The sequence below is a fragment of the Trichosurus vulpecula genome, chromosome 5, assembly GCF_011100635.1.
Source record: "Trichosurus vulpecula isolate mTriVul1 chromosome 5, mTriVul1.pri, whole genome shotgun sequence".
Lineage (NCBI taxonomy): Eukaryota > Metazoa > Chordata > Mammalia > Diprotodontia > Phalangeridae > Trichosurus > Trichosurus vulpecula.
In genome coordinates, this window is record NC_050577.1 from 261,512,585 (window position 1) to 261,584,673 (window position 72,089).

General features: G+C 37.4%; 1 protein-coding gene and 1 pseudogene across 1 annotated transcript; one reads left to right on the top strand and one right to left on the bottom strand.

Moving 5' to 3' along the window:
• Positions 1-10,311: 10,311 nt before the first annotated feature.
• Positions 10,312-10,590, bottom strand: LOC118851952 (60S ribosomal protein L38). Its single transcript, XM_036761557.1, has one exon. It carries the CDS (start codon positions 10,567-10,569, stop codon positions 10,357-10,359), a length of 213 nt encoding a protein of 70 aa, XP_036617452.1. The 5' UTR covers positions 10,570-10,590; the 3' UTR covers positions 10,312-10,356.
• On the top strand, positions 10,568-30,091 carry LOC118851271 (annotated as a pseudogene).
• The last annotated feature ends 41,998 nt before the right edge of the window (positions 30,092-72,089 follow it).

The window sequence follows — 72,089 nt, forward strand, 5'->3', positions numbered from 1 at the left end:
ATATGTCCAATAGAACAATCCACTCCATTATTCCCCTTTTCTGTATATGTATATCCCTTTTATCCTCTCTTCAAACCCCCAAGAACAGAACTAATGCAAGCTCAAGTTTTCTCCTCCCTCCATTTAACTCCCTCAATATTCTCTGAAGACAATAAGGTTCTGAAGAGACATGTCTTTCTTCTCCTATTAAAAATATAGTACTATATCATCATACAGCTCCTTCACGTTGCTGAAATAAATTTACTTTTTTTAAGTTTATTTGACATCTTGTGTTAGTATTTCAAAATTCCTACTCACCTCTGGTTTTGACACTGAAAGTGTTTGAAAGACCTCTATTCCATTGAAGATCCATTTTTCCCCGTAGAGGATTAAACTCAAGTTACGAGGTACATTATTGTTGCTGTAGCTCCATTTTTTTTGCCTTTTGAAATATCACTTTCTAAAATCTCAAATTTGCAACAGAAACTGAGATCCTTTCAAACCTGCTGCCGACATTGTTTTCAATCTCCTGCCAGCAGAACCTTGGAATCTTTTCTTCGAAACAACTGCATTCTAATAGGCAAGCATTTGCCCTATCTTGCATGCGATAATGTTCCATACCACTTTCTTACAATTTGGACATTATCCTTATACTCCTCATCCTCCCTCCTCCTTGAACCAGCCATTGCGACTCTGGGTTTTGACCAAGGAATCTCCCTGAGTTCAGATGGCTAGACTTTCCTACTTCAAGTTTGTTATATTCTATTTTGCTTTTTCAGTGAGACACCACTGTTGGTTAAAATTTTCCCATTCTGTTAATTACTTCTCTCTTTCAGACCCCTAAGTTTTGGCATTTGTCCCCTTCTAATTTAGCTTTTAAATTTTTCATTTCCTTTTGAACCATTCTGGAACATTTTATTGTTTTTGTTCTCTCTTGAAATTCTGCAGTTGTGTTTCATTAAGTACTGATTCAATTTCATTTGTCTTGTAATATTTATTCAGAGAAGTTTGTGATATTTTTGATGTTTGAATATTCATTCTGTCTTCTAATCTTAGTCTCCTCCCAGTTGATTCATCTGCTTATACTCTGATATTTTACTTGAATATTTTTCCTCATAAATATTTGAAACCTATAACTCTCGCCCTTCATTTTACTCTGTCACTCGATATCTGCATCCTCCTCATGTTGATAGTATGTATACTCATGGAGTTAAACTTTAACACTGTCTCAACCACGTACCGTATTCAATAATTTAATTTTCACTTGTTTCAATCCATGACACAAATAGCTTTTGGGGAAACAGGGCTAGCCACAGCTGTATTTCAGTCTCCTTTCTTTCAGACCCCATGTAGCTAGCCAATTGCCCCTCCCACAGAAATGTGGATCTGGAGCTCAAATAGAAGTAGGGCAGAACATAACTATTTACTTGTCATTCCCACTGACCACCAGTTAAGCCATAAAAATGAAATCACCAAAAAGGCTGTATGTAAAGAGGAAAAGAAGATCATGGATATCAGACCATTCAAGGATGCCTAGTCTTAGTGGTTGTGTTCAAGGAGGAGGAAATCCATCTTGGGAAATAAAAGATTAGTTACAGAAGTATGTTGAAAACAAAGAAGGACCAGTACTTTGGAAGCCATGCAAAGAGATGGAGTGGTCATCAGCATCTAATGCTAAGAGGAAGCTGTGACAGTTAACATTAGAAGGTCACTGCTAGAATTCAAGGGACCATCTTCAGTAGAATGGTGAGAATGTGCCAGGGATAGAGGAGGTTGAAATTTGTTTTAAGGAAGATGAAATATTAATTAATGGGAGCATTTTCTAAAAGTTTACCAATAAATCAAAAAGAAAGAAGATATAATATCTCAAAATGATTTACTATTGAGGAAAATTTATTTGCTTTGGGAATAAGGAATAGTCAGGATATGAATATGTGTGTAGGCAGAGGAAAAAAAGGCAGTGGAAGAAAAGCTCAAGAAAAGTTAACAGATTACTCTGGTTTATACATATTGTCATTGAAGGGGGCAAGGTTCCCTTTCCCATTTCTACAAGAATTTCTATCAATATATGCAGCTCTGTATAGTAGACAAGAGTTCCACTCATTAAACAGGATTGTGTGTATTTGAAGTCTGTCCAACTGTAGAAAATACAGGTTAGTTTACTTGAAATCCTTATCTGAAATTTGTAAAGATTATGTAGTTTAATAGATTGTAGTCTGGACTTACAGTCAAGAAAACCTGGGTTCAAAACCTACTTCTGAGGTATTATCTATGTCACCTTGGAAAAGTCATTTAACATCTATGTGCTTCTATCAACACTTTAGGACTTAATTACTGCATCAGCTGTTCTCAGAGTGTGGAGTGGGAGTCTCCAATAGCTTTTGAGTGGGTCCATGATCTCAAAACTATTTTCAACTTTTTTATACTATTAAAACATTTTCTGATAGAAAAAACATCAATAGATTTAACCCACATTTTTAAAAACGAAAAAAGGAGCATGTTCAATTTTTAAGAGTAGAAAAGTGTCCTAAAACCAAACTGATACATTTATATTGGTAGACTTTTCTATACTGACAAAAATAGAACTCCTTAAAATATTCAAAAAACTTAAGTGAATGTCAATGCTTTTTATGAATAGCAAATGAATGCATTTTAAACAAAAAAGGAAAAGAAGGTAAAGAAACTGTATGTTTCTTCAAAGCTTATTTAATATTTGAGTAAATCTCAAAATAACTTTATTTTGCTTATCTCAAAGAAATGAGATAGGAATGGTTCTATACAATTGGGAATCATAAGCACTGACACTTTTTATTTTTTGATTACTGTTGAATTCTTTTGCCTATTCATCATTCCTCTATTCTTTCATGTCAAAAGGAACTATCATGTATACCTAACAACATGAATGCGCACTCTGGGTAAGAATGAATACTGAGTATTTGCAAGTCAGAATCTATGAATAGCAGTAATGGCTAATTGATTCAGTAAACTTTCTCTCAGAAGCACAGTGCTACAGATCATTAGAGCCCTTGGGAAATTTTGAGAAGTGACTCTTCAAATTGGAAAACTGTTGGCAGAGTGGGTATGCATACTACTACAACAAAAAAATTCTGGGGCCTATCTTTAAGAGTGAAAATGTTTTACTTAAGCTATTTTCAAATCATAACAGAGAAACACTATGTGGATAATCAAGAAACAGCACTACAAGTTAAATGACTATTTGATGACTTCTTATCATTAGGTTTAGACAAAATAGAGCTAGGGAACAGACCTGTAGTTTCATTAGTATAGTGGACTCCAATATAAGGAAACTCTTGTTCAAAGCAGGCTTGAACTTTTTCGTAGAGAGTTACTTAGAGCACTGGAAGGTTAAGTGACTTGTTCAGAGTCACTTAGCCAGTCTGTGCTAGAGCTAGGATTTAGGGCCAAATCTTCCAGGCCAGCTGAATGTCTACTATGCTGTTTCTTTCTAATGTATAGTAAAAAGCTCAATAAGACAAATATAATAATATCTTGTATTGCTTGTTTATATTTAATAAGATTTCAGATATGTTATATATTTATCTTTTCCCCTTTTATAGTTTTTTTTTTATGTTAAAAAAATTTTACAGATTATCCCAATTCCACGAGATATTCCTTTGGTGTTGTTTGGTTTTTAAATTTCATTGACCTGTTTGGTTGTTATAAATGGTTACAGATTACTCAAACTTCATGAGAGTTCTTTTGTAACAAAGTAAAAGGCAACTAAAATTAATAATAGTGATCTCCTCTGAAGTTCATGCAACATCTCACATCTATTGCATCCTCCCACCTTTCTATTTATTAAATCAAAAGAAAAAAGACAGCATATAAAAAGAAGCTGAAGTGTGAAAGGGAAGAAGGTACTTATTAAGAAGCATGATAATTTCCAGAGTAAAAAATATAACCTGAAGAAGAATTAAAATACTGCTTTCCTGGTCACTTTCCTTAAAATGGAGGTTATAGGAAGATTCATCCAATTAGAAGAAGATGGCCACAAAGGTGCAATGAACTTTCAAGACCCAGAGTTTAAATAAACCTTAGGGGTCAACAGACCATGGTGACAGATCACCAGGAGATTAAGCATTAATATCTACTAGCTTAGGTACATTGAGAAGTATTTTTACTTCAATCATTTTATTCTACAGGTTTGACATGATAACATTCAAATTGAATTGGAAATATCAGTATGTATTCAAATTCAGATTTCCCCTTGGCCAATTCTCAGCAGGCAGCCTTAAACTGTGGCAAAGATTTACAGCTGCACTGATCATTTGAAATTAGGCCATACCCCAGAAACAGAAAATAATTAACACACGTACAAGAAATCCTGCATGTGTATTTGCAATATAGTAGAACTTGTTAAAACTTCAAAAGTGGTTCAAACAGTTTTCCCTTCCCTGGGGTTTTAGGGAAGAGCATAATATTTGAATTGCTGTCAGCAAGATGGCTTCAGTTGCTGTACAATGTAGTGCTATAAGGAATGTTTTAAATTGTATCTGAAAGGCTCTGTGACATTTCATTGATCTTTTTTCCCCTTCAGCTCCTCCCTTTTACTCACTGTTTTTAAAGACATATATGGTTTCAAGAATTCATCAAATGACAAAACCATAGAATATAAGAGCTGGAAGGGAATAGATCATTGTTAACCTTAATCTGAACAAAAAATGCCTTTAGTAACATCCCTAAAGAGTGTTTGTCTACCCTTTAATTAGACACCTACAAAGTGGAAAAATCCAATACCTCCCAAAGTAGTTGGATTAGGAAAATTTCCATTATATTGTGCCTAACTAAATTTCACCCACTGTCCCTAGTTTTGCCATTACAGGCAGAAACATCCCCAATCCCTCCTGCTACCTTGTAGCAACAATGTCTCTTGCCTCTACTATGGCTGTGCAAGGCCAATAACACCAGCACACAGGAAGGCTGCTAGCACAGGTTCTTTGATATGCTTTTCCAAGGAAAGTAACTTTAAAGGGTTAATAATCTCAGTTTAGTTAAACATACCTATATCATTCACTTAGTTCAGGGGAAAAAGTCAGCACCCTGAACTTCAGAGCAAATACAAACAGAAACTACAAACTGATCAACAGACAGGCTTTTTCTGATCAAGACACCACATATGTAGTTACTAAAAAGAGAAGCACTAACATCTGAGTTTTCAAAGCTGAGGGGCTCTTAACAACAGATACCTAGAGTCTAGTCTGGTCAAATCACACAACACTCTTCCAGTGAGTGAGAGCCCCAAAACAAAATGCCCACCTCAGATCTTATATAACCCTCTCAGAATCAGAGGGCATCATAACCATAAAACCAATGTGAATTAGGCTTTCTTGTTTCTTAAGCAGGTCAAAGACTCTTGATTCAATCAAAGAAACAAAAGACAACAAAAAGTACACTTTGTTTGCCATTACACTTAAAAGCAAGACTCATCAAAGGTACTTAATTACCTTAGCATTCTAAAAGAGAAAACCAAAAAAAGCCACACCCTAATTACCATAACACACCTGACAGCCCTTTCTTTTAAGTTTTCTTCAGAAAACCTGGGTCAAACTATGCCTTCCTCAACTTATACTTATGAAGTTGCTGTTTTGTTGTTTTATGAAGAACAATATATAATTCTCCATTTTTTGCATGATAGGAACTTTCATTTGAAATCCCACAAATACACTTCGGTTCTCCCCATCTATTTGAGACTTTAGGTCAAACAGCTAAGTTTGAATTTTCAAATAGATTTAAAGATTTCAATTCCTCTTACTAATCAAAGCACAAATTTCAGGCTTATCCCATTGCAGGTGTTTAGATAATATTTTAAAATAATAAATAACTTTATTTCCTGGAGTACATTAAAATATCATTTTGAATGAGCAAAATTATTTTGGTAAAATGCTTCAGTCTGGAAGGGAAGAAATCTTTTATGTGTTTTTGATTTACTTCTTTATGACAAGATCTGTAATTTCATTAGTATACAGAATAACCGGTAAGAATCTGCCTCTCCCAATCCAGATCAACACCTGCAACACTAAGAGGAAAAGTAACTTCAATCAACGAACCACTTAATCAAGAAGGATATATTAAGTGACAATAGATTTAGGAAATGTCCTAGATGAGTGATGGGGAACCTGTGGCCTCCAGGCTACATGTGGCCCTCTAGGTAGCCCTTTGACTGAATTCAAACCTCATAAAACAAATCCCCTTAATAAAAGGGTTTGTTCTATAAAACTTGGACTTAGTCAAAAGCCTAAACCCAAGGACCTAGAAGGACACATGTGGCCTCTGTGATACAGGTTCTCCACCCCTGTGCAAGATACTCAGGATACAAAGACAAAAGTCAAAACAGTATTTGCTTACGTCTTGCTGAGGAAGGCATTGTGTGTGCATGTGCGTGTGCGTGTGCGTGCGTGTGTGTGTGTGTGTGTGTGTGTATAAAGTAATAAACAAGGTGACCTAAACATCCTAATGCTAGTGGACAAATTTAAGGCTGTTCCATTATATATCATCATGACTCTCCTAAAAAAAAAAACAGGTTCCTAGCTACTGGGCTCATTGGCTAGTACCCCTTTAGAAATATGCAAAAGAGAGAAGCAAGGCAATAAGTAAGGATAAATACAAAATTGATGAACTATATAAAGAATGGCAAGACCTAAAATGATAGTGTAAGTAGCGTTAAAATAAAAATAAATTGAGGTTGGCAAGAAATACTAAGAAAGGGAATTTTATTTTTTAAAGTACTTTAGACAAAGGAGGACCAACAATTGGACAGGGTCTTAGATTACATTATATAAGACCACGGAAGATGGGGAAAACAGAATTAATCGGTTTTTACTTTGCTTTTATTTTCTATGACCAGAAGAATGGCCATTAAACTACTAGGGATAGAATAAAAATAGTTAATTATGAGTTGAAACATAATGTAAATAAGAATATAGTAAATGTTTACAGGTGCGTGTGATGATTTCAAGTTTGCAGACCCAGTTAATTTCTATCACTGGGTAAAGGAAATTGACAATTGTCATTGTGTTTGCTGAGCCATGGACAATGATGTTTAAAAGAATGTAGAAAATAGAAGTGCTATAGATCCATAGAAAGGCAATTTTTAAATCTTTTTTTAAAGAAAATGTAAACTACATGTGATACTTTATTTGCCTTTGATTACTGACAAGGCTCTAGAAAATATGTTTAAAGGATGTGTTAGTGAGCATTGATAAGAAGAAGTGACCACCAATATCCAGCATGTGTTCTTCAAAGGGAGGTTATTTTACACCAAGAGAAACCTTATTTCTTTTGTGGTGTTATATGTACTTAAAATTTATTATAACGTTGGATTCAGTCTCCCATTTTTTGGTTTGTTTTGGACAAGATGGAAAAATATAGATTAGACAGTTACTTGGAATTTAAACCCAAGAGATGTCATTCATAATTTAATGTCAACTTGGTAGACCTTTATTAAAGAACTTCAAATATCTATCCTTGACCATCTCATATGTCAATATTCTAGTGGTTGTGTGAATTCATATATGGGGATATTTCCTCCAATGAAACAGGCTACAACCAATTCTTTCCTGCCCATTTTGTATAATTTTCATTTACATCCAGCCATAAATTCACCACACAAGTTCCAACTAACATTTAAGGACCTTCTTCCTGTTCCTTTAATATTAAGAATTTGCCAAGGGAGCTTATGGGCTATTCATTATTTGTTATTCACTGTTAATATGTAATTGGCCTACTTGTTTTTAATTGTATATTAGTCTGATAGTATCGTTTGCTACACATGCCCCATTCAATTTTAAGAATAGTATGAGGTAGCATACTCGTGCCCACTATTTGCTTTCTATTTTCCTCTGAGTAACCCTCAAATTCAGTTCTTCAGAGACCATCATATTTTATGCCTTGCTTCATGTAAAATAGGTATAAAAAAAGATAGGTCTTTCTTTCAAGTAGAATCTTGGGGTTATGGAAAGTTTACATCTTTACAAAGGCCATGCAAACTGTTCACCTCCTGTTCAACTCTGGAGCCAGCTCAACATCCATTTGTAATTTCTGCCTATCAATTGCATATCATAATGTCAGTAGCGTGTATCCCCCTTTTTACCGTTTTCATAATAAGGACAAATTATATAGAGTAATTAAGGATCTCATTAAGGAGAGTCTACAATGTTATGGGACTTCATGCAGTAAGCATAATGTGACTTGCAAACAGGAACATGAGGAAGATCATGATCTTTAGGAAAATTGTCATAGCTTCAGCTACACTAAAACTCCTCTGTCAGAATGTTGGACCTCTTTGGGGAGTATGTATATCCCATATTTTTGTCTCATTTAATGTTAATGATCATAAAATCAATAAATGTTATACTTTCAAAGAATCTTTATAATATTGACATATATGATTAACTTTAAAAATAAGAGCCTTAAAAGTGTTGCATTTCTTCCATTGATTAAAATATCAGGAGCATTTTTTGTTTAATTATTTTTAATTTCCCAAGAAGCAATAACACAGTTTGATCTTCAGTTGGGGAACTGAGTGAACAACATTGACTACATCTTGTGACTCAACTCTGGAGCAAATTCAGTTTCTTTTCTATTCAATTATGGATCTAGTCCTATTGCTTTTTTGTTAGAAAATTATTCAATTTGTGAAATGCAAGAGGACTTTATTGCATGGTTTTAACCTACCCTTGCATGGCTGAGAAGCTGGATCACCTCTACCTGCTGCTTAGAGACCCCTAACTAAAGACCTAGGTTATACGAACCAAAAACCCAGTTAATCCAAAGCTTGACGCAAGGAGTTTTCTCACAATTATGCATCTCAAGCAACCCATACAATGTATCTGAAACCTGGCCTCATACTGGTGAGTGAGTAGGTTATTGTTCCCATGACTGAGTGAATCCAGACACTAGGGTGAAGTGGGGCATCTCTCTTTTCTGATTTCAGGGAATTACACCTTTTTATTATCCTCCTCCCTCCCAACCTGGAAAGTCCTTTTAATTCAATTAGAAATCAGATTACCTATTTTGTATTCAGGATAACTGTTTTCTTTTAATTAATTTACCCTATTTGATTACTTGTATTTAATGAATAAAAGTTTGTCATCCCATCCCCCATATTTGGGGTCCAGTCCTGTGAGTTGAGGAGGTTTAGTCCCAATTTGTTAGGCAATTTTCATATAGTGCTTAATAAATTGATATCCTCAGAAAATCCACCCTTTGTTTCTTCAGTCATTTTATCTTTCACCTACCATAGAGTTTAGTACAACTTAGTCAAATGTTATCTATTATACTACAAAAATATATCAGAATTCATATTATCCTTAGTAAAAGCCTTGAGGTTTCCTGATTGTGCTGTCTCACTCTCCATCTCTGTCTCTTTCTCTGTCTGTCTCTCTCTCTTTCCCTCTCTTTTATATTTATTTGTTTATTCATTCATTTGTTTATTTATACAAGCCTTTTAATCTCTCCTTCCCACTTCCCCATCGAGCAATTTTTAAATAAGCATAATTAAGCAGCAATATTTTTTAAAAATTCATCACATATTCACCAGAAGGAATATAACATTTCATTTTGAGTCCTCTGTAGTCATCGTTTCTCTTTGCATTGATCAAGGTAAGTCTTTCCACTCTTTTTCTCTTTGATACTGTTATTACGTACTCATAGTTTTTGCCAGTTTCTTTATGCATCAGTTCATCAAGATCTTCCTAATTTACTCTGAAATTGTCAATTTCATCATTTCTTGTGAAACAATACTATTGCATTACATTCCAATTCCACAATTTTTAACCATTCCACAAAGAAGGATACCCCACTTAGTGTTGAATTTTGGTCTATTACAAAATAGGACTATTATAAATATATTTTTTATATATTTAGGTTATTTTCTTATTTCTTTGATCTCTTTGGGGTTTAGGCCCATTTATGGTACATCCAGGATATACAACACAGATTTCTCAATTCTTGACTGCTACATCTGCCTTTCTGGTTCCTTTTCTGACTATAGTTCAACAATTAGTATCCCAAGAACCAAATACATTAAGTCTTGATTGCTACCTTATGGGTAATCCTGAGTCCAAGAATCCTTGAGTTTGGCACCAAAACCTAGAAGGATAAACTTTTGATTGATACCAAATTTCCCAGAAAAGAAAACCACCAAAAGGAGGACCATCCTGTTGTTGAAGGACTAAAAATACTCCATGGCTAGGCAGGATATCTAGACCTTGCTAGCTTTCAATGATAATTATTGTGAGCTACTCAGATAGTATAGGTCTTAAATAAATTGAAATAGCTCCTTGGAAGTACTACAAGGGTTTTTACTTCTTTTTTTCCCCCTACATTTTAATACAGGTGGAACATTGAATGATTCCTTCACTTCAGCTCCTTCACAGCCAAACCAGGAGGCAGGGACTGTTTAAGTTTCTCTGCCTTCTCTTTGTCTGTGATGACCAATGTGTACAGGTACCTGCTGCATCGAACTTTAAACTTCACATTGTCCTTGTTTTTCTTGATCTTGACAGATTTGGCATCTTTTCTCCTGGCTGTGAGCAGGAAGTCTTTTATTTCCTCGATTTTTCGGGGCATGGCGGCGGCGGCGGGACGAGGGGCGGCTTGTGGCCCGAGAAGTCGCGCAACTGCCCAGCGGCCGAGGAAGACGGAAAAAAAAGCGGTTTTTACTTCAAGGAAGGTATAATGAGTGTTTGAGTTTATGTATGCTCTTTGTGTCTTGTGCAGTTTCTGCACTAGAAGATGTTTTTAATGTCGCATATCCAAATTGTACTTTGATTACGTTTTTTGGACTCTACTCTGTTACCCATTTAGTGGCAGAACTTATGCATAGTCATTAGAGATATTAGTTTTAGATTGAAATTCAGGTAAGAACATTAATTATCCAGTAAGAATTATAGGATCATGTATTTAGAGCTGGGATGGACCTTGGAGTTCATTGAGTGCAACTCATTCATTTTATAGATGAGGAAAATGAGGCTCAAAGAGGTTAAGTGGCTTGTCCAAGGTCACACATCTAGTAGGTGGTCAAAGGCAGGATCTCAATATAGATCTTCCTGATTCCATGTACCACTCATTGTCCCCTAAACAAGTAAACAATAAACCATATTTTGGCTTAGGTCTCCAGGATCAAAGTCAGCCCATGTGAGTCCAGAGTACCTTGTGAGAGTCACAATGCTGTGGCTTACAGGTAGATATTATAAAAGTACTGCTTAGCTCATTTTTTATTTCTCAATTTTTTGGAGATCAAATTAGTGAAGTTTGCACATAAATGATGTCATTTACATTTGAGAAGTCATCCATGCTATATAGAACATGGGACAGTATTTGTAGGAAGTGACGAACTTAATACAATTCTGTCATTCATTGAGTTACATTACCTAGTTTCAAAATCTGTTGAGTGAATGAGTTCTTCAAGTTAACCTTATGTATTATGATGGAATTCTTACAGTAGCCCAAAATACCAGCTTTGTCAAATCATTTTCTGCATATTTTGGCCTGGGAAGCACACCTAATATAACCTAAAGATTAAAGGGCTGCATACAGCCTTCTCTCCAAATTTTGAAATTACTTTTCCATCTTAAAAAGGATTCATTTCTCCTTGAAATGTTAGCATCAGGAAAAGGAACGATGATGTCACAATGGTATTTTCTTTATTTACAGAGTCCAGGGACATCAATAAGGTGATAATGATTTGAATTCCTGCTGGAAATAAGAATAATTCCCAGAGTGTTGCTGAATGAACACTATTATGGATTACCACTGGAGCAGCTTTTTGGAGTGACTACATAGCTGCTTTCTTAACCTTAGGATAAGGGTCAGTTATACATCTTATCCAGCCAGATTGAGGAGGTATTCTGTGGCTAAATAAGGTAAGGCAGGGATGGAAGGGATACATAAAAGTTTCATGACCCCACTTGAACAACAGGGACATTCATATCCTTCAGTATGCCCTTCTGATTAGAGCTGAGGTTGTGCAGTAACATAGACCTCCTCTGGTGAGGTGACCATCTTCTATTGAGGAACCTGGGGTCCCAGACATCAAAAACATATCATTATACTCCAAAGGGATTTGAAAGGGATACACCCCTGCCTTCCTTGGCTGACATGCTGTGTCAAAGCACACAGGTAGATGCCCTGCAGACAGTAACATTAAAATTGTATAATCAACTCTGTACCTGGCTCTGCTATGGCTCCTCATAATACAGTTCATGTTCTGGTTTCCTGTTTCTTTTCTCTTCTTTTTTTTTTCTTTCTTTCCTTTCTGTTGTTTATTTATACCCTCTTAAAAATACACTGTAAAACATTTCAAGGAACAGATATCAGGTTCCATATAAAATATTTTATTGCTATATTTATGTTGCTTGAGTTTATTATCTGAGAAATTCCACCTGTATATATTTTTCCTCTTCTGACAAATGTGTTTTCTTCTATAAGTGAAATGAAAAATTTAGGTCCATTGCTACATACTCTAAAGCATAAAGTTATAAACAAACACAACCTTAAACTACTTTTCTATAAAAGAAACAATTAATTTTGCCAGTTACATACTTCAAAAGTAACTGTTGAGAATGCCCTGTAAGTGTAATTATGATAAATCACATTTCTATTAATAGTTTAAGAATTAGAAGCTACTTTGCCTGGACAATCACCAGGATGGCACCAGTGAACAAAACAGTCAGAACTGTCAATTATCCATGAGCCTGAATGAGCTGGCCTGGGTACTTTCCTGCTTTAGTCAGTTATTGAACACTTTTAAGCATTGTTAAGCACTTACTATGTGACAGGTACTCTGCTAAGAATTGAGGATAAAATAGGATAAAAAAAGACTTTGCCCTCAGAGAGCTTGCTATTTAATGGAGGAAGAAAACATAACAGAGGCACCTCAAATTGAGAGGTATGGGAATGGGACCCAATATGTGGGCATAGTAGAGTGACCAAAGATGTCCAAGGGAGTCTAGGTTGGTGGAAAATGAAAAGATGTGTAGCCTACACACCCTTCTTAAATGGAGGTTTTAGAGATCATGACTTCCCCTCAGAGGGGAAAAGGTATAATAAGGTGTGAGTACCAAGGATGGTTTGAGCTTGTAGGAAGATCAGATTTCCCAAAGATGAGTTTCCTAGAGGCATGGTGGGAAGTCTGAAGATTATCAAAGAAGTGTCACTGGGTGGAAAATTAAGAGATGTAAATGGACCTTAGTATAAGCGAATTACCTTTAACAGTCCAGTCCCTTTCAGAGAGTGACTTTCCTTTTGAAATCCAGTGTACTATCTACAGGGGAAAGCAAAAGACTGACGCTTCAGCTCAATCATCTGCCTTTGTGGCTACTGGCTCAAGTTTCTAGGAGTATTTTCCTGCGAACATTTCCCTTTCTAAGAAAAGCAATACAGCCTTACCTCTTTTAAATGTGTGTTAAATCCTCAGTCACTTTGGACTAGAAAAAACATGCCGCCTAAAGATACAATAGTTGAGACCTACCTTTTGGTTTGTCCCTCCTACTTCACAGTATCCTTACTTGTGTTCAAGTATCTCAAACTGTCAGAAATTCAATTTTAACTGGTTTTCCTAGAGTTTAAAATACATAAAAGAAAAAACACACTACTTAAATAGATAGTGATTCCAATGCCAGTTGTCAGGTTGGCAGTAGAATGGGTTTTCTCTGTGCTTATCACTATTTTTTGTTGAGACAGATGAAAGTCAGGAATTACTTGGAGGCACATAAAAGAAAGGAATGGTTCACCACTCTATGAGAGTTCCCAAGAGATATCCATGGCTGTTCACATCAAAAGACTTCTCCTCCCACCATTGTGTAAAACTCAATTGGTAGAGGAAGAAATTAAAGATATCTATAGTCATATGAAAAAAAATGCTCTAAATCACTATTGATTAGAGAAATACAAATGAAAACAACTCTTAAGTACCATATCTCTCCTGTCCGATTGGCTAATGTGACAAAACAGGAAAAAAATAACTGCTGGGGAAGATGTGGGGAAATAGGAACACCGTTACATTGTTGGTGGAGTTGTGAATTGATCCAGCCATACTGCAGAGCAATTTGGGACCATGCCCAAAGGGCTATAAAAATGGGTATATCCTTTGGCCCAGCAATATCACATCTAGGGCTATATCCAAAAGATAGCATACAAGTGGGAAAAGGACCTGTTCGTAAAAAAATATTTATAGCAGCTCTTTTCGTGGTGGTAGAGAATTGGAAATCAAGGGGATGCCCATCAATTGGGGAATGGCCAAACGAGTTGTGATATATGAATGTAAGTAATGAAATACTATTGTAATTTTAATTGTATTGTAATGAGGAGCAGATAGAATTCCTAATAACCTGGAAAGACTCATGTTATCTGATGCTGATTGAGGGGAGCAGAACCAGGAGAACATTATACATGATTACAGACTCACGGTACCTGTATTGACTAACTTTGATAGACTTGGCTCTTCCCAGCAATGCAAGGTTCTAAGACAGCTCCAAAAGAATCATGATGGAAAAAGCTAAACACATCCATAGAAAGAACTATGGAGTCTGAATGCAGATTGAGGCAAACTATTTTCTCTCTTTTTTTCTTCTTGTTGGGTTTTGTTTCTCATGGTTCATTCCATTAGTTAGAATTCTTCTTTACAACTTGACTATTGGGGAAATAAGTGTAATTTGAAGGTATATGTAGAACCTATATCAGATTACATGTCATATGGGGGGAGGGAGAAGGGAGGAGAGGGAGAGGGAGAAAATTTGGAACTCAAAAACTTGTGGAACTGAGTGTTGTAAACTAAAAATAAAAAATAAATCTAAAAAACCCAATTGGTACTAGCAGTCTCCAGACTACCTTTTTTCCTGCTTTGTGAGTTCTGGTTTTCCCAGTCAGGTGAGCATAGCCAATTGTCTATAGACTTGATCCTGGGCTCCAAAAGTTCAACATAATGATCTAGTCTATGCATCCTCTAGGAGAATGCCCCAACTAGTCCTCCATAGTGACTGTTCCCTCCTGACTGTAAGGTTGAAGTTTCAACATTTTTTTTCCCAAGAGAAAAATCATCTTCCCCCAAATCACTGAAAATTAGAAGATATCCCAAGGCAAAATGTCCATGTTCTGTCTAGATAATACTCATTTTTAAATGTGCAGGAATATTTGCAAGGTCACTATACTCATAACAACAATTTAAGGTATATAGTGTAATATCACCATCACCATATTAAGAATGAGCATGTTCTTGTAACATTATTCAAAACCATAAAGTATGGTGGGGACAGCTAGGTAGCACAGTGAGTAGAGCACCAGCCCTGGAGTCAGGAGGAACTGAGTTCATATATGACCTCAGACACTTGACACACATACTAACTGTGTGACCTTGGGCAAGTCACTTAATTCCAATTGCCCTGCCTTCCTCCCTCCAAAAAAAAAAAACCTATGGTGAAAAACAACAAAAGAAACAGTAGCTCTAGGGTAAGTGAACCTGAGTTCAAATCTCACCCCCTGCTACTTATTACCTGATTGACCTTGAGCAAAACATTTCATCAATCTTCTCCAAGTCTTGGTTTCTTCATTTTTAACATGAGGAGGTGATTTAAAAGAACTTCAAGATTCTTTTAAATTTTGTATCTGTGATCCCATCTATAATGATATGAAAAGTAGACAGGAAATATTTCCTTTCAAACACTAAAAATGGATGACTTTTCAAATAGACCATAGAATCTAGAGACATTTTTTTGAGATGAACCCAGATTTTTCAATATGACTTAGGACTCTCAAAGACCATGGTAAACAATTTTGGCATGTCCTGCCAAGCTAGACAGATGGATACAACATCAGATATATGGATGTTTCCTGAGCACCAGCAAGAAAATAGACAAGCTCATTATTAGAAGGTGGGATAATAAAGAATGAATATTTTTGGCCACAGAACCTGATGAAAACCATCTACAAAAGTGCAGAGGGTTTGCAATCTGTACTGATGGGAGGAGTGTACATACAAATGAAATCACAAATCCAGTAAATAATGGAGCAAAAGCATGTTCTTCAAGACAGGCTTGGTTATGACAAGCAGTGGGAAATTTTGAGCCACAATAGACATTTTGTCCCTAATAAAGTAATGACTTGTCAGTCCCTCAACCTCACCTCAGCAACGTGCTGTGAATGGCTCATTGTTCATGACTGACAGGTGTCAATTGGCTATGTAATAATGAAACAAAGTTATCAACTATCAATATACAATAAAAATGACAGACTGCTCAAAAGTGTGGACAGTAGCTTTTGATTGGCATTGAAGTTTAATATTTCATTTTCCCCTTGAATCTATTCTAATTAAAAAGCTATATGTCAACAGGGCCTGTTCCATTCATGGTCTGGCCCAGGGCAGGTGAGGAGATTGGGGGGAGTGTAGCAAATCCAGGAAGAAGGATCCCAAGTTGTATAAAACTAGCTGAATACATTTTTGTCAGGGATAGCACATATCTAGCAAGATCCATGTAATGAGATTTGTGGGCAAGAAGAGAAAGTCAGGCACTCAGGTAATTAATTAGCTCTCTTGTTCCATTCCATTGCTTGACATGTGGACAGGAGATATAGTGATTAGAAACAAACAAACAAAACCATGTTTCTCAAACAGAGAAGTATGGTTAGATATGCTTTCTTATTGTTGAGTGCCTGGAGTCCAGGGACCAAGCTTGTGTAATGTTCCTTGCAAAATACACAGCAAGGCACAATGTGTAACTAGCTTCTTAATAAATGTTTGGTGTGCTAATATAGACATAGCCTGCATATAGATGTTTCTGTCCAATTCAACGCATTTATTAATCACTTTATGTAGTAAATCTGAACTAGTTATCAGGAGAAATACAAAGTTTAGGTCACATGATGGAACAGAGATTTAGAGTATGAAATGAGATTAGAGCTTAACTAGGCCTTATTTTATTGTTGATAAAACAAAGCAGTCATGGTGGAAGATGACTTTCCCAAGGTCATGTAGATATTAGCAGTACAGTACTTGTCTGATCCCATGTTCTCTGGCTCAAATGTTAGGGCAAGGTACTGCCCTTATTAAGATATAGTCTATTCTCATAGACTTCATCACCTAATATGACAAAAAAGACACATAGAGCCAGAAGAAATTGGGAGACTATTTCTGGGTGGGAAAACTGAAGGAAAAAGGGAAGAGAAAAAAAGTAGTATGGGCAACTATCCAGATATATTTCACATTATTCCTCTTCTTTTACTCTCTCTTCCAGAAAACAAAAACCTAGCAAACTAATTGTTCTTAAACTCAGCAGCCTGCCTCCCTCTTCAGTACTTTTGCCCAATCCATCTCTCAAGAATGGTAGACCCCTAACTAGGCATTCTTTCAAATTAAGCAAAAATACTTGGGTGAAAGGATCTAGTTAAACACTCAATTCTAGTGCTAAAATCATGAGCATAACAACCCATCATTACCCTGGGAAAAGCTCCATTTGTCTCAACTTTATTAATGTTCTGATGACCAAAATATAATTGACCTCTTCCATTGCTTCTTAAAATCTCTAAGTTTCTTTAAGGCTCAGCTTGTTTTCTACTTCCTAAAAGAATTTCTTCCCAAGTCACTTAGTAATGCTTTATTTATCCTAAAATTTCTATGTTTTTTGTATATATAAATTTCTCCTTGAGTAAGCTACTCAAATGCAGAGACCCCATTCTTTTGTCTTTCTCTTCCCAGCACCCATCAATGAGTCTGGCCTATAGAACAATTTGTTGCAAGTTTAGGGTACCAGAGAGAGGTTTGCTCAGATCTAGGAAGACGTGTATTAAAGCCTTGCCTCTGTCATATACTCATTACAGGACCTTGAGTAAGTTATTTAACCCTTCAGTGTTCTATGAAACTCTTTAATACTGTATGTTGTTGTAATGGCAAGCAAAATGGGACCTTTTTCACTGTTTTTTTTTTCTTTTGGAGTGCTGCTCAGCACTAAGGCAATCAAGTGCTTTTGACTGAGCCTTGTCTTTGTTTAAATCAAGAGACTTTGATGGAATCAAAAGTCTTTGATGGAATCAAAAGTCTTTGATTACCTGCTTAAGTCACAAGAAAGCCTAAGTCACATAGTTGTGACGCCCTATGACCATGAAGAAGTGTATATATACTCTGAAGTTAGCATTTTGCTTCAGTGGCTCCCTCACTGGAAGGGTGTTAATATGATTTGACCAGACAAGACTTTGGGTAGCCGTTAAGGAGCCCTCTCATCTTTGAAAACCCAGATGTTGGTTCTTCTCTCTCTCTGATAACCATGTATGTATTGCTATGGACAGACAGTTAGAAGCCCCATCTGCTGATTTGTGCTATTTTCTATTTTTATATAATTTCTGCTTGTAATTTCTGTTTGACTTTTCTCTGAAGTTCAGGGTATTGACTTTTTCCCCTGAACTAAGTTAATGATATGTGTAATGATAATGTAATGATTAAAGTGAGATTGTAAACCCTTTAAAGTTGCTTTCCTTAAAAAAGCAGAACACAGCCCTCCTGTTTGCTGGTGTTGTTGGTCTTGTTGTTGTTCTTATACCTCCACAGCAGCTGCTAGCAGCATTTTTCTTACAAAATGGTGTAGTTGGGCCACATCTGCAAACTTAAAGGAAGATAGAGGGGCTGGGATATTTTTTCATTGTTTCCCAGTTTAGGTGGCCATGGTTCTGTGGAGTCCCTGGAGCAGCAGCCACCTGATAGGAAACAGGAGAGTAACAGTGATGGGAATAGTTTCCCAGGTGCCCAGAGCAGGACCCTGGGAGATAACCACTCCTTCCTCCTTCCTACCCCACTAGCACTCCTGAGGAGAGAGGTCAGAGCAACATCTGTGGGAATAAAACTAACCTGTGGGAGGTGGGGATGGCCTGAAACAGGGCTCAAGTGGATTAGCCTAGCTCCAGACTGTGCTGGAAGAGTGAATACCCTGAAAGGGTATTATATTCAAAACCTGGACCAGAGCAGATTGAGCCCTGGAGCAGTAACAGAGAGCTGCATGCATATAGACCCAGCAGGAGTGGAGAACTACCTGTGTGCAGACTTTGGTGAGGTGAGAGAAACAGTGGAGAACTGTCTGCATCAGGACTTGGGTAGAAGTCAGGAGCATCTGACTCCTGGGGGAGGACAAGGCACTCTGAAGCTCAGAATCCAGCTCTGGGGCAAGATAAAAACTTTGCAGCAAGGCGTTGAGCTTGCTTTTCTGTTGCATCCTCCTGGAACAGTTTGGGACCCAGAGGGAGCGTGGACTTGTCCATGGTAAGTGGGGAGAAGTGCCATGGATGCCCAAGGACTCCACCCTGTTGGCTTTGTTGTCCAGGTGCCCCTCAGTACTTGCAAGTGGGGGGTGGAGCAGTGTGGAGAGGACACATCCCCAAGAGAACTTTATTTGGAATTTTTTGCTTGTGTTCATTAAAGCATGCCTGAATCTGAGAGTGCCAGGAGGAAGCCAGCAACTGCAGTGTTGGGAGAAAGACACACCCCCAAGAAGAACTTTACTTGGACAATGTATTGAATGAAGAGATTGTAACTTTCTGTCACCTAGGGGTGGATGGTATTTGTATTTTCTGCTACCCCTTAAGGACAATATATTGTGTTTGGGAAGACCATGGCCTGGGACCCCCTGCTTGTGTAAACAAGTATTTTGGGGAATGCTAATGAATGATGTTTTGCTCAAGGATGTTGCTTTGAAGTTTATGGTTTAGTTTATTGAACAATGATATATGATGTGTGGGTATTTTGAGAAATGCTATGAGATATACTGAATGATATGCTTTATTTAAGACTATGTGGCCACCTTACTAATAAGTTATCATGTGATGCGATCACAAAGTATACTGCCTCTATTTGTTCCAAGATCCAGGGCCATTTAGATTATAAGGCCAAGGATTCTGGAGGGGAAATGTAATGGTAAAAAAGTGGGACTTTCACTGTTTTTTTTTTCTTTTGGAGTGCTTCTCAGCACTAAGACAATCAAGTGCCTTTGATTGAACCTTGCCTTTGTTTCAGTCAAGAGTCTTTGATTGAATCAAGAGTCTTTGATGACCTGCTTAAGTCACAAGAAAGCCTAAGTCACATGAGTTTGAGTCATATGGTTGTGATGTCCTCTGAAACTGAAGAAGTGTATATATAGTCAGAGGTTAGCATTTTATTTCAGGGGCTCACTCACTGGAAGGGTATTAGTGTGATTTGACTAGGTGAAACTCTGGGTAGCCATTAAGGAGCCCCACCTCCGGCTCTGAAAACCCAGATAATGGTGCTTCTGTCTCTGGTAACTATGTATGTATTCCTATGGACAGACAGTGAGAAGCCCCATCTGTTGATTTGTGCTATTTTCTCTGTTCATATTATTTCTGCTTATAATTTCTGTTTGTGCTTTCTTAGAAGTTCAGGTTGCTGGCTTTTTCCCCTGAACTAAGTTAATGATATGTGGAATGATAATGTAATGATTAAAGTGAGATTTCAAACCCCTTAAACTTGCTTTCTTTAGAAAAACATATCAAAGAACCTGGGCTAGCAGCCCTCCTGTGTGCTGGTATTCTTGGTCTTCTACCTCCACAGCAGCTGCTACCAGCATTGTTGTTAGGCCTGTGTTTTGAATATTTTGTTTCCCCTCCCCTTTTGTTTGTTGTTCCCAGTGAAAAGGGGGAAGGGGATGAAGAAAAAAGAGATGCTTGAAAATTGGGGAAAATATAATTAAAATAACAACTGTAAAATGATATATGTTGTAGAGAAGGTGCTGACTTGGCAGAGGTAGTTCCTGCATCTAGGAGTTCCCTGTTATCTTTGAAGTCTCATGTCCTTTCTCTATCTTGTAATGAATTGCAATTGGAAGATAAAGTCCAACAGAGGTATCTTGGAGGTAGATCCAAAGAATGAGAACTGATTATCAAATATTTTTCTATGAACATTTAGACCTCAGAAATCTATTATTAATTAAGGCTTGATATATTGCTTTGGTGATGGTCTAGACTTCAGAAAGTGATGGAGAAATGTAAATAATGCAAATTAACCTTAAATATATTTACCATAAACACTTTTTTTCCCACAGTGCTCATTCTTTAATATTTACAGCCCATCCTTGGACAAGGATAAATGTGAGAGAAGTATTTATTTTTCTTTTAAGGTGCCTTATATATGCATCCAGAAATGGGCCCTAAATTATCCTCAGCAATCTCTATTAAAATACTAAGTTAAAAGCTGTTATTACTACATTCTGTGAGATTATCTTTTTTGCATTCACTAAACAAAAGCAATATTTAAATTTTATGATAAAAAATTAATGAGCAAATAGATAAATAACTTAATAGATCAATTAATATTGATTAATAGACAATAAATAGATAGATAGATATAGTAGGTGAATAAAAGAAGGAAGGACACCTGGGCACAAATTTTCCAGCCCTTACATAAGCCCTTAGCTTTCCATATCTCAGGTCAAGTAGAAAAAAAATAGCAAATAGTGGATTTCATTTTTTTATTTAGCTTTGATTATTTTTATTAACAAATGATACCTCTGCAGTTGAGTCAGAATTGGAACATTGACCAGTTTGTCCAATTGACATTCTACTTTCTACTCTTCCTCACTTATCAGCTGATCACTTTTTGGATAGTCTGAATAAGAAAACAAAGTTATTTATACATTTTATCAGAATTTTATTAATTATTAAAGATTGAGAATAGTTTTGGAATAATCTTATCAGTTCACTGTGCCCTATTCAGAGCCTGACAATTGTGTTTAATTCCACTTCTAAAGCTTAAAATGCACAGAGAATTCAGGGGGAAATGCTATACTACTAAAATAAGATCAGTAGGGACAGGTCTGGAAACTTGGGGATATATAGCCTCAAGTGAGCATTGGAGGAATCTTTTACCATCTGAAGAGTTACTACATAAAGAATGATCAAGAGATCTCTACCTGCAACCTGGGCAAAATAGAGAGAAAGGGGCATTCAAAATGAAAAAAAAAAATAGGGAATTTGTTAAAATAACGTTTCCTAGCAGTGTTAAGTAGAATAATTCTAACCTCCATGTGGAAATGAAAGGTGATAGAGATCCTAGTACAGAGCTCTGAGTATAGAGAAAGTTTAACAAATGTTTACAGAAATTAAGTGAATCAAGGGGCAGCTAGGTGGCACAGTGAGTAGAGCACCAGCCCTCGAGTCAGGAGGAGCTGAGCTCAAATGTGTCCTCAGACACTTGACATACTAGATGTGTGACCTTGGGTAAGTAACTTAACCCCAATTGCCCTGCCTTTCCTCTGCAAAATAATAATAATAATAATGATAATGAAATTAAGTGAATCGGAATCAGTCCGGGAAGCTTCATGGACCATGGCTCCCAAGTTTTAAAGCTGTCACCCTCTTATTTTATTCTCCATCTCCTCTTCCTCATCCCAGATTTCTAATTCTCTATTCCATAAACCTTATAAACTGTGGTGTCATGGAAGAAATACTGATTTAGGATTGAGAAGACTTGTGTTCAAGTCTGGATTTTTTCATTTGTTAGCTGTATTAACCTAGTAAATATTATAACCTCTGTTTTCTTGTTGTAAAATAGGGATGATAATGGCATTACTTATCTAAGTGCATCATTATAAGCATGAAATGATGTATGCAAAGCATGCATGAACTACAAAGCAGTGAATAAATCCCAGCTTTTAAGTTTTAAATTTGTGGCTCTGATGAGCATACTCAGTTATTTAACCCAAATCAATTCTGATATCGAATCTCTATGAATATATGCACCATGCAAACCAACATAAAATCAATTGTACTAGTTTCTTATCATGATCTGTTAGCATATTATGCACAAAAATGATTCTTATACTGCCCATCCAAATCCATTTGCAAATGTTGCTAAATAACAAAATAATAAAAATAACAAAATCTCAGAGTTGAAAGGGAGCTAAGAAGCCAAGTATTTTAATGTACACCTAACCCAAGTTGTCATATTCAACACTGGGGTGGGGGGAGAGTCAAGATGGTGGAGTAAAAGCAGGTACTTGCTTGAGATATGCCCCACCACCTCCAAATACCTGTAAAAATGACTTTCAACAAATTCTAGAACTACAGAAGCCACAAAATAACAGAGTAAAACAATTCTCCAGCCCAAGACAGCCTGGAAATATGATGGGAATTTCTATCACACTGTGCTGGGAGCTGACCTCAGCCCAGCGTGGGCTGCGCCTACAGAGACTGCTCTGGAGCATACCAGGCAGAGCAGGCCTCAGGTTACTGAATCACTAGTAGCTGTGACAATTTCCAGACATTTCAACCCACAAACATCAAAGAAAACTTAGCAGGTGAGTGGGGAAACTCTGTTGGAAGAAGAGCATGGGCTGGCCCCAGCTCTGGGGCAGTGGAGGGAGCTGTGGTAAGCAGGCAGCAGTGACTGTTTCCAGAGATCCAGGCCCACAGATGGTGGAGTGGATCAAGTGGCTGATCAGAGTGGGAGTGCAGGGAACTCTTTGTTGGCAGTAAGGCAAGATTATCTTGCTTGGATCTGGGTCATGGTCCTGGTTGGAGGTCCTGGGTGAGGAGGAGCATTGGTGTGGATGTGCTTGTGGTGGCTCTGAAAAGGGAGTCTTCCTCACAGCTCCAAGGTTGAAGAGAGTACTTACATAGACCCGGAGCATATGCCAGGAGAGGAGTAAACACCTCTCCTCAAATCATACCACCTCAGAAGAACTGAAAATTTACAGGTTCCTAGAAATAGCTCTGAAAACAGCTGTACAAAACCCCTGAAGCTTGGGACACAGCACTCTCCACTCAGGAAGCAGAATCATACATTGACAGAGAGCTCAAAAGTGAAGTCATTGGATGGGAAAATGAGCAGATATCATAAAAAAAAACAAAACTCTGACTCTAGAATCTTACTTTGGTGACAAAGAAGATCAAAACATATAATCAGAAGAAGACAACAAAGTCAAAGATCCTACATCAAAAGCCTCCTAGAAAAATATGAATTGATCACAGGCCATGAAAGAGCTTAAAAAGAATTTTGAAAATCAAGTAAGATAAATGGAGGAAAAATTGGGAAAAGAAAGGAGAGTGATGTAAGAAAACCAGAAAAAATTATTCAATAGCTTGCTGAAGGAGATCCAAAAACTACTGAAGAAAATAACACCTTAAGAAAATTGACTAACCCAAATGGCAAAAGAGGTCCAAAAAGGCAATGAAGAGAAGAATGCCTTTTATAAGGCATTATATAAAGCTATTTTATAACATATTTTATAAGACAATTCTGCTTTATAGCAGAATTGGCCAAATGGAAAGAAAAGGAAGTTCAAAAGTTCACTGAAGAAAATAATTTCATGAGAAATCAAGAAATTATAAAACAGAACCCCCAAAAATGAAAAAAAAGATAATGTGAAATATCTCATTGGAAAAAACCACTGACCTTAAAATAGATCCAGGAGAGGTAATTTAAAAATCATAGGACTACCTGAAAGCCATGATCAAAAAAAAAAAGAGCCTAAACATTATCTTTCAAGAAATTATGAAGGAAAACTGCCCTTATATTCTAGAATCAGAAGGTAAAATAGAAATTGAAAGAATCTACCAATTGCTTTTTGAAAAAGATCCCAAATGGAAAACTCCTAGGAATATTGTGGCTAAATTCCAGAGTTCCCAAGTCAAGGAGAAAACATTGCAAGTAGGCAAAAAGAAACAATTTGAGTTTTGTGGAAACAATCAGGATAACATAAGATCTTGTAGTTTCTACTTTAAGGGATTGAAGGGCTTAGATTATGATATTCCAGAGATCAAAGGAGCTAGGATTAAAACCAAGAATCACCTACCCAGAAAAACTACTTCAGGGGGAAAAATGGATATTCATGTACAACACTGTTGAGCAGTGATTTTTTGGTATCTGATTACCTCCAGTGAAGGTATACATTACCTTCCCAGGCCTTCTATTATATTTTTAATAGCTCTAATTGTGATTTTTTTTTCCTTGCCTCATTTTAAAATCTACCTTCCGTCCACTACTCAAATACAAATCACAGCAATCTCTTAAAGCTCTTCCCTCTAGAGGTGGGTAGTCTCTTTGCACTAAAAATATGGTCAATTAATGTTTCTTGAATTTAGTTGTATGAATGTCAGCTGGAAGAAATAGAGAGGTGAGTGGCAGAGTGGGAAAGAAAAGAAAGGAAAACAATAACTACAACAACCCTGGATGTTGAGGCACAGTGGCTGAGTTCATATCCTGACTATATTACTTCTTACCCTTGCAATTTTAGGTAAGCAACTTGCATTCTCCAGGCTTCAACTACTTTCTTTTCTTTTTTACAAATTAATTTATTTACAATTTCCAACATTCACTTCCATAAGTTTTAAATTTTCTCTCCTTCCCTCCTCAGTATATCATGTAGTCTGATATGGGCTTGTAGCAATAATATGACTAGCAGCTACTGTGACTGCGTAAGACCAACAATAAGAAGGCTGCTAGTAGAGGTTCTTGATCTGCTTTTCTAAGGAAAGCAACTTTAAGGGGTTAATAGTTTCAGTTGAATTAAACATATATATATATACATATACATATACATATACTTATATATGAATATATATATATATATATATATATATTCATAGTTACCAGAGAAGCACCAAAATCTGTCTGGGTTACAAAGTCGAATTGGGGGGGAGCGGTTCAACAGCTTGCCCAGAGTCTCATCACCCATATTCTTCCAGTGAGTGTACCCCCAAAAGACAAAAGCCACCCTGGATTTTACAAACCCATCTCCAGGCCCCGGGGGCTCAAGGCTCATCATTTAGGGTGTGAAAAATCAGTGTGGGAATGCTCCAACCACCAGCACCACATCATATACAATTCAATGACTCTCGAATGTCTTAGTGCTGAGAAACACTACAAGGCAAAAGATCTCACTTTACATGCCCCATTCAAAACAAGGCCAGACTCATTTTTTGCTTATCAGCATTACAGGGCTCTACAATACATTCCCATTAAACACATTTTCACATTGGTCATATTGCATTGAAGAATTATAACAAATGGGAGAAACCATGAGACACAAAACAAAACAAACAAGAAAATAATCTGCTTTGCTCTGTATTCACACTCCATAGTTCTTTCTCTGCATGTGGATGGTATTTTCCATCATGAGTCCTTTTGAAATGTTTTAGGTCCTTGCATTGCTGAGAAGGGCTAAGTCTATCAAAATTAGTCCTCACACACTGTGGCTGTTACTGTATATAATATTCTCCTGGTTCTGCTCACTTCACTCAGCATCAGTTCACATAGGTCTTTCCAGGTCTTTTTGAAGTCCACCTGTTCATCATTTCTAACAGCACAATAGTGTTCTATTACATTTGTATAGCAACTTGTTCACCCATTCCCCAATTGATGGGCATCCCCTTGATTTCCAGTTGTTGGCCACCACAAAAAGAGCTGCTATAAATAATTTTGTACGTGTGGGTCTTTTCCCCATTTTTATGATCTCTATGGGATGTAGCCCTAGAAGCTGTATTGCTGGGTCAACGGGTGTGTGCATTTTTATAGCCCTGTGGGCATAGTTCCAAATTGCTCTCCAGATTGGTTGGATTAGCTCACAGCTCCACAAACAATGGATTAGTGTTCCAACTTTCCCACATCCTCTTCAGCATTTATCATTTTCATATTTTGTTGTGTTTGCCAATTTTATAAGTGTGATGTGGTAACTCAGAGTTGTTTTGATTTGCATCTCTCTAATCAGTAGTGATGTAGAGCATTTTTTTTCATATCACTATAAATATCTAAACTTTGACCATTTATCAATTTGGGAATGACATGTATTCTTGTAAATTTGACTCAGTTCTCTACATATTTTAGAAAGCAGGCCTTTATCAGAGAAAATGTCTGTAAAAAAAATGTTCCCCAGTTTTCTGCTTCCCCTCTAATCTTGTTTGCATTGACTTTGTGCAAAAATTTTTAATTTAATGCAACCAAAATAATCCATTTTGCATTTCATAATGTTCTCTATCTCTTATTTGGTTATAAATTCCTCCATTCTCCATAAATGTGACAGACAAACTATTTTTGGTCCACTAATTTGCTTATAGTATCAGCCTTTATACCTACCTTGTGTACCCACTTGGACTTTATTGTGGTGTGTGGTGTGAGACGTTGCTCTAGGCCCAGTTTCTGTCACACTATTTTCCAGTTTTCCCAGCGGTTTTTGTCAAACAGTGAGTTCTTATCCCAGAAACTGGGGTCTTTGGGTTTATCAAACAGTAAATTACTATAATCACTGATTACTAAGTCTTGTGTACCTAACCTATTCCACTGATCTATTCCTCAATTTCTTAGCCAGGAGCAAATGATTTTCATAATAGCTGCTTTATAATCCAATTGAAGATCTGGTATGATGAGGCCACCTTCCCTAGCATTTATTTTCATTCATTCCCTTGATATTCTGGACCTTTCCTTCTTCCAGATGAATTTAATATTAATTTTTCTTGCTCCATAAAATAAATTTTGGTAGTTTGATTGGTATGGCACTGAATAAATAAATTAAATTGGGTAGAATTGTCATTTTTATTATATTAGCCCAGCCTACCCATGAGCAACTAATGTTTTTTTTTTTTTTTCCATTTATTTAGATCTGACTTTATTTGTGTAAGAAGTGGTTTGTAGTTGTGCTCATATAGTCCCTGGATTTGTCTTGGCAGGGAGACTCCCAAATATTTTACAATGTCTACAGTAACTTTCAATGGAATTTCTCTTATTATCTCTTGCTGTTGGACTTTGTTAGTAATACACAGAAACGCAGATGATTGATGTGGGTTTATTTTATATCCTGCAACTTGCTAAAGTTGTCCATTATTTGAAGTAGTTTTTTATTTGATTTTCTAGAATTCTCTAAGTATATGACCATATCTTCTGCAGAGAGTGATATAACTTAGAATTGGCTCCCTCTGCCCCAGATACACTTCCTGGAGTCCAGGTGGTGGTGGCACTGCTGCTTGTGTGCCTCTGGGAGGGAAGAGGAGCCCCATGGCCCCTGAGGTCGTCCCGGCAGCGGCGGAGCAGTGACCTGCGGGTGGACGGAACAGAGGGACCGAGGCCGGCGCGCCATGGGCGTCTCCCGCTCTCCACGCACTACCTGAGTCTAGGCCGCACCGAGGCCTCCGACGAAGGCGGCTGCGGAGTCGCGGCCAGGAGCAGCGGCTCAAAGGGAGCCTTCGGCTCGGAGCCCGACCAGGCGCCTCGGAGGCTCAGCAAGAGGCGCTTCCTGGGGCTGAGGCTCTTCAGCCACAGGAAAGCCATCGCCAAGTCAGGTCTCCAACATCCGACATCTCCAAACCCAAGCCCCGCCCCGCTCCCCCCCCCCCCCCCCCCCCCCCCCCCCCCAGCGAGCCGGAGAGGCAGATTCAAAGCACCGTGTACTGGAAACAGCCGCCTACAGGGAGTACATCTGGTTTGACACCAATGTATCCGGGGATTTGCGCTACTTCGGGAAGCAGTACTGCGTCTCCAAGATGCTGCAGAAATCAGTGTCTTGAAGAAAGTGCGCCCCCTGCAAGATTGTTGTGCACACACCTTGCATTGGGCAGCTGGAACAGATTACCTTTCACTGAAAACAGTCCTTCCAGGAATCAGGCACTAGAAGCCAACTTTCATTTGTTACCACCGGGTTCAAGGGCTGCTCCGGGATGATAAGTGCCGACGTTGCGGCAGGGTTTCCAACAGAAGTTCGTTTTCCACAGTAAAGAGATCCTGGCCATCAGTTGTTCGTGGCATATGCAGGCATACAACAGTAAGGTGTGCTGTTCCTTCCTGGGGGCCCACTCCGCCGTTGTCATCCCCCAGACCTGGATCCTCTGGGCCTGGTGCTCCCAGAACCCCCTCAAAGTCAGAAAAAAGAAGAGGACGTCTTTCAAGAGGAAATCCAACAAGAAGGGGCTTGAGGAGGGCCACTGGAAACCTTCCATCATCAAATCTGCCTGGTCCCCACTCATGAAGCCCCTGCTGATGTTTGTGAACCCCAAGAGTGGGGGCAATCACGGTTCTAAGATTATCCAGTCCTTTCTCTGGTATGTCAACCCATGGCAAGTCTTTCACCTGAGCCACAGTGGGCCCAAGGAGGCGCTGGAGATGTACCAGAAAGTGCACAACCTTCGTACCCTGGTTTATGGGGAGATGGCACGGTTGGCTGGATGCTTTCCACCCGTTGCCATCCTAAGCCTCCCCCCCCATCGGCAATGACCTGGCCTGGACCCTCAACTGGGGCAGCAGCTACATGAATGAGCCAGTCTGCTAGATCCTGTCTCATGTGGAAGAGGGCAACGTGGTGCAGCTGGACCGATGGGACCTGTGAGTGGAGCCCAACCTGGAAGCTGGGCCTGACAACCGGGAGGAGGCGGCCACCGACAGGCTGCCCCTCAATGTCTTTAACAATTACTTCAGCCTCAGCTTTGATACCCACATCACCCTAAAATTTCATGAGTCTTGAGATGCCAATCCAGAAAAATTCAATAGCTGGTTTCAGAAGATGTCCTATGCTGGGATGGCCTTTTTTGACTTCCTCATGGGCAGCTTCAAAGACTTGGCCAAGCATATTTGAGTGGTGTGTGATGGCACAGACTTGACCCCCAAGATCCACGACCTGAAGCCCTAGCGCATTGTCTTCTTGAATATCCCCAGGTATTTTGCAGTCACCATGCCCTGGGTCCACCTTAGTGACCACCATGGCTTTGAGCCCCAGCGGCATGATGACGACTACTTTGAGGTCATCGGCTTCACCATAACATCGCTGGCTTCACTCCAGGTAGGCAGGCATAGCGAATGTCTCACCCGGTGCCGGGAGGTGGTGCTCACTATGGCCAAGGCCACCCCAGTGCAGGTAGACAGGGAGCCCTGCAAGCTGGCTGTGTCCTGCATTCACATTACCCTGTACAACCAGTCCACAAGGGTGCAGAAGGCCAAGCAGAGGAGCTCTGTGCCCCTGCATAGCAACTAGCAGCCTGTCCAGATCAGCTACTCATCCAGCTAAGGTGGGTCAGAATGTATGACTATGAAGGCTTGCATTATGACAAAGAGCAGCTCAAGGAGGGCTCTCTGCTGCTGGGCACTGTGGTGGTGCCTGGAGCTCTATTAGACCCACATTGAGAGGGGGGAACCCAACAGAGCAGGACCAAGACTGCAACAGGCCAGAAACTGTCACCCAATTGGTGTTTCCTGGATGCTACTACAGCCAATTGATTCTACAGGTTAGATCTAGCCCAGGAACATTTCAACTAGGTGACAGAGATTGCACAGGATGAACTCTATGTGCTGGACCCAGAGAGGCTGGACAGTCCTTCCAGGCCTGCCCTCGATGCCTGGTAAAGGCCTGGCCCCACCTCTCCACCACCCCCATCCCCCAAGCCCAGGCCAGACCAAAGGGACACTATGTCCCCAAAAGGTGATGGCTTGATAGAAACTGCTGAGAGCAACAACTTCTCTAAGTTCCAGGAGCTCCACCAAGCAGGGGGAGACCTCATACTCTGGGATGAGCAAGGTCGAACCCTCTTGCACCATGCCATCAGAGATGGGAGAAAGGAGATCATTCCCTATCTCTTGGACCATGCCCCAACAGTAATCATTGAAGCAGTAGAAGGGAATGGGGAGTCATTCCTACATCAGGCAGCAGCCATGTGACAACACATCATCTGCTGTGAAGGTGGGAGCTTCACTCATGAAGACTGACCTTCCGGTGATACACCAAGGCAGCATGCTGAGAAGGCTCAGGACACTGAGCTGCCTGCCTACCTAGAAAACCATCAGCACTACCAGATTATCCAGAGGGAGGATCAGAAGATGGTCATGTGGCCCTGTGATGGCCAGGAAGCAAGCCTGGAGTGGCCTGGATCCTCCCCTACTCCAGGACCAGGATGGGGCTGAGGGGTCCTAAGCCCTTGGCCTCAATTGTTCACACTGCTATGTTCCACTGGGCCAGGCTGACAGCACTGTGTGGGGACCCTGCCTGGGGCAGGACCCCAATGGCTGACCTGGGGCCTGCAAGACTGAAGGGAGGAACCTAGAGATTGGGCTCAGAGAGCCTGGGGCTACAGACCACCCCTGCCTCCATCCTCTGCATGTTTCTCTTGTCTGGCTTTGTAGCCTAATCTCTATTTTAGAGGCCCAAGCCTCCAGCCCGGACCAGGAGGGTTGAGGGAGAGCAGTTTCCTGAAGGAGGGGCATTGCCTAGCCAGGAGAGACAGTGACCCTGCCCAGAGCAGACAAGACTAGAGTCAACACTGTGCCGAGATCCCAGCCACTGTCCCCAGGAGGCCAAACACCATCTTCAGCTGCCTTGGAAGTTGCTAGCAGGGAGGAAGGGAGAACGATCCTAAGAATGGGGAGAGGCTGACTTGTGGGGAAGCAAGCCTGGGCCTGAAGAAATGGGAGCAGGAGGTAAGGGAGGGTCACCAGAACCTAGAAGGTGAGAAGTGGTCCAGAGAAGTCCCAGGAGGGTAAAGCCGCTGGCCTCTACGAATTCTTGCCCCCTCTGGACTCCAAATCATCCTTCCCACTTCAGCATTTTCCTGATGGAGCCTGGCCACCCCAACACCACCCCATCCCCCGTTGCCTTTTGCACACCAACCCATTTCATTGCAGACCAGGTAGTCCCTGCCCAAGGTGCACACGGAGGGTGGGGGAAGGTGCCCAGAGAAATTTGTCATGGTGTCATGTTTACAGCCCAGCTGGGTGTAACTCAGTAAAATGGATTTTTTTTTCCTACAAAAAAGGAGTGATAACTTAGTTTTCTCTTTGCCTATTCTAATTCCTTCAATTTCTTTTTCTTCTCTTATTATAAAGCTGACATTTCTAGTACCATATTGAATAACAGTGGTGATAATGGACATTGTTGGTTTACTCCTGATCTTATTGGAAATGTAGCCAGCTTATCCCCATGACATATATTGCTTGCTGATGCTTATCATTTTAAGGAAGGCTCCATTTATCTCTATGTTCTCCAGTATTTTCAATAGGAATGGGTATTGCAATTTGTCAAAAGGTTTTTCTGCATCAATTGATATAATCATATAGTTGCTGCAAGTTTTGTTATTGATATGATCAATTATGTGGAGAGCTTTCCTAATATTGAATTCCTAGAAAAAATCATACCCAATTGAAGTGTATTAATCTTGTGAAAAGTTGTTGTACTCTTTTTGCTAATATTTTATTTATAATTTTTGCATCAGTGCCATACCAATCAAAATACCAAAAAAAAATTAGAGAGCTGGATAAAATAATAAGAAAATTCATCTGGAAGGAAAAAAAAGGTCCAAAATATCAAGGGAGTTAATGAAAAGAAATACTAGGGAAGGGGGCTTAGCCATACTGGATATTAAACTGTATTATAAAGCAGCAGTCATCAAAAATACTCAGTACTAGCTAAGAAACAGAGTGGTGGATCGATGGAATAGGTTAGGTACACAAGATGCAGTAGTCAATAACTATAGCAATCTACTCTTTGAAAAATGCAGAGAATGCAGCTTCTGGATTAAAATTCACTATTTCACAAAAACTGCTGGGAAAACTGGAAAACAGTATGGCAGAAACTGGGCAAAGATCAATATCTTACACTGTATACCAAAATAAAGTCAAAATGAGTTCATGATTTATGAATAAAGGCTGATACTATAAGCAGTTTGGGAGAGCAAGAAATAGTTTACCTGTCATATTTATGGGAAAGGAAAGAATTCATGACAAGACATAGAGAGTGTTACAAAATGCAAAATGGATAATTTTGATTATGTTAAATTGAAAAGTTTTTGTACAAACAAAGCCAATGCAACAAAGATTAGGAGGGAAACAGAAAATTGGGAAAGAATCTTTACAACCACTGTCTCTGATAAAGGCCTCATATCTAAAATATACAGTGAACTAAGACAAATATGTAGGAATACAAGTCATTCCCCAATTAAGAAATGTCAAAGGATATGAACAGGCAGTTTTCAGAGGAAGAAATTAAAGATATCCATAGTCATATAAAAAAATGCTCTTAATCACTATTGATTAGAGAAATGCAAGTCAAAATAACTCTCTCCTGTCAGATTGGCTAACATGACGAAACAGGAAAATGATAAATGGTGGAGAGGATGTGGGAAAATTGGATCTTTGTTATATTGTTGGTGGAGTTGTGAATGGATCCAGCCCTTCTGGAGAACAATTTGGAACTATACCCAAAGGGCTATAAAAATGTGCATACCCTTTGACCCAGCAATACCACCTCTAGGGCTGTATCCCAAAGAGATCATCCAAGTGGGAAATGGACCAGTATGTACAAAAATATTTATAGCAGCTCTTTTGTGGTGGCAAAGAATTAGAAACCAAGGGGATGTCCACCAACTAGGGAATGACTAAACAAGTTGTGGTATATGAATGTTAAGGAATACTGTTTTATTATAAGAAATGAGGAGCAGAAGGACTTTATTACAACCTGGAAAGACTTATATGAACTGATGATGAGCAAGAGGAGGAGAACCAGGAGATCAGTATACATGATTAGAGACACATGGCATCTGTAAGGACTAATTTTGATAGACTTGGCTCCTCTTATCAATGCAAGGTTCAAAGACAGCTCCAAAAGACTCATGATGGAAAAAGCTATGCCCATTCAGAGAAGGAATTATGGTGTCTGAAGGCAGATTGAGGCAAATTATTTGCTCTCTTTTTTTTTCTTCTTTTTTGGTTTCGATTCTTCTTTCTCATGATTCATTCCATTGGTTATAATTATTCTTTACAACTGGACTATTATGTAAATAACTTCAATGTGAAGGTATATACAGAACCTACATTAGATTACATGCCATCTTGGTGGGGAACGGGGGATGAGAGGGAGGGAGAGGAAATTTGGAATCCCAAAACTTGTGGAACTGAGTGTTGTGAACTAAAAATAAAAATAAATTTAAAATTCAAAATAAAAAAACATTTAAAATTGCATCTATATTCATTAGGCAAAATTGTCTATAATTTTATTTCTCTTTTTTGGTCTCTTCCCATTTTAAGTATCAGTACCGTATTTGTCTCATAAAAATAATTTGGTAGGACTCCTTCACCAATTTTCCTAAATAGTCTATATAATATTGGGCTTAATTGTTCTTTAAATGTTGATAGAATTCGCTTGTAAATCCATCTGGCCTAGGGATTTTTTCCTAGGTAGTTCATCTATACTTTGTTCAGTTTCTTTTTCTGAGATAGGATTATTTAACTATTTTATTTCCTCTTCTGTTTATGTGGGCAATTTATCTTTTTGTAAATATTCACCCATTTCACTAAGAATGTCAAATTTGTGGGCATACAGTTGGGAAAAATAATTCCTAATTATTCTTTTAATTTCTTCTTCATTGGAGGTGAATTCACCTTTTTCATTTTTTGATATTGGTAACTTGGCTTTCTTCTTTCTTTTTTTTTTAAATCAAATTAACCAAAGTTTTACCAATTTTATAGGTTCAGGCTTCAACTATTTTAAGTAAGGTGAAAGTAGTTGGTTATTAGAAATTCCTATAAAGTCCCTTCCATAGCTAAATCCAGTGAGCCTAAAGATTCTTTTCTAATGCTAACGGTCCCAAGTGTGAGAGTCATAAAGAGCTCTGCTGACTTAAAAAAAAAAAGAAAATAAAAGGAAAAAAAGCCAAGCTTTCTTTGTTTTCTCTCCTTTGCTTAGCTGAGTATGGCATAGTGGAATTAGGAAGCCTTGAGTTCAAATCCAACCTCAGGTCTAATAGTTATGTGACCATGGGTAAATGCCTTAATTTCTCTATGTGCATGGATTGTATTAGACAAACATTGTGGCCCCTTCCAACTTTAAAATTCTATGATTATGTAATATATCTGTAATACAAAATTCTTAATTATAAGCTATTCAAGTTTAAAACTATATTGAGTCTTTTGAGATATCCTGCATTCAACAAATTTTCAAACTTTAAAGTACTATAAAAGTGTCAATTAATATGTTTAAAAATAGAAAATAATCAAAATAAATTCAAGAGCATTTATTGACAGCTCAGGTGAATCCTTCCTTTCTTTGTAGAGGTAGAGAACTGTGGGTATGTCTTTTACATGTACTGCCAGATATAGTTGATGAAATCATTTGTTTTACTTAGCTAACTCTCTCTCCCCCCCCCCCTTCCTTCCTTCCTTCCTTCCTTTCTTTCTTCCTTTCTTTTTTTCCATTTTTATTTTATTATAGTTATGACTGGCTCTTGCTGAGGAATGGTGAAAGGGTATATTCAAGACTTAAAGGAAGCATAAAAACAAAAAATAGTAACAACATTAAACATTAAAAAAGAAAGAAAACTCAGGAAAAGATGACAGCCTAGGATTTAAAAAGTCCCTAAAGAAGACTAGGCATGCCTATGAATAGTGTTAAATGATGGTTATGCCTCAGTATAACATAGCTAGCCAGAGTACAGAGAATTTTATGTTTTGGACTCTTTTTTAAAACATCACTCAGCTATGAACTTTGAAAAAAATGACCATGCAATAATTAAATGATTCTGTGATTCAATAAAATAGATTTGAAGTAGCAGATCAACCACACCCTCATGCATGTGCTTTAGTTACTCATCAATGTCAGAAACATAGAAAGAATATGGGCAGAGGTAACTTAAATATGAGCAATTTTCCAAATTTCTCTATTCCTATGAACAGAGGACATGAATACTTTTTTCCTTCAGAAAGTTTGCGATTTATTTCTTCCTACCCTGGATGCTTTAAATGAACAGTAAGTTTGAAACCTGCCTGTAATTATACTCAGTGACACTTCTGTATATTTCTGTTGTCTAACAGTAGGTTCTTTGAGAGATAAAATTCTGTAGAATTCAATAAAATACAATGCCATTCCTATATTAACTTTAATGAAGCTTTCTCCCTGAGCTCAGATGCTTAGAGAGATTTGAAAAGCAGATAGCCAGGATGCCAGTTGGGTTTTCCAAGCTCACTCAGTCTGAGCAGAGACTCATGCAGCTTCATTAACATACACATGTTAGTGGAGCCACAGTCAGCATCCCTATTTTGTGGTGTGGTTGCTTACTGGTAATACCATTCCTAGGAGGATTTGGGACTCTTAATTGTGTTGTGAATAGTTTACAGTATTGAGCTCTGGAATGGAAATTAAAAGAAGAACATTTTATTTGTGTGCTGGTTAATTAAATAGCAGCCAGCTAGGTCTACAGAAATCTCTACAGATTTGGTTTGCAGGGCCATGAAAAAAATCTTTTTGAATGTCAGTCCTAATGCTGTGGGTAATATAGGTCTAAAAAATGCTAAAGTCCAAAAATGGGTTGGGAGTTTTTACCTAGACACAAAAGCTCACCTAAGTTGCTTCCAACTGTCAACTGACCAGTAAACTCCCAGTAAATCTAATCTACCTTTCAAGTTTATAATAAATGGATAAATCATAAATCCTTAATAGTATATGGTTCATTATTAGCATGTAATATATTTCAAATAATAAGGAGAGAAGGGGGCAGGGAGCAGGCTCACAAAATTGATGGCATGATAAGCACAGCTTTTGCATGGAAGAAAAAGAAATCACTAGGCAGCACTGAAAAGCTTTTTGGCTCTCTGACAGCTGCAACATCTATATGCAACACTTACAAGGAACCTGGTTGAAGAAAGAATAAGGTGAGAGAGAATACATTCACCCAGGCTTCTCTAGGGCTCTGTTTTAACAATCTGGCTAGCAGCTGCTGTGTGAGTGTAAAACCAACAACAGCCAGCACACAGAACACTGCAAACCCAGGTCCTTTTGATCTGCTTTATCAAGGAAAGCAATGTTAAGGGGTTAACAATCTTACTTAAATCTGGCATTTCAGGGGAAAAAAAACCAGCACCCTGAATTACAGACCAAATATAATTCATTGTTATCAACATCTGAGCATTCAGCCTGGGAGCTCATTACAAAGTCTGGCCTAGAGTCACATGCCACTCCTGCTGTGGCTCAGAGCTCCCAGAGAGAACTCCAACCTCTGCTCTTATGTATCCTATTCAGGGGCCCGAAGGCCCCGACCCCACCCAGGCTGGGTGTGGAAAAGTTCCCCACCCCGACCCCACCCAGGCTGGGTGTGGAAAAGTTCCCCACCCCCAATAGCACATCAGATACAAATCAATCATTGACTCCCAATTGTCTCAGTGCTGCGAAATACAAAAACATTCCACTTTATCTGACCCATTCAAACAAAGGCCAAGATCATTAAAGGTCAACAGCAAAAAGTCCCACCTTAATTACTATTACAAGCTCCAACTTTAGCTTCTCACAGTCATGGATAGAGCTGTGTGGTATACACAGACACGCAGACACACACATACAGAGAGAGAGAGAGAGAGAGAGAGAAAGAGAGAGTTCTCTTTCTTTTATTTTTGGACCTTGGGTGCATATCTAAGCATGCCTTACCTGGAGATTTTTTTTTTCAATTTTTTACCTCATTTATAGATAAAGCTGACCCAAAAAAGGGTGATATTTTTGCACATAATTCATTTTTGAATTGGGACAAAATAAATCCCCTCAAATATTCAGGAATGTAGTATATAAGGAAGAGATGAAGTGAATTTTATATACACTCAGTTAATGGAGAGGAAAATAAAAATAATTTAAGGAAAGAATGAGATATAATGCAAAAATGTAACTTTCATGAACATCACAAACAAGAATATCAGTGTTGCAAGATACCTAGCTGACAAAGTAATAGCTAGCAAGTTTAGGCAAGTTTTTTTTTTCTTTTTTGTTTTTATTTTATTTTATTTACGTTTAATTTATTCAGCATTCATTTCCACAAGATTTTGAGTTAAAAATTTTCTCCCCATTTCTACTCTCTCACCCACCCCAAGGCGGCACATATTCTGATTGTCCCTTTCCCCAGTCTGTCCTCTCTTCTATCACCCCTCCCCCATCCATCTCCTTTCTCTTTACTTTCTTGTAGGGCAAGATGAATTTCTATACCCCATTGCTGGTATATCTTATTTCCCAGTTGCATCTAAAAACAATTTTTAACATTTGTTTTTAGAACTATGAGTTCCAAATTCTCTCCCTTCTTGCCTCCCCACACACCCTCCTTGAGAAGGCAAGCAATTCAAGACAGGCTATACATGTATTGTTATGCAAAACACTTCCATAACAGTCATGTTGTAAAAGATTAGTTATATTACCCTCCATCCTATCCTGTCCCCCTTTATTCACTTTTTTGCCTTGACCCTGTCCCTTTTCAAAAGTGTTTTCTTTGACTACCTCCTGCTCCAATCTGCCCCCTTCTATCACCTGTCATCCCCTTCTCCCCTACTTTCCTTTAGTGTTAGATACTCAGTTTAGTGTCTATGGTTATTCCCTTCTTAAACCAAATTTGATGAGAGAAAGATTCAATTATTCCTTTTCACCTACCCCCTCTTCTACTCCATTACAACAGTTTTTTTTTTTCTTTCCACTTTTATGTGAGATAATTTACCCCATTCTGTCTCTCCCCTTCTGCCAATATGGTCCCTTTTCACCCCTTAATTTTATTTTTTAGGTATCATTCTTTCATATTCAACTCATCCTGTGCCCCTCTGTATATATATATGTATATATATATATATATATATATATATATATATATATATATATATATATATATATATATATATATATATTCCCTTCAACTACCCTAATACTGAGAAAGGTCTCATGATTTGCAAATATATTTCCATGTAGGAATGTAAACCAAACAGTTCAACTTTAGTAGGTCCCTTATGATTTTATGATTTCTCTTTCCTGTTTACCTTTTCATGCTTCTCTTGATTCTTGTATTTGAAAGTCAAATTTTCTCTGTAGCTGGTTTTTTTTTTCATCAAGAATGCTTCAAAGTCCTCTATTTCATTGAAAATCTATATTTTGCCCTGAAATATTATACTCAGTTTTGCTGGGTAGTTGATTCTTGGTTTTCATCCTAGCTCTATTGACCTCTGGAATATCATATTCCAAGCCCTTTCAAATCTTAATGTAGAAGCTGCTAAATCTTGTGTTATCCTAATTGTGTTTCCACAATGCTCAAATTGCTTCTTTCTGGCTGCTTGCAATATTTTCTCCTTGACCTGGGAACTCTGGAATTTGGCTACAATTTTTCTAGGAGTTTTCTTGTTGGGATTGTTTTCAAGAGGTGATCAGTGGATTCTTTCAATTTCTATTTTACCCTCTGAGTCTAGAATATCAGGGCAGTTTTCCTTGATAATTTGTTGAAAGATGATGTCTAGGCTCTTTTTTGATCATGGCTTTCAGGTAGTCCAATAATTTTTAAATTATCTGTCCTGGATCTGTTCTCCAGGCGAATGGTTTTTAGATATTTTACATTGTCTTCCATTTTTTCATTCTTTGGTTTTGTTTTATAATTTCTTGATTTCTCATAAAGTCACTATTTTCCCCTTGCTCCATTCTAATTTTTAAAGCAGTATTTTCTTCAGTGTTCTTTTGGACCTCTTTTTCCATTTAGCTAATTCTTCCTTTTAAAGCATTCTTCTCCTCATTGGATTTTTGGAGTTCTTTTGCCATTTGGGTTAGTGTATTTTTTAAGGTATTATTTTCTTCAGTATTTGGGGGGAGGGGTCTCCTTTAGCAAGTTACTGATTTGTTTTTCATGATTTTCTCGCATCACTCTCATTTCTCTTTTCTATTTTTCCTCTACTTCTCTTACTTGCTTTTCCAAATCCTTTTTGAGCTCTTTCATGGCCTGAGACAAATTCATATTTTTCTTTGAGGCTTTTGATGTAGGATCTTTGACTTTGTTGACTTCTTCTGGCTGTATGTTGTGATCTTCTTTATCACCAAAGAAAGATTCTATCATCTGAGTCATTTTACACTGTCTGCTCATTTTCGTAGCCAATTACTTGACTTTTTAGCTCTTTGTCAGGGCATGACCACTTTCAGTGTGGATAGTGCTCTGTCTCAAGCTTCAAGCATGTTGCGCTGCTGTTTTCAGAGCTAATTCTTTTCTGAGGTGGTGTGATACTCCTCTCCTGGCCTTTGCTCTGATTTGTGAGTGAGCTCAAGCACTCCTTTCTGCCATGTAGCTATCAGGAGGACTCCCTCTCCACATCCACCACAAGTTCTGCCACAGCAGCACTCCTCCCTGCCAAGGACTGCCAACCAAGACTGCAACCCAGATCTAAGCAGGACAAAGAAAGAAAATGCTGTCTCAGTGCCAGGAAAGTGATCCCTGCACTCCCACTCTGATCAACAACTTGATTCACCACACTATCTGTGGGCCTGGAGCTGGAGAAGCAGCCCGCACTGCTGCTGCTGCTGCTACAGCCCTTTCTGTAGCCACCTTCACCACTGCCACAGCTGCATCTGACATCCTGGGACTTGGAGCCAGATCATGTGCTAATCTCCCCCAGGTCCAACAGTTTTCCCACTGAACTGCTGAGTTGTCTTTGTAGTTTTGGGGTTGAGAAGTCTGGAAACTGCTACAACTGCCAGTGATTCAGTGCCCTGAGACCTACTCCATCAGATCTACTCTGGCTGGTCTCTTCTGTTACAGGCCATGCTGGACTGCACACTGCTTCCTGCACTGTGTGACAGACCCTTCCCAGCAACCATCCAAACTATCTTGGGCTGGAAACTTGTTTCACTCTGTCATTTTGTGGGTTGTATAGCTCTAGAATTTATTTAGAGTCAGTTTTTACAGGTGTTTGGAGGAATTTGGGGTAGAGCTGAAACAAGTCTCTGTTTTCATGCTGCCTACTTGGCTCCACCCCCAATTTAGGCAAGTTTCACAGAAGTTTAACAAGTTGAGAAAAATTTAGGTAAGTTTCATAAAGACACCTAAGGCTAGCGTCGTGAAACAGACATCAAGTCAACTTTTGAACACAACTTAACTTGAGATAGCTGAAAGAGAGACCTTTAGACAATGGTCTTTATAGGCAGAGACTGCAAGAGACTTTCTCCAATGGGAAAAGGGAACAGGGAATGTCCAGCTCAGGGAAGAGCAAGACATCTGGTAGCTTCCAGCTGTAACTAATCATTCTTGTTATAGTGATTTGGAGTTGAGAAATTTCGAAGCTCTTCTGATGACTGCACTGTCTCCATGAAAACAAGGACTGTTAACACAACAGTTTACCAATGTTGCTATATGGCCAAACATGGGATACAACAATCTCTGAAAAATGAAAAATGAATATCATACAGATTCCAATGGAAATACACATGATGTATGAGAGCCAGTTGTTGCATATGATGAGGAACTTTGGAGAATAGGGTAAAATATGTCATCACTTAATTGAATGGATCTAATTGTTATAAATTTAACTCAAGTCCTTATACATTTGTGAAATGAAGCCTTTCTCAGAGAAACTTGGTATATTTTTTAATATGATTTCATTGTCTATGGTGACTTTTAGCAAAATTTAGTTTCCCTGATTATCTCTTTTAGTTGTCTGCTTTTGCTTTTGTCTGAGATCATGATCATTACCACTGCCTTTTTTACTTTAGCTAGAGCACAACAGATTCTGTTCCAGTTCCTTATTTTAACTCTGTTTGTGTGACTTTCTATTTAGAGTGTATCTCTTATAAACTACATATGGTAGGATTCTAGTTTCTAATCCATTCCATTATCTGCTTCCATTTTATGGGTGGGCACATCTCTTACACTGATGGTTATGATTACTAAATTTCTGTTTTACTCTACACTATTATCTTCTTTTTCTCTTTTATCCTGTCCCTCCTCAGAAGTCTATTTTACTTCCAAATATTGTCACCCTTATCTCCCTCCTTTTTTGTCATCCCCCCCTTCTTTTATCTTTTCTCTTCCCCTCCTATTCTATGTTGAACAAGATAGATGTTATACCCAATTGAGTATGTATACATATTTTTCTCTCTTTGAACCAGTTCCAACAAGAGGATCAAACATTGCCTGACACTCTACCTTTACCCCAACAATTCTTTGTTCCACTATGTAAGTTCTTCCTTAGACATTTCTTTTATTTGAGATAACTTACCCCATCAACCTCTCCCTTCCCCCTTGTCCCAGTGCATTCTGGTTTCTAATCTTTTATTTTTTTTTTTAGATCAACCCAACATAAACAACTCATACCCATGACTTCTGTCTATGTAGACTCCTTCTAACTACCAAAATAATGATAATATTCTTAGGAGTTTGTAACAACAATCTTGCTAGCAGCTACTGTAGCTATGTTAAACCAACAACAACCAACACACAGAAGGCTGCTAACGCAGGTTCTTTGATCTGCTTTATGAAAGAAAGTAACAATCTCACTTTAATCATGCATGCAAATATAACTCACTTAGTTCAGGAGGAAAAGCCAGCAACCTGAACTTCAGAGCAAATACAAATAAATTACTAACATCAACAGACAAACTTTGTCTGATTCAAATCACAATTCATAGTTACCAGGAAAGCATCAACATCTGGATTTACAAACTGGGGGGCTCTTAACAGCAGCTGCCCAGAGTGTCTTCAAGTCACAGGACACTCTTCCAGTGAGTGAGAGCCCAAAAGTCAAATGCCAACCTTGGATCTTATATACTGGTCTCAAGGCCCTGGGGCACTTGATTACCTCAGTGCTGAAAAGCACTGAAACAACAGTGAAAATTCCCATTTAGGGTGTGGGAAAGTCAATCCCCAGTACCACCATATACCAGTTAATGACTCCTAATCTAATTAAAGAAACAAAGGCCAGACTGTTGAAGGGCACATGATTAAATAAGTGCTAAAAGAGAAAGCAGTAAAGTTCTATATATCTTCTCATACAGAAATGTAAGCAGTTAAACTTTATTGAGTCCCTTATGATTTATCTTTCATATATAAAATTTTCTTCTTTTTTTGAGTTCTGTTTTTTGGATGTTAGTTTTATATTCAGCTCTGATCTTTTCATCAGAATGCTTGAAATTACTATATTTCATTAAATACTCATTTCCCCTTAATATACTCAACATACTCAGTATACTCATTTTTGCTGGGTAATTATTATCGGTTGAAATCTTAGCTCCTTTGCTTTCCAAAGTATCATACACTAAACCTTTCATTCCCTTAACATAGAATTTGCTAAATATTGTGTGATATTTGAATTGTTTTGTTTATTTTATTTTTTTTCTTGCTTGCAATACTTTCTTCTTAAAATGGAAGCTCTGGATTTTCACTATGATATTCCTGAGAGTTTTCATTTTGGGATGTCTGTCAGGAGGTAATTGGTTGAGTTTTGAAATTTCTAATTTACCCTCTGGATCTATCAGGACAGTTTTCTTTTTTGTTATCTTTGAAATATAGTGTATAGGCTATTTTTTTTAATCATGGTTTTCAGATAGACCGATCATTCTTAAATTATCTTTCTTAAATCTATTTTCCAGGTCAGTTATTTTTCAAATAAAATACTTCATTTTTATTCTTTTGAATTCTTTTTTTCACTTTTATTACTTGATGTTTCATGGAATCATTATCTTCCACTTGCCCTGTTCTGATTTTTAAGGATTATTTTTTCCTTCAATGAGCTTTTGTAGCTCTTTATTCCTCATTTCCCTTTTTCTGCTTTTTAAGGAGTTCTTCTCTTTATTAGATTTTTTCTGTCTCTTTTACCATTAGACCAATTATGGTTTTTTAAGAAGATATTTTCTTCAGTATTTTTTGTGCCTCATACTGTTAATTTGCTTTTCATAATTTTCTTACATTACTCTTTCCTATTTTTTTCTCTCATACTTATCTTTTTTTTCTTTCATTCTTCCAGGAATTCTTGCTGGGCTTAGGTCCAATCAGCATTTCTGTTTGAGGTTTTGTTTGTAATTATTTTCACTCATGTTGCTGTCTTCTTCTGAGTGTGTCGTGTGATCTTTCCTGCCACAATAGTAGCTTTTTATACACATTTTTTATTGTTGTTATTTGGTCATTTTTCCATTCTATCTCTGAACTTGATATTGAATTTGAATTCTGCTCACCTGGGAGGAAAGCACTATATTAACTATTATTTTCAGAGGCACTTCTGGAGGTCTGCAAGGTTTTGGTGCTTCCACATTGGCTTCATCTGTGGAGAGTTCTGGTCACTATTCTTTTGATCTTTGCTGTGATCTATATCCATGCAGGGGACTAGCTACTCTGTAGTCACAACTACAAGTTCTCCTCTTGGCCCTGGGACTATGACCATGTCCTCTGTTCCATGCTACTAACAGAGCTAGTGCTACTAGGAAAAAAGAAAACAAAACACAACAACAACAACAAAAACTCATAGCTTTGATTACACAGACCTTTGTTGGCAAGGTGATGTCTCTGCATTTTTGTATGCTGTCCAGATTTGGCATAGCTTTTCTTCCTAGGAAAAACTATCTTAATTTCATGACTGCAGTCACTATCTGCAATGATCTTTCAGCCCTAGAATATAAAATCTGACTGTGCTTTCATTTCTTCTCCCTCTCTTTGCTAGGAAGTGATGGGCCCAATGGCCAACATCTTAGGTGTTTTTTTTTAAAGCTCCAAGCCAATTTTTACACTTTCCTCTTTCACCCTCATCAAGAGTGTTTTTCAATCCTATTCATTTTCTGCCATCAGACTAGCATTGTCAGCACATTTGAGATTGTTGACATTTCTCCCAGAAATCTTAATTCTGGCTTTTTGTTTCATTTTGCCTGGCATTTCACATGATGCACTCTGCATGAAATTTAAATAAATAAGGAGACAATATACATACTTGTTGTTTTCTTTTCCAAACTCAAACCAATCAGTTATTCCATGTTTGGTTCCAACTGTTGCTTCTTAACCTGCATAAAGGTTCTTCAGGTGACATGTAAGATGATTTGGTCCTCCCATTTCCTTGACGATTTGCACATTTTGTTTTGATCCAGACAGTCATGTGCCTAAGGTGCTCATCTCTTTTATCATTTTTATACTGTCTATGAGATTTTCTTGGAAGAGGTACTGTAATGTTTTGCCATTAACATCTCCACTGGATCACCTTTGTCAGAACTATCCACTATGACCTATCCATTTTGTGTAACCTTGGATGGCTTATAGCTCATAGTTTCATTGAGGTACACAAGTCCCTCCTCCATGGCAAGGCAGTGATCTAGAAAGGCTTTTTGGCAATAAAGCTGGCAACTATCATTAGTTGCATCTAGCGCCAGCAAAGGGCCCCTTGTAATCTTCTTCTGAGCAGTTGTTTAACCCCATTATTGTTTCTGGGCAGAGAGCTCCTTAAGCTATTGCTGTCTCTGTGGCAGCTGCCTCTGTAGCAGCTGCCTCTAGCACCTACCACTGGTGTCATCTCTGTATGCACTCCCAATAATCAGTTCTTAATAGCCAGTAAGACCCAGCTCCATCATGAGCCTGATTTATATGAGTAAAGACTAATCACAGAAAGGAGACAAAAGGGTAAAAATGGTTATGTCTCACAGGATCCCTCTTAAGATCCTTAGAGCCCCTAGCATGTAGTGTCCATCATAACCACTTCTTAACCCCTAAGTCCTTGCTTTCTTCATTCATCTTCCCAAACCCCAGGTCCCCATAGGAATGGGTAAGGAGCATAGGCTCAGTCATCATTAATCAATTCAAGTTAAAAAATTCTCTCATGGCTATGTTGATTAGATGCATATAGCTGAAAGAAGGAAAAAGAGAAAAAAAGAGTAGGGGATTTTTATTCCCAGCAAAGACAAAACTGTTTCTGTGATAAAACACATTTCTTGTCATTAATTCTATCATGTTCATATTTTTTTCTTTTTTTAATTTTTTATTTTTAGTTTACAACATTCGGTTCTACATAATTTTGAGTTCCAGATTTTCTTCCCTCCCTCCCTACCTCCCTCCCCAAGATGGCATGGAATCCCATATGGCTTCCACGTATAACTTCACATTTAATTAATTTACACACTAGTCAAGTTATGGAGAAGAACTGTGATCAATGAAATGAATCATGCGAAAGAAGAAACAGGACCAAAAAAAAGAAAAAAACAAAAACAAAACCCAAAAACAAAAACAAAAGAGAGGGAAAAAAAGGGGGTGGGGTGGGGAAAGGCTAGCATGAAGTGTACCTCAATCTGCATTCATACTTCATAGTTCTTTCTCTACATGTAGATAGTATTCTCCATCATGAGTCCTTTGGAGTTGTCTTTGTACCTTGTGTTGCTGAGAAGAACGAAGTCTGTCAGGGTTGGTCCTCACAGAATCCATATATCTGTGGTTGTGTATAATGTACTCCTGGCTCTGCTCCACTCACTCAGCATTATGTCGTGTAGGTTTTTCCAGGTTGTTATGAAGTCCATATCATCCCCATTTCTTATAGCACAATAGTATTCCATTACCTTCATATACCACAGCTTGTTTAGCCATTCCCCAATTGATGGGCATCACTTTGATTTCCAATTCTTAGCTACCACAAAAAGAGCCACTAAAAATATTTTTGTACATATGGGTCCTTTTCCCGCTTGTGTGATTTCTTTGGGATACAACCCTAGTGGTACTCCTGGGTCAAAGGGTATGATCATTTTTATAGCCCTTTGGGCATAGTTCCAAATTGCTCTCCAAAATGGCTGGATCATCTCACAACTCCACCAGCAATGTAACAATGTTCCAATTTTCCCACATCCTCTCCAGCATTTATCATTTTCCTGTTTTGTCATTTCAGCCAATCTGACAGGAGTGATGTGGTACCTAAGAGTTGTTTTGATTTGCATTTATCTAATCAGTAGTGATTTAGAGCATTTTTTCATATGCCTATAGATATCTTTAATTTCTTCCTCAGAAAACTGCCTGTTCATATCCTTTGACTATTTCTCAATTGGGGAATGACTTGTATCCCTATATATTTGGCTCAGTTCCTGTATATTTTAGAAATGAGGCCTTTATCAGAGACACTAGTTTAAAGATTTTCTCCCAATTTTCTGCTTCCCTCCTAATTTTTGTTCCATTGGGTTTTTTTGTACAAAAACATTTCAATTTAACATAATCAAAATTATCCACTTTGCCTTTTGTAATGCTCTCTATCTCTTGTTGGGTCATGAATTCTTTTCTTTTGCATAAATCTGATAAGTAAACTATTCCTTGCTCTCCCAAATTACTTATGGTATCAGCCTTTACTCCTAAATCATGAACCCATTTTGACTTTATTTTGGTATATGGTGTAAGATATTGGTCTATGCCCAGTTTCTGCCCTACTATTTTCCAATTTTCCCAGAAGTTTTTGTGAAATAGTGGATTATTAGCCCAGAAGCTGGCCTTTTTGGGTTTATCAAAGAGTAGATTGCTATAGTTGTTGACTTCTCCATCTTGTGTTCCTATCCTATTCCACTGATCCACAACTCTGTTTATTAGCCAGTACCAGGTAGTTTTGATGATTACTGCTCTATAGTACAGTTTAATATCTGGTATGGCTAGGTCACCTTCTCTAGCATTATGTTCTTATTTTTTCATATTCATTAGGTGCTAAAATAAACTGATTTTAATTACTTAGAGTCCTTATTTTCCAATTAAAATTTACATTTCATTGAATGAGTCCTGTAAAAAATCCCAAGTGCAAACAATCCTTCCAGAGTTGTACTCCAAAAGTTCATTTATAAATCAGCTATCTGAACTCTGAAATGATTGTCCCATAGACATCATGCATGGTGATCAGGCTCCAAGGTCAGGTTACTAAACAAAATGTAAATCCCCCTCCCTAGCCAGTATGTAAAAATGGTACAAAAAGTACAAAAAACTTACATCAATTGACAGAAAAGGATAGATAGAGGTAACTATCAGAAGACTAACTGATAAATTGAAAATTTTCCAAAGTTTACTTAAAATATCTAATCTTTAAAACAGTTAGTCTAATATGTGTGCTAATTGTTGACCATAACCTATATATATATTTTTTTAATTTCACTCTCCCCTAAGAACTATGTCACTAAGGGAAAGAATAGTTTTCCCTAACCATTTCCATATCTTCCTGTGGCAGGTAGCACATGGCACAATTTAAATAATTCCACCTATTTACCCTTAGGGAGACTTTTATGGACTAAAGGAACAATTGGAAAGAAACTAGGATGCTTTGTTAACCCTTTGCATAGGCCAAAAATGTTCACTTGAAGTGGAAACATGCTTCCTGGGCATTTAAAAAGGAACATCCAGATTTGGTATAGAGATACTGTTAAGGTGCTGTTTTCAATATGCCAGCAAATTTGGGAAACACCATAGTGATCACTGAAGTGGAAAAATAACAGCTTACATCCCAATCTTAAAGAAGGGCAATGTTAAGGAATGTTTAAATTACTGAAAAATAGCATTCATTTCACATTCCAGCAAGGTTATGCTTAAAAAAACTTAAGCTACATTTCAGCCATGTGAACTAGAAGAGCAAGCTAGTTTTTGAAGAGACAGAAGAATGAGAAACTAACTGCCAACATTCACTGAATTATGAATAAAGCAAGGAAATTATGGGAAAAATCAATTTCTGCTTCTTGGCTACACTAACACCTTTGACTATGTGGATCACAATAAAACTTGGCAAGTCCTCAAAGAGATTGGCATCCCATATCATCTATTTAGTTTCCTGAGGAACCCAAATGCAGGGCCAAAAAGGAAGTTAGAACCACACATGGCACTAACAATTGGTTTAAGATTGGAAAAGAAGTATAACAAAACTGTATACTGTCATCTTATTTATTTTATATAGACTGAGCACTTTAATCTGAAATGTCAGTCTTACTGAATCAAAAGCCAGAATTAAGGTGGCTATGAGAAATAGATAATACCACTTTAGTGGCAGAAAGTGAGGAAGCATTAAAAAGCTTGTTGATGAAGATGAAAGTGGAGAGTGTAAAAGTTGACTTGAAGTTTAACATAAAAAAACCTAAGATCTTGACAATTGGTCTCATCAGTTCCTTGGAAATAGAGGGACCAGAAGAAATAGAATTAATGTCAGATTTTGTATTGTTGGGATAAAAATCTCTGCAGATAGTGACTGAAGTCATGAAATTAAGATGGCTTTTACCTCGGAAGGAAAGCTATGGTAAATCTGGGCAGCTTATTAAAAAGCAGAGACATCAGATTGTTTTTATAGTCAAAGATACATGTTTTTTTTTTCAGTAGCCATGCATGCACGTGAGAGTTGAACTACAAGGAAAGCTGAGTGTCACAAAATTTATGCTTTTGTACTGTGGTGCTGGAAAAGACATTTCAGAGTCCTTTGAACACCAAGGAGATCAAGTCAGTCAATACTTAAAGAAATTAATTCAGGCTATTATTCACTGCAAGGTCAAATCGTGAAGCTGAAGTTGAAATACTTTGGCCACATAATGTGAAAATGAGACTCATTGGAAAAGACCCTAATGTTGGGAAAGAGTGAGGACAAAAGGAAAAGGGACAGCAGAGGATGAGATGGGTAGATAGTGTCATGGAAACAACAAACATGCACATGGATATACTTCAAGAGATTGATGATGATAGAAGGGCCTGGTGTGCTATGGTTGATGGGGATCCTGAAAAGTTAGACACAAGTGAATGACTAAACAACAACAACAACAACAAAATGTGTGAAAAGAGTGTTGATCACTAAGAGCTACTTGGTGGTGGTATTTGGAGGAGTGTCAGTGTTCTTGATACATGAGACAAATTTCTTCTAAGCCAAAAGTTGCCTAGAAGGAGCATACGTTGCTCAGAATAGGGTAAAACACAAGGAACTATACTCATGCTACCCACTGGGAGCTTTGAAGAGCTACAGCAGCAGTCAGCCATTAGGGAACTAAGAGAGGAAATACCTGCTGCTAGCCCAATATAGTACATTGCCATAAAGACTTGAATAACCTCTGGAGAGAGGTCTGTTCACTGGTGCTTTTTCCCTTTGTTTTCCAGGAATTCTGTCATCAGTTCTATTTTTTTTCTTCTTCCTATCTATAAAGAATTCCTTTTTTTTCCATTTTGCTTTCAAGAGTAATTGGTAACCACATATGGTGTGGTATCACAGTAAGTTTCTGAGACCCTTTGAGGCATCTATTAGTCAGAGATATAGGAAATTATCCAATGTTTGAGCTTTCCATATGATATGAGAGAATCTGAAAAGATGGAAGGAAGGAAGAAAGGAAGAAAGAAAGAGAAAGAAAGAAAGAAGGAGAAAGACAGAGAAAGAAAGAAAAAATTGGTTTAGCAAAATAAACCAATTTACTATGTCTGACAGTAGATATGATAGCTGCACCCATAGCCCTCTATCTCTACAGAAAAAGGAGGAATTCACCTGAGCTTTCAATAAATGTTTTTGAATTGTTTTCTGTAATTATTTCTCTTTTGAAGAAAAGATAAAAAGGAAGAAGGAAAGAATATTTAAAAAAATAAATTTAAAGGTCAGTCTTACACATATGTATTTTAATCTACATTATTTAAGAATCAGTATTTTTGTTTAAAATGATGATTAAGCATTTTATGTCATGAAAGTACTACTGTTTTATTCAGTGTTTAGTACTTAGCAAAGAAATAGAATGTTCTTTAGTCAGATTTTCATTAAAATTCAATAGTTTATTTCACACACATAAAGGATATCAAAAGCAACCTATATTATGTATATCTTCCTCAGATATCTTTGAACTTTTAAAAAATGAAATTAACATATTTTAAAATTTCACCTTAGATATTGTAAGCTTTTTGAGGTTAGGGAACTTGTTATTTTTGCCTTTGTAAATTAGTCAAATGAGGTAACATATGTAAAATGCTTCTAAAGCCTTAAAAGCTCTTAATGAATGATAATTAACTATTATGTACAGTGTTTAGTACAATGCCTGGCAGTTGATAAATCCTCGATAAATGCTTGTTAATTGATTGTATCAATAAGGAGATTGTCACAATATCAGTGGTGACCATTAATATGCTTGTATAGTTATGTATCACAGAATACAAGAGACTCTCCATATAGAAGGCAGAAGGAGTAAAGCATTTATTGAGACACCAAAGAATGAAATCCCAAAACCAATAACTCAGATTCAACATAACAACAATTATATCCTCACCAGTAAGCCCACTTTATCAGCACAGCAAGGAACTCAAAACACAATATCACAGCAAGGAACCAAGCCATTCCATAACCTTCTTGTCTGCTGGGGCCTTCCTGTAAACATTCACTCACGAATCCTAACTGTCTGCTTGCCTGGGTCCTTTCCTCCCACAGTTCTGAGAGAGAGAGCTTAATGGCTACCCTCAGAGTATATATATACCCTTTTTAGAGCCCTAGGGTTTCACAACCCTGGTGACCTAATTAGCAAAAGGGGTCCTTCCTCCAAACACCTTCCTAATCAAGCTTTCCTTAACTAGCTCCACTGAGACCTTTTAATGGGATTAATGGGCAGGGAAGATCTTTAATCACATTAACACCACATTGATGGATTGCTTAATTCAGAGAAGGCACTTAATATTTGTTGAATCAAGTTAATAAATCACATAATCCTTTTTGATACATATATATACATATACACACACACACACATACATACATACATACATACATACATATATATTTAATTTTGATATTGTTCTTAAGCATTTACAACTGGATTAAATTTAATGATATTTAGATTTTTAGTCAGAAGGCCTAAATTTAAATAAAGTTTATCCCTTTGGTGCTGGTCTCCTTCTACTCATTTCACAAGATGATTGTTAGGATATCTCTCTGAACTCTACAGGGCTCAACAAATCCATTGTAACCACTATTGTTGCTTAGGTGTGAACGCTCAGTGTACATAGTGTTTCTTGCTCTGCTTTTTGAGGTTTCATGATGTTTATACTAACATTTTATTTTGGGAACTTTTTATTGTGTTTGAATCAAAGGTTGTCCCTAGATTAATTGAAAAATAACCAGTCAAGCACAGATCCATGAGTATTCTGGTTGAATTTAACAAATCTGTGTTAAATGGTTCCCACATGCAAAGACTTTTGTGGCTATATTATCAACTTTCCATGGATATTTTGTGTGTCTTTGGTTGTTTCAGAACCCCAATGGTAAGTTCTTTTTTGCCTCTAATAGTTTGTAATATCTTCTCAATTTAGATCATTTGAAATGACAAGTCTGGAAATTTTTCAGCTGATTGAAATTTCCTTTGAACTCTAGTACATGCTGATGGATGACCATATTCATTCCAGTTTAGCATGCCATTAAGAAATAATGTACTTGTGCATCTTCACTGCTCTTGCTCCCCTCCTGTGACAAGCAAGTTTAAATGCCAAAACAAAGACTCATTAGAAATGGGTAAAGGAACTGGACCTGTGATTTAGCTGGTATAGCAAACTCTGAGCAAAAGAAACTCATTCTCCAACTTGCATCAGCACTTTCTCTGCAAATTAACAATTGAAGAGATTTGCCCAGAGCACTAAGTCGTCATTTTCCCAAGCTAACACATCTGGTATTTGTCATCGGTGAGATATGAAACCATATCTTCCTGACTCTGAATCAGGCTTTCTATTCACCATACATGATGGCTTTCTCGTTCCATTGAGAATCTCACTGTGACACACCAAACCATTCAATTTTATGGGCCATCTAAAAATTTAAAAAATTTACTACTACACCCACATATTATTTGTAGTAGAAAAACAAATTGGGCAATCATCTTAACTTCATTCCCTCCAACACCGCCCCCCCCCCCAGACACACACATATACCTTTGGCATACTATTGCCTGTTTTAATATTAAAAAATCCTTGGATAGGGACAGAGTTGGATAATAGAAATTTCTATAAGGAAGTAGGTCAGTTTATCTGGATTGTAAAGTACTTAGGGAAAAAGGTAGACTTGAGAAGGATTTTTAAAAGTAATTTTTATTTTTTGTTATACAGTGCTTGACAAATAGACATATCACTTGATCCTTCCTCTGATCCCCTAATCTCTCCAGAACTTAAAAAAGCCCCAATTATCAACCATATTTAAACAAAAGAAATCCCTACATTGGCTGTGTCTGAAAAACTTTATCTCATTCTCAATCTCAAATCCATTACCTCTCTGTCAGGAAAGAGGTAGATTGAGTCACCATCAGCTTACTGGAGACATGACCGATTTTTTTAACTAGTTAAGTTCAACATTTAGAAGACAGATTTTTATTGATATCTTTTTGGTTTTTACATCATTTAAACTTTCCCCTTATCCTACCCCCCTTATCTCCAGACACAGAACAAGAGAAAGAGAAAGAGAGAGAGAGAGAGAGAGAGAGAGAGAGAGAGAGAGAGAGAGAGAGAGAGAGAGAGAGAGATTTGGAGACATTGAGACAGAGACAGAAACAGAAAGGGAGAAAGAGACAGAGAGAGATTTCAGCAAACCTAATCAACACTTTGAAAAAAACTTTGATGTTTGATGAAGTATATCCTACCCACAAACTCCTAAGTTGGCAAAGGATCACCGAGATGTATCTTTTCATTTGGTGACTTTGTCTGGGTGTCCAATCTGCATTTTTCTTTGATACCTTGCTTGAAAGTATTTTCAAGTTCCTGTTTTTCAAGCTAGGTCTTTCAAAGTTGTTTTTTTTTTCAATTTGCAATATTTTATTTGCTATATACATTATTCTCCTGGTTCTTCTCACTTCACTTTGCATCAGTTCATTACATACCTTCCCATGTTTCATTGAATTTAGCTCTTGATTTCTTATAAAATATAATCCGTTCCATTTACAAACGTAATTTGTTCAATTGGTTTAAGTGATGAGCATATATGTCTCATTTGGATACTGGAGTTTGGATTGGTCTCAGGATCAATGAAAGGTCCCTGATACAGTTCTAGGCACTGAGTCTCTCTCTCTCTCTCCTTCTCTCTCTCCCCCCACCCCATGGCTCTAAGTACTCTAAGGAATACAAAATTGGACCTTTCACAGTAACCTGTTGGAGGTGAATCCATTCCCTTCCAATTTTTTTTTTTTTGTGACTGTTCAGGGCTGAGCTCCTGCTAGTCTCAGGCAGTACTGGTCTGACCTCTCCTCTAGCATTTTTATTCACAGATCTTTCAGCCTTTTAGTTCTTTTTGCTAACATTTCAGGGTGCTGCTCTTTTACAACCCCTTTCTCATGACACATAGGCTTCAGGGTTCCTACCACAGTTCATGCTGATATCCCTGGTAGAAACTTTTCCCGGTGTCCTCAGGCTTTTAGGCCCAAGTACTGGGACTTCATTGCTCTGAATCTTCGCTCAGGTCACTCAAGCATCTATCCATATTTTCATTAAGTCCTAGATTGAATGAATGACCTTACCTCTGCTTATCTTTGTTTTTCTTAAAGATTTTTCTGTCTGGCATTCTTTATAGATATTTTTTGGATTATATATATATATATATATATATATATGTATATATATATATATATACACACACATATATATATATATATATGTGTGTGTGTGTGTATGTGTGTTTATATATATATGTATGCATACATATGTGTGTGTGTTTATTCATTCATTCGTTTGTTTGTTTGTTTGTTTGTTTGTCTATAGGGCAGCTAGGTGGTATGAATCAGCTGAGTAGCTTGGGGAAGCTAGGTGGCACAGTTAGTAGACCACTGGGCCTGGTGTCTGGAGGAACCGAAATACAGCCTCAGACCCTTACCAGCTGTGTTACCCTACCTCAACCTACTTTGTAGAATTATTTTGAGGATCTAATGAGATGATATATGTAAAGAACTGTGCCTGGAACATGTATAGTGCCAGGCACTATATAAATGCTTATTAAAACCATATTATATCTTTAAAATGATTAGTTTAGACTAAATGTCCCTTACAGATCTACATATATGATCTTCACGTGAAGCATAAGAGTCTTCTCTAGTCCCTTATTTTGACTCTGTATATCTGTTCCAAGTATGTTTCTTGTAAATAACATATTTTTGAATATAATTTCTAATTCATTCTACTGTCTTTGACAGTTTTATGGGTGAGTTCAAATAATTCCCCTTCACTGTTATGATTGCTAACTGGCTACTTCCCTTCATTCTTCTTCCTGTTCATCCCTCTTCCTCTACATTCCAGTCTTCTTTGAGATTATCCCGACATAGTAGACTGATACCCATGTTTTCTGTCAAAGCAGATGCCTTACAAATGTCCTAATAATGAAAAAGTTTTTACAGGTCACATGCATCATTTTTCATAAGACAATGTAAATAGTTTAACCTTGTTAAATCCCTTATGGTTTCTCTCTAATCTTTAATGTTTTATGTTTTTCCTTTATTAAGAATTTAAATTTTAAGGAGTTTTTTTTAATATTTTTGCTCTTCTTTAAGCTGTTTGTGTGTTTATCTACATCTGTATCCATATCTATCTATCTATCTATCTATCTATCTATACATGTGTATTGGTACTTGAATCTTGTATTTGAGTCATTTTTTTTTAGCTCTGGTCTTTCCCTCTTTCCTTAAAGGATTATACTCAATTTGACTCAATTAGGTCATTCTTTGGTTTTAATCTTAGATCCTGTGCCTCCAAAAATATTGTATTCTAAGCCCTCCACTCCTTTATGTGGTAGTGTTGTGGTCCTCACTGTCACATAACAGGATATGATTTTTTTATCCAGCTGCTTACATTATTATAAATCTCTTGACCTGGGAGCTCTGGATTTTAGCTATAATATTCCTGAAAATGTTGATTTTGGGGATTTCTTCCAAAAGGTGACCAATGGATTCTTTAAATGTCTACTTTACCCTCTGGTTCTAAGATATCTGGGCATTTTACTATTTGATTTCTTGAAATATCTTGTGTAGGATCATTTTTTATCATGACTTTCAAGTTGTCTGAAAATTTTGACTTATCTCTTTTTGATATTTTCCAGGTCAGTTATTTTTCCTTTGAGTTGTTTCACATTTTCTTCTATTTTTTCAGTCTTTGACTTATTTTTTTATTTCTCCTGGAGATATTAGCTTCCACCAAATCTTAATTTTAAGGAATTATTTTCTTCAAAGAGGTTTCATACCTTTTTTTTTTACAGTTTGCCAATTGTTATTATAATGGAGCTATTTTCTTCATTTTTGTGCCCTGTTAACTAAGCTGTTCATTCCCTTTACATACTTTTCTTGAATAACTATAATTTATTGCTTTTCCCAGTTTTTTTCTCTCAGTCTTTTTATTATTTTTTTCTTTAAAAAATCTTCCTTAATTTCTTCTGGGAATTCTTATTGATTTTGTGTTCAATATGCATTTTAATTTGAGGCTTCGCTTGTATATACTTTCAAGTCATTTTCTCCTTCTAAGTTTTAGTCTTAAGCTTTTCTGTCACCATAATAGGTTTTCATAATCAGGTTCTTTTTCATTGTTGTTTTCTTATTTTTCCAGGATTTTTTTTTTTTACTTTGGACTTAATGTTAGAATTGGAATCTATTTTCTCCTGGGGGTGAGGAGTGATGTCTGAAATGATCTTCTGAGTGGTCTGTAAGTTTTCAATGCTTGCAATGTGGTGTGACCCATGGGCAGGTTAATTCACCGCCCTCCTATTTCATGTTCTGATAGTTATTCAGGTAGCCCCCTGCTCCATCACAACCATGACTGACAGCTCGTCTTTACTCTGGAACTATGACCTGGAATTGAGTAATGATAGACAGAGCTGCCACATAGCATGTGTTCTTGCTTCTAGTGCTAGTGCATAGGTCCTCTGGGATATCTTTCTGACAAGGGAGTTCAGTCATCTTACTGTCCCTCATCATTGGGCTGCCCTCAGTGCAAGGCCCACTATAGTCCACAGTCAGTACCTCTTCTGTTGCACTGTGCTTCCAGTCATCACCTTTCCTAGTGTTTGCAAACTTAACTGTCTATTTTCCTAAGCTGCCCTGGACGGGAAAAATGAAACACTGTGATTTTGATTTGGCTTTCCTGGCAGATTTTTGGGGAGGGAGTGTGTTGGGAGAGCTCAACAAAAATGGTCATTTTCACTCTACCATCTGGATTTTACTCCTTACATATGTGATTCTATGATCCTTGCTCCTTTCTTAGATGGGAAGGATCTAGTTCACTGAAGAAAGAGAAACTGATAGAATCTGAATACTGAAAATATATGATAGCACACAATACACCACGTTTTGCAAGCTTTTAACCAAACAAATCATATTATCTAATTACATTTCACAAAAATTCTACCATACATGTTTACGATGATATCTATGATTCTTGTTAGTTCTTTGGTTTGATCTTAGACTATCGTATGTCTATTTTCATTAAAAAATACTTTTGACACAAAGTAACAACTCAGGAAAAAATTGATAATCAGAAGTACACAGGAAGAATCTTTTTTAATTTTTAAATTTTTTTCCTATTTTTAGCTTATGACATTCAGTTCCACAAGTTTTTTTTTTTTAATTCCAAGTTTTTTCTCCCTCCCTCTCCTGCCCTCTACCCCCCAAGACAGCATGTAATCTAATATAGGTTGTGCAAATACCTTTGCATTAAACTTATTTACATAATAGTCAGGGTGTAAAGAAGAATTATAACAAATGGAATGAACCATGAGAAAGAAGAAACAAAACCAAAAAAGAAAAAAAAAACATAGAGCAAATGGTTTGCCCCAATCTGCATTCAGACCCTGTAATTCTTTTTTCTAGATAAGGATACTTTTCCCATCATGGGTATTTTTGAGCTGTCTTTGAACCTTGCATTGAAAGGAAGAGCCAAGTTTTAGCCCTTACAGATACCGTGTGTCTGTAATCATTTATAATATTTTCCTGCTTCTGCTCCCCTTACTCAGCATCAATTCATATAAGTCTTTCCAGATTATGATGAAGTCTATCTTCTCCACATTTATTATAGCACAATAGTATTCCATTACATTCATATACCACAGTTTGTTTGGCCATTCCGCAATTGAGGGACATCCCCTTGATTTCCAATTGGTTGACACCACAAAAAGAGCTTTTATAAATATTTTTGTACATACTGGTCCATTCCTGACTTTTGTGATCTCTTTGGGATACAGCCTTAAAAGTGGTATTGCTGGATCATGCACATTTTTATAGCCCTTTGGGTATAGTTCCAAATTGCCCTTCAGAATGGCTGGATCAGTTCACAACTCCACCAACAATATAACAATATTCCAATTTTCCCACACCCTCTCCAGCATTTATCATTTTCATGTTTTGTCATGTTAGCCAATCAAACAGGAGAGAGTTGTTTTGATTTGCATTTCTCTAATCAATAGTGATTTAGAGCATTCTTTTTCATATGACTATAGATATCTTTAATTTCTTCCTCTAAAAATTGCCTGTTCATATCCTTTGACCATTTCTCGATTGAGGAATGATTTTTATTCCTATAAATTTGATTCAATTCTCTGTATATTTTAGAGAAGAGGCCTTTATCAGAAACACTAGTTGTACATATATTCTTCCAATTTTCTGCTTCCCTCCTAATCTTTGTTGCATTAGCTTTGTTTGTACAAAAAACTTTTCAATTTAACATGATCAAAATTATCCATTTTGCATTTTGTAACACTCTCTATCTCTTGTTGGGTCATAAATTCTTTCCTTTCCCATAAATCTGACAGGTAAGCTATTCCTTGCTCTCCCAAATTGCTTATAGTATCAGCCTTTATATCTAAATCATGAGCCCATTTTGATTTTATTTTGGTATATGGCATAAGATATTGGTCTATGCCCAGTTTCTGCCATACTATTTTGCAGTTTTCCAGGCAGTTTTTGTGAAATAGTGAATTCTTAGCCCAGAAGCTGCATTCTTTGGAATTATCAAAGAGTAGATTGCTATAGTCGTTCACTACTGTGTCTTGTGTACCTAACCTATTCCACTCATCCACCACTCTAGTTCTTAACCAGTACTAAGTAGTTATGATGACTGTTTTTTTTTTTATAATACAGTTTAATATCTGGTATGGCTAGGCCACCTTCCATAGAAATGCTTCTCACTAATTCCCTTGATATCCTGGACCTTTTGTTCTTTCAGATGAATTTTGTTATTATTTTTTCCAGCTCTGTAAAATATTTTTGGTAGTTTGATTGGTATGGCACTGAATAAGTAAATTAATTTAGGTAAAATTGTCATTTTTGCTCTGCCTAGCCATGAGCAGATGTTTTTTTCCTATAATTTCGATCTGACTTTATTTGTGTGAACAGTGTTTTGTAATTGTGTTCATATAGGCCCTGGGTTTGTCATGGCAGGTAGACTCCCAAATACTTTATAGTGTCTACAGTAACTTTATATGGGATTTTTCTTTTTATCTCTTGCTGTTGGGCTTTCTTATATAGGAATGCCAAGGATTTATATGAGATTATTTCATATCTTGCAGCTTTTCTAAAATTATTTATTATTTCAAGTAGTTTTTTTTTACTTGATTCTCTAGGATTGTCTAATTAAATCATCAATCATATCATCTGCAAAGAGTGATAACTTAGTTGCCTATTCTAATTCCTTCATTTTATTTCTTCTCTTATTGCTAAAGTTAACATTTCTAGTACCAAATTGAATAATAGGGGTGATAATGGATATCATCGTTTCAACTCCAGTCTTATTGTCCTATCTCCATTACATATCATAGGCATGATTAGTCATTAGTTCAAACCTGCCTAGAGTGGGGAAGATAAATATGAATGCTGTTTCTCAATCATGATTATACACTTCTCTGGTTAGACTACATTTGGAGCAGTTAGTACATTTGTGATTACCAGGTTTTTACAAGCTAGAGAGAAGGGAAGAGATTCATGACTATGAACAGGAATTCCTTCACTTGGATTAAGTAGTGATTCTATCAGGTCAGGAGAACAATAGGCGAGGTGTGGTACACATAAAAGTGTGACATAATTCAGGAGAGGCAGGTGGAGTGTTATAACAAAGATGATGAGGGGAGGGTGGCAATAATGTAGAGGAAAGCCCAATTTCTTATAAATCTCTTTCAGGAAAAGGGTTGAGTCATTCCTTTAGAGAGGCATGTTTCTCCCTAAGAGTTTAAAAGGATTGAAGACTGACCTGAGAGAGGGTGTCCAAGGCAGTAAGGTCTTGGGGATATGGCCAGGGGAAGAAATAATTTTAAAATGTTCAAAGGAGTGCAGTCTTTTTGTGAAGAACAGGAACACTGGAGGTAAAGTCAGAAGTCAACAAAGCACCACTGTGAGACACAGGTAGGTGGTAGAAGACCTCAGTAAGAAGAAAATTCCCCAAGCACCAATAAAATTGAATATCACTCAGAGGGCAATGGAGACTATCACTGATTAAGGTTTTGCTGGAAAATTGAAAGGGGCAGAGCCAAGATGACAAAGAAAACGCAAGCACTCCCTTGAGCTTTCTCCCAAACCCTCAAAAGACTGTTACATAATATCATAAAACAAATCCCATAGTTGCAGAATCCTCAAAATGTTGGGGTGAAACAATTTTCCAGCCCAAGAAAACCTAAAAGTTTGTCAGGAAAGGTCTGTTGGACCTTGGTGAGGGTGGAACATGGTCCAGTTCAGGCTGCACTGGTGTAGGCAAGGCCACAGTAAACCAGATGCAGGTCTTGAGAGCTAATGAATTAATAGTGGCAGTAGCTCCTTCCAGAGCTCTCAACCCATAGATAGTAAGGGGGTCAAACAAATGGTCAGAAGATCTCTTAGCTGGCAAAGGGGACAGTTCTCTGTTCCTTTGCCCATAATCAGATCCAGGTTGCAGTCCTGGGTGGCAAATGCCAGTGAGAGAAAGAGTACAAGCACATCAGAACTTGTGGTCACACTGAAGCAGGCACCCTCATCACAGTTCCAGGGCAGAAAAGAGCAGAACACAAGCCAGGAGAGTAGTAAACACACCTATCCTTAGATCATGCAGCCTTAGAAAAACTGAAAACTTACAGGTCCTTAGAAGTGTCTCTCCAAACAGCTGCACAAAAACCCTGGAGCTTGGGACACTGTACCCTCCACCTTGTAAGCAGAACCCCACCTTATTTTTAATAGTATTTATTTCTCAGCTACATGTCAAGAAAAAATTTAGCATTCATTTTTACAAGATTTTGAGCTCCGAATATTTCTCCCCTCCCTTGTGAAAATGGTAGGCAGTTTGATATTGTTTGTACATGTACAAATATTTCCATATTAGTCCCAGTTGTGAAAGAAGAAACAGGTCGAAAGGAAAAGACAATACAAGAAAGAATAAAGTGAAAAAATAAGCTTCCATCTGTATTCAGAGTACATCAATTCTCTATCTGAATATGAATAGTAATTTTCTTCCCAAGTCCTTTGTTACTTGTCTTGGATAAGTGTGCTGCTGAGAAGAACTGAATCATTCATCACACAATGTTGCTGATACTGTGTTCCATGTTTTCCTGGTTCTACTCACTTCACTAGCAAAAAGGTTTTCCATGATTTTCTGAAGTCTGCCTGTTCATATTTTTTCTTGTTGCATAATAGTATTTTCTTACATTCTTATACCACAGGTTGTTTAGCCATTCCCCAATTCATGGACATCCCATCAATTTCCAATGTTTTCCCACAACAAAAAGGGCTGCTATAAATATTTTTGCATATGCAGGTACTTTCCCCTTTTTTATGATCTCTTTGTGATACAGACCTAGTAGTGGTATCCCTGTATCTGAGGGTACGTACAGTTTGCTTGCCCTTCAGTCATAGTTTCAAATTGCTCACCAGAATGTTTGAATTAGTTCACAACCATACCAACAGTATGTTAGTTTTTCAATTTTCCAGTGCCTTCTCCAGAATTTACCATTTTCCTTTTCTATCATAGCCAATCTGAGAGGTGTGAGATGGTACTTCAGATTTATTTTAATTTGCATTTCTCTAATCAGAAATGATTTAGAGAACATCTTCATATGCCTATAGATAGCCTTGATTTCTACATCTAAAAACTTCTTGTTCATGTCCTTTGATGATTTATCAGTCAAGGACTGACTTGTATTTTTGTAAATTTGAATGAGTTCTCTTTTTTTGAGAATTATTTGAGAAGTGAGGTCTTTATGAGAGACAATTGCTGTAAGGAATGTTTCCTAGCTTTCTTTCTAATCTTGGTTGCATGCTTTTGTTTATTAGTTTAATATAATAGAATTATCTATTTTATGTTTTCTAATGCTCGCTATCTTTTGTTTGGTCATGAATTCTTCCTGTCCTTATAGATTGGACACATAGACTATTCCTTGCTCTTTTATCTTGCTTATGGTGTTACCTTTTATGTCTAAATCATGACAAAAGTCTGTCATACACATGCACGCACACACACACACACACACATATATATATATATATATACATATATACATATGTATATATATATATATATATATATATATGATATTCTATTTACCTCCTTATTTTCTTTCTTGTTTATTTTTGGCTGGATTTATTGAGCAATGAGAAGGGACAGTTGAGATTCCCTGCTAGTATAGTTTTGCTTTTTATCTCTTCTTGTAATTCACTTACCTTCTCCTTTATGAATTTGGTTGCTAAACTGCTTGGTGTATATATGTTAATTTTATATTGCTTCATTATCTATGGTAACTTTTAGCCAGAAGCAATTTTCTTCTTTATCTGTTTTTAATTAGATCTATTTTTGTTTTTACTTTGTCTGAGATCAGGATTGCTATACCTGCTTTTTTATCAGCTGAAGCTTAAAAGATTTTCCCCAGCCCTCTATCTTTATTCTGTGTGTATTTCTCCTTCAGATATGCTTCGTTTAAACAACGTATTGTAGGATTCTGGTTTTTGATCCACTCTGCTATCCACTTCTTTTTTATGGGAGTGCTCATCCCTTTCACATTCACAGTTATAACTACTACCTGTGTATTTCGCTCCATCCTATTCTTCCTCCTGTCTGTCCTCTCTCTCCTTTCACCCTTCCTCACCAGTTTTTTTTTCTGTCTACAACCTCTCCTGATCTGCCAGTCCCTTCCCTGCCTTTACTTGATCTCCTCTGCTCCTACTTCCCAATGGGTAATATTAATTTCTATATTCATCTGATTGTATATATAATTCCCTCTTGGAGCTAATACTGACGAGCTTAAGGTTCACTCCACTATTGTAGTACTTTCATACCTGTTCATTTGAAACAATTTACCCCATTCTACCTCTCCCTTCCTTCTGCACCAATAGTACTCCCCTTTTTCATCCCTTTTTTATGTCATTCCCTGAAATTCAGCTTATACCTATACTCTCTCTAGGTATATTCCTTCTAACTGTGTGATGTGAGCATTAAGAATTAAAGTATCATCTTTCAATCTAGGGACATAAATAGTTTAGCTCTATCGAAGCTCCTCCCTGCTTTTTGCCTCTGTAATCTTCTCTTGGCTCTAAATACTGGAGAACAGTTTTTTTTTTTAGTTTAGTTCTGGTCTTCTATTTTTTGCTGCATAGAAAAAATCATTTATTTATTTATATTGAAAAACATTTTATTTAATATTTTTAGTTTTCAACATTGATTTCCACAAGATTTTGAGTTACAAATTTTCTCCCCATTTCTACCCTTCCCCACCCTAGGGTGGCATAAATTCTGATTGCCCTTTCTCCAATCTGCCTTCCCTTCTATCACCCCACTTCCCACCATCCCTTTTCCCTTTACTTTTTTGTAGCGCAAGAAAGATTTCTATAACCCATTGCCTGTATATGTTACATTCAAGTTGCACATAAAAACAACTTTTTAAAAGTATTTGTTTTTGGAACTTTGAGTTCCAAATTGTTTTCCTCCTTCCCTCCCCACCCAACTTCCTTGAGAAGGCAAGAAATTCAACATGGGCCATATGTGTATCATTATGCAAAACACTTCCATAATAGTTATGTTGTGAAAGGTTAACTATATTAGCTTCCATCCTATACTGTGCCCCTTTATTTACTTTTCTTCCTTGACCCTGTCACTTTTCAAAAGTGTTTGCTTTTGACTACCTCCTCCTCCAGTCTACCCTCCCTTCTATCAAAACCCACATTTATCCCCTTCCCCGCTACTTTCCTATAGGGTAAGATATCCAATTGAGTGTGTACATCATGCCCTCTTAAGACAAATTTGATGAGAGCAAGATTCACTCATTCCCTTGCACCTGCCCCATCTTCCCTTCCATTATAACTGCTTTCTCTTGCCACTTTTATTTGAGATAATTTACCCCATTCTATCTCTCCCTTTCTCCTTCTCACAATATATTCCTCTCTCATGCCTTAATTTTATTTTTTTAGATATCATCCCTTCATATTCAACTAACCTGTGACTTCTGTCAATATATATATGCATGTACATATACATATACATATATAGTGTATATATTATACATACATACATGTACATATACATATATACAGTGCATATATAATACATACATACATACATACATACATATATATATATATATATATATATATATATATATATATATATATATATATATATATATATATATAATGTATATTCCCTTCAATTACCCTTACACAGAGAAGGGTCTCATGATTTACAAATATCTTCTTTCCATTTTGGAATATAAACAAAGCAGTTCAACTTTAGTAAGTCCCTGATGATTTCTCTTTCCTGTTTACCTTTTCATGCTCCTCCTGATTATTGCATTTGAAAATCATATTATCTATTTAGCTCTGATTTTTTCCTCGAAACTGTTTGAAAGTTCTCTATTTTATTGAAAATCCACATTTTGCCCTGGAGTATTATATTCAGTTTTTCTGGGTAGGTGATTCTTGGTTTTAATCCTAACTCCTTTGAACTCTGGAATATCATATTGCAAGCCCTTCAATACCTTAATGTAGAAGCTGCTAGATTTTATGTTATACTGTGTTTCCACAATATTCAAATTGTTTCTTTCTGGCTGCTTGCATTACTTTCTCTTTGATCTGGAAACTGAAATTTGGGGACAATATTCCTAGGAGTTTTCTTTTTGGGATCTTTTTCAGGAGGTGATTGGTGGATTCTTTCAATTTCTATTTTACCCTCTGGCGCTAGAATATCAAGGCAGTTCTCCATGATAATTTACTGAAAAGCGATGTCTAGGTTCTTTTCTTGATCATGAGTTTCAGGTAGTCCAATAATTTTAAAGTCATCTCTCCTGGATCTATTCTCCATGGCAGTGGTTTTCCAATAAGATATTTCACATTGTCTTCCATTTTTTCATTCTTTTGGTTCTGTTTTATAATCTCTTCATTTCTCATAAAGTCACTAGCTTCCATATTCTCCATTCTAATTTTTAAGGCAGTATTTTCTTCAGTGGTCTTTTGGACCTCCTTTTCCGTTTGACTAATTCTGCCTCTTAAGGCATTCTTCTCCTCGTTGGCTTTTTGAACCTCTTTTGCCATTTGGGTTAGTCTATTTTTAATGTGTTATTTTCTTCCATATTTTGGGGAGTATCCTTTAGCAAGTCATTGTCTTGTTTTTCATTATTTTCTTGCATCACTCTCATTTTTCTTCCTAATTTTTCCTCTACCTCTCTTACTTGATTTTCCAAATCTTTTTTGAGTTCTTCCATGGCTTGAGACCAATTCATATTTTTCTTGGAGTCTTTTGATTTATAATCTTTGACTTTGTTAGCTTTTTCTGACTGTATATTTCGATCTTCTTTGTCACCAAAGAAAGATTCTATTGTCTGAGTCTTTTTTGCTGCCTGCTCATTTTCCTAGCCAATTACTTGACTTTTGAGCTTTTTGTCAGGGTATGACTGCTTTCAGAGTGGAGAGTGCTCTGTCCCAAGTCTCAGGGGTTTTGCACTGCTGTTTTCAGAGCTACTTCTCCTGGCCTGTGCTGTGGTCTGCGAGTGCAGGCACTCATTTCTGTTGTGTAACCACCAGGAAGTTTCCCTCTCTACAGCCACCACAAAGCTCTGCCACACCAGCACTCCTCCTCTTACAAGAACTGTCAACACAGACTGCAATCCAGATCCAAGCAGGGCAAAGCAAGTGAACCTTGCCTAAGCACCAGCAAGGTGAACTCTGAACTCCTGTTCTGATCTTTCATTTGATTTCCCCCACCATTTTGGCCTGGGTCTCTGAAAGCAGCTGCTGCTTCTGTTGCTGCCATTACTGCTGCTGATGCTGCCCCTACTGCCACTGCTGCAGCCACCTCTGTCACCCTGAGGCTGTGGCTAGACAGTGCAGTTCCCTTACATATATCCAGTAGTTTTCCCATTGACCTGCTCCATTGTCTTTGGAGTTTGGGGGTTGAGAAGTCTGGGAACTGCCACAGCTCAGTGATTCAGTGCCCTGAGGCCTGCTCCATCAGATCTAATCAGGTCTGGTCTCTTTGGGGACAGCCCATGCTGGGTTCCACTCCTTTCCCAGCATGGTGTGATAGACCCTTCCCAGTGACCATCCAGGCTGTCTTGGGTTGGAGACTTGTTTCCCTCTATTATTTCATGGGTTCTGTACCTCTAAAATTTGCTTAGAGTCATTTTATAGGTGTTTGGAGGGATTTAGAGTGGAGCTTAAAAGAGTCCCTGTTTTCAAGCCACTATCTTGCTTCTGCCTCCAGTCTTCTCTTTATGAAAACCTGAAATCCGTCTATTTCATTAAATGATGATTTTTCCCCTTGATGTGTTATATTTAATTTCTCCAAGTAGGTGATTCTTGGTTGAAGTCCTAGCCCCTTTGCCTTCCAGTATATTATATCCCACGATCTCCAATCCTTTAATGTTGTAGCTAAGTCCTATGCAATCCTGATTGTGATTCCCTGATGTTTTAATTGTTTCTTTCTGGCCACTTGTAGTACATTTTTCCTCGACCTGATAGTTCTTAAATTTGGCTATAATGTTTCTTGGGGGTGTTATTTTGGGCTCTCTTTCCTGAGGTGATTGATGGATTCTTTCAATGCCTACTTTGCCCTCTTGTTCTAGGACATGCTCTCCAGTTCCTCCTTTTAATTATGGCTTTCAATAGTCCAATGATTCTAATATTGTCTCTCCTGGATCTATTTTCCATGACAGTTGTTTTTTTTCCCCATGAGGTATTTTACATTTTTTTTCACTGCTTTTAATTTGTTTGATTGATTCTTGATATCTTATAGAGTCAATATACTTCCCCTATTCTCACTTTTAAGGTGTTGTTTACCTCAGTAAGCTTTATACTTTCCTTTCCATTTGCCCATTTCTACTTTTTAAGCAGTTTTCCAAGCTGTTGACTCTTTTTTTCCACAATTATCTTTTATCTCTCTCATTTATTTTTCTATTTTGTGCTTCTATCTCTTTTATGTGATTGTTAAGCTCCTTTTTTGCTCTTCCATGAATTCTTTCTGGGCTTGAGACCATTTCTTATTTTTCTTTGGGATTTTGAGCATAGGTCTTTTGACATTGTTATCCTCTTCTGAGTTTGTGACTTTGTCTTCCTTGTCAACAAAATAATTTTCAGTGGTCTGATTCTTTTGTTGTTGTTGTTGGTGGTGGTGGTGGTGGTGGTGGTGGTGTTTTCTCATCTTCTTTTCTCTTTCTTTTAAATTTGAGATCTGCATCTAGGGTGGAATGGACATTACCTCAGGCTTCTTATGCCAGTGGCTGCAAGCATTGCCTGTTTACCTGGTGTTGTGCTAAAGTTGTCCTTAGGTCCTGGGGAAATTTTGTGTCTGGTGTTGCACTGAGTGGGTGTGGCAAGGGGTGGGGGGGGGTGGTGCTACTGGAGGTTGTAGAGGTCTAGGAACTTATTTGCTACTGAGAATGGGTTGTAGTGGTGGTGTCTGACATGTGCTGAGGCTTGGCTGGGGTGTTTCTGCATTTCTCAAGGGCTATACTGAAGCCAACGGAGGTCTGGTCTACTTTATTGTAATGCTGGAAGGTATCTGTTTGCTCACGGCTACACTCAAGCAACTGAAGGTCTGGTCTACTTTCTTGGGATGCTGGTACATCCTGGACTGTACTGAAGCATGTAGAGGTGTGGCAGTTGATTGGAGCTACACTGACACACATGGAGGTCTTGTCTACTTTCTTGTCATGCTGTAGGGTGCCTTGTTGCCCTGGACTGTGCTGAAGCACATTGGTTCTCTATCTTAGATTCTGCCAGTTCTCTGGCTATGATAAGGCATATAGGTGTCCTGGTGTTGGTAGCTGCTCGATCCACCACACTGGGGCTCAGGTTCTCCTGCTGATTTGCTGAGGTGGCACTTGCTGCTATTTTGCTGGTATGCTTGCTAACTCATTTTACCTGGGTGAGACAGACCTTTCATGCCAACTTTTCAAGCTTCTTGGGCTAAAGGATTGTTTTATTCCACCTTTTTGCTTCTTCTGCTCTTCCAATTTTGTTTTGTGGTGCTATTTTGTGGTTGTTTGGAGGTGAATATTCCATAGTTACAGTGATTTATACTTACTCCACCATCTTAACTCCTGGATGTCCATCCAAGATCCTCACTTCATTAAAAAGTTAAAAGTCAAGAAATATTCTGGGAAAATGAGCAAACTACAGTACAGGAAAAGAAAAAAAAGAATTCTGACCATAGAAAGTTTATATGGTGACAAGTAAAATGAAAACCCAAACTCAGAAGAAGGCAGCAAACTCAAAATTCCTACATCCAAAACCTCAAAGAAAAAAAAAATATGAATACCAATTCTGAGACCACCCAAACCACAGAAGAGCTCAAAAAGGATTTTAAAAACCAAGTAAGAGTGGCCAAGGAAAAATTGAGATACAAGAAAATCATAAAAATGAGACAAGAGATTGATAAAAGAGACACACACACAAATATTGAAGAAAATAATACTTTAAAAACAGGATAAGTCAAATGGTAAAAGAGGTACAAATATCCAATCAGGAGAAGAATTCCTTAAAAAGCAGAATTGGCCAAAAGGAAAAAAAAGGTATTTAAAAATTCCCTGGAGAAAGTAATTCCTTAAAAATTAGAATTGATCAAGTAGAAGCTAATGACAATATGGGACATCAAGAAACAGTAAAACAAAATCAAAAGAATGAAAAAATAGAAGACAATGTGAAATATCTTATTAGAAAAAAAATGGAAGGACTTACTTGAACTTTTCCCCACCTCCGTCCAAATACCTGTAAGAAATGACACTAAACAAATCTTAAAAAAGTAGATCCCACAAAATGACAGAATGAAACAAATTTCCAGCCCAAGACAAACTGGAAGGTAGATGGGAAAAGACTGTTGCACTGGGCTGAGAGAGGAGCACAGAAAAATGTTAGCTGTACTAGCACAGGATGGCCCCAGTGAAGCAGGCCTCGCAACTGTGGTAGTTTCAAGACTTCCCAACCCACAAATGCCAAAGACAACTTAGAAAGTCAGTAAGAAAGGTCTGTAGACCTGGGTGAGAGGGGAACATTGTCTGGCCCCAGGCCTGGGGTGGCAGTGGTGTTGGCAGCAGCAGCAGTAGTGGCTATTTCTGGAGCTCTCAGCCCACAGAGGGTGGGGTGATCAAGCAGCTGGTTAGATTCGAATTGTAAGAATCTCTTTGCTGGTGCTGAGGCAGGATTCTTTTGCTTCACCAGCACTTGGATCTTGGTCACAGTCCTCAGTTGAAGAGGAGCAGTGGCTTGGCAGAGGTTGTGGCAGTGGTGAGGAGGGAATCCTCCTCCCAGTGCCAAAGCAGAAAAGAGTGTTCATGGTCACTCACAGAGCAGAGCACAGACCAGGAGAGGACTAAACACCTCTCATTGATCACACCACCTTGGAAGAACTGAAAATTTATAGGTCCCTTGAAATATCTCTGAAAACTGCACAAAAACCATGAAGCTTGAGACAGTAGAACCTCCACACTGGAAGCAGAATCCAACCTTAACAAAGAGCTAAAAAGTCAAGTAGTTGGCCTGGAAAATTAGCAAACAGTACAAGAAAGCTAAGACTTTTTAATCTTACTTTTGTGATAAGAAAGACCAAATCATACAACCAGAAGAAGACAGCAAAGTCAAAGATCCTATATCAAAAGCCTCCAAAAAATAGGAATTGGTCAAAGGCCACCGAAGAACTCAAAAAGGAGTTTGAAAATCAAGTAAAAGAAGTAGAGGAAAAATTGGGAAGAGAAATGAGAATGATACAAGAAGATCATGAAAACAAATTAATAGCATGCTAAAGGAGACCCTAAATGATACTGAAGAAAATAACCCCTTAAAAATAGACTAACCCAAATGGCAAAAGAAGTCTGAAGAGCTAATGAGGAGAAGAATGCCTTATAAAGCCCAATTGACTATATGGAAAAGGATATCCAAAAGCTAATTGAAAAAAAAAATAATTCCTTAAAAGTTAGAATGGAGCAAATGGAAGCTAATAACTGTATGAGAAATCAAGAAATTACAAAACAAAACCAAACGAATGAAAAAAAATAGAAGACAATGTGAAATATCTCATTGGAAAAACCAGTGACCTGGAAAATAGTTCCAGGACATATAATTTAAGTGTTATTGGACAATCTGCAAACCATGATCAAAAAAAAGAGCCTAGACATAATCTTTCAAGAAATTGTTGAAGAAAACTGACCTGATATTCTAGAACCCAAGAGGAAAATAGGAAGGGAAAGAATTCAACGAATACCTCCTGAAAGAGATCCCAAAAGGAAAACTCCTAGGCATATTGTAGCCAAATTCCAGAGTTCCCAGGTCAAGGAGAAAATATTGCAAATAGCCAGAAAGAAACAATTTAAGTATTGTGGAAAGATAATCAGGATAACACAAGATTTAGCAACTTCTGCATTAAGTTATTGGAAGGCTTGGAATATATTTCAGACCTCAAAGGAGCTAGGATAACTGAGTTTAAAACTTCAGGGGAAACAGTGGATATTCAATGAACTAGAGGACTTTCAAGCATTCTTTATGAAAAGACCAGAGCTAAATAGAAAGTTTGACTTCGAAATACAAGACTCAAGAGAAGCACAAAAATGTGAATATAAGGGAAAGAGAATCAAAAGGACTTAAAAAGGTTAAAATGTTTATATTCCTGTATGGGAAGATGATACGTGGAACTCATAATAACTTTCTCATTATTATGGCAGTTAGAAGATATGTACATATACATATATATATATATATAATGTGTGTATGCATATATGTATGTACACATATAAATACATATGTAAGTGTATATATGTGCATGTGTATGTACGCATATATTTATGTATATAGATATAGGTACAGACTTAGATATAGGTACAGACTTAGATATATAGACAGCACATATGTGAGTTCAACATTATGGGATGAAATCTTAAAAAAAGATTAAGATGGGAGAAAGAAATGCACTAGGGGAATGTGTAAGGAGGAGAGAATGGAGTAAATTACCTCACATCAAAGAGTCAAGAAAGAGCTATTACAGTTAAAGGGAAGAGGGAGGAGAAGAAGGGGTGGTGAGTAAGACTTACATGCATCAGAATTGACTCAAAAAGGGAATATCATACACATTCATTTGGATATAGAAATCTCTCTTACCCTACAGTAAAGTAGGAGGGGAAGGGGATTAGAGAAGGGCCGGTGCTCATAGAAGGGAGGGCAAATTGGGGAAGGCAATAGTGAGAAGCAAAATACTTTTGAGGAGGGAGAAGATGATAAGAGAGAGAGAATAGAATAAAAAGAGGGAAATAGGATGGAGGGAAATTAAGTTAACAATCATAACTGTGAAAAAAATGAAGCAAGTTTCTCTGATAATGGTCTCATCTCCCAAATATACAGAAAAAAAGAGTCAAATTTATAAAATTAAGAGTCATTCCCTACTTGACAAATGATAAAAAATAGTCAGTTTTCAGATGAAGTAATCAAAGCTATCTATAGCCATATGAAAAAGAAATACTCTAAATTACTATTGATGGAAGAAATGGAAATTAAAACAATACTGAGTTACTACCTCACACCTAACGGATTAACAAATAGTATAGAAAATGAGAATGATAAATGTTGGAGGAGATGTGGGAAAATTGGGACTCTAATTCACTGTCAGTGGGGTTGTGAACTGATACAACCATTACCTAGAGCAATTTGGAATTAAGCCCAAACATTTATAGTGGTTCTTTTCTGGTAGCAAAGAATTGGGCATTAGGGGATACCTATTAATTGGGGAATGGGTGAACAATTTGATAGTATATTGTATATGATTGTGATGGAATACTATTGTGCTATAAGAAATAATGAGATATATGCACTCAGAAAAAACTGGAGAGACTTACATGAACTGATATGAAGTGAAATGAGTAGAACCAGGAGAATATTATAAACAGTAATAGCAATATTGGAATATGATCTACTGTGAATGACTTAGGTATTCTCAGCAATACGATGATCCAAGACAAATCTGGCAGACTTATCATAAAAATAGTGTCTTTTCCCAGAGAAAGAATGGATGGAATCTGAATGCAGATC

Bases quoted from the DNA above. Each gene is read 5' to 3' on its own strand.
- LOC118851952 (XM_036761557.1), bottom strand. From the start codon at position 10,569: ATGCCCCGAAAAATCGAGGAAATAAAAGACTTCCTGCTCACAGCCAGG.